Source organism: Gymnoscopelus braueri (genome assembly GCF_963280865.1).
Source record: "Gymnoscopelus braueri genome assembly, chromosome: 19".
NCBI lineage: Eukaryota > Metazoa > Chordata > Actinopteri > Myctophiformes > Myctophidae > Gymnoscopelus > Gymnoscopelus braueri.
Genome location: NC_137621.1, coordinates 13,828,824 through 13,900,912, shown reverse-complemented (window position 1 = coordinate 13,900,912; position 72,089 = coordinate 13,828,824). Strand labels below are relative to the sequence as shown.

Sequence of the window (72,089 nt, the reverse complement as noted above, 5' to 3'; positions counted from 1 at the left end):
AGGACTGCGGACAGTTCAGAAACCCGCCTACCAGTGACATCATCGATGGGGAACACAAGCTAATAGAAACTGCAGGCTTTCTATTCCAGGAAAGTTAACGTGCTATAATGGAAGCCATTGTTCTTGCATTAATAAATATCAAAACAAAAAAATAAAAATCCACTGCCTAATGATGTCACTGGTAGGCCGGTTTCTGAAGTGTCCACAGCCCTCCTATGAGACACAGACCGAGAAGATTTATTGTCTCCGCCAGGCCGAAAGGCATGGCGAGAGTATGTTTTCGCCCCTGTCCGTCCGTCCGTCCGTCCGTCCGTCCGTGTGTCCGTGTGTCCGTCCGTCCGTCCGTCCGTCCGTCATTCTGTCATTTTGTGTACAGCTAATCTCTGGCACCGTTGGCTTGATCGCAGAGAAACTGTGCACACACACTCCCTGGATGCCAGAGCAGAACCTCTGACCCAAATTTTTCACATGGGCCTGTTATAGCGCCACCAGGAGGCCGCTTTTTGCAAAACACATTTTTGGACAGTACTCCTACAGATTTTGGCCAAAAATCCCCCAAATCGGTACACAGTATCTTTATAGTCATTAGAAGAAACGGCTAATTTCAGATTTTTCATATTCCATCCTGATTGGCAAAAATTGGCTTTCAAAGTTTGCAGGAGTACTCCGTTTCGAACAAAATGCCTCAAATCATGAACACAGCATGCAATTTCCGTGAAATTTTTCTCACACATTCCCATTAGGCCGAGAAAGAAATGCCATTTAAAATTTTTCAAATCAGCCTCATGGTGGCGCTGTAACAGGCCGATTTGTGTTTTTACCTATAACTGCACCGATCAGTGTAAAACTTTGTATGCACACTCTCTAGAGGCCAAGGAAAAACCTTTGCCCTGCATTTTTCACATTTGCCTTTTATTATGAATTAAATACATAGGACCACAACGTTTTCCACAACGTTGAGGAACAAATGCCAACCCTTTTAACATTGGCATGTTATAGCGCCACCAGCAGGTCAAAATTAGCAAAACACATTTTTAGAACAAAATGCCTCAAATCATGCATGCAATGTCCGATTGCCGTGCACAGCCTAGGAATAAATGGCACCCTTTTCACATTGGCCTATTATAGCGCCACCAGGAGGCCATAATAACCTACCTGACCTGGCGGAGACTTGTGCTCCGAGGAGCACTTTTTCTAGTTTATTTATTATTTTTTTACCATTTTATCATGTGCATTAGTGAGGACCAATTATATGAAGATAGGTTGAAAATGGGTCCTTCTGCAGCCAGCCTATTCTTCAAGTAATTTAAAGATTTATTTTGGTTTTATTATTTTTATTTAATACTTTATTAGGCGGAAATGTAAACCGTGCGTGGTACAGTAAGACAATAAGGCTAAAAGGATAACACAAAAACTCCTGGGGACTTGTTTCCATTGTGGTCCTATGTATTTAATTCATCAACATAGCATAAAAGATTAACACAATAATACATGTCATCAACAAATACAAACACTATAGCCTATGGGAAATGACATGTACCCTTACCCTTGTGGTCTCTTGATAGATGTTTTTTTTTGTCAGGCCAGTTTTGAAAGAAACCAATGTTTCACAATTCACATCCTTTAATGGATGGTTTTCAGGGCATTACACATTTTGGTGGCATAGTAGTAGAATGAAAATTTTTCCATGTTTGTTCTATATGTGGGTGGTACCAGGTTATGGTTGTTCCCTCTAGTGTTGTGGCTGTGGGTGGCACTCACTTTGGAGAAGTAGTTTGACAGGTTTGAGGGTATTGAGGGCACCGTCCCTTTGAGTATCTTAAATACCAATCCCATCGATATTTGCGTAACCCTGTCTTCTACCCTGAGCCATCCCAAACTAGCAAAGTGTGTTGGAATTAGGTAGGTCATTATTAGGTGGATCGTCCTAAAGAAATGTTTTATAGCACTGTACTTACATGATCTTCATCCTGCAGGTGTATTTATCCCGAAGTTTTGGAGTCATTATGCGCTGCAATGCTTCTAAAGATGTATCTGCACAATTTGCCCTGAATAAATAAAAAAAAAGGTCATTGGCAGATTGCAAAGCACATTTGCAAGTTTAATTTTTCATGACCACTTTATCAAATCTCTTTTATTGATTTTTTAAAGCAGATACAAAGACAATGTGCGAAAAGATCAATAACAAAAGAGGTCTGCAATTTTTGGTACAAACAACATAGATGGTAAATGAAATTAAAAAAATAAAGACAAATACATAACACTGTATAACAGTAACTCAGGAACAATTACAATTGGTAATTGAGAACCAACATTATATTCAAAAATGATATTGTACAGGGAACATGCCAGTGTAATGCACATATCTTACTTTTGCTTATTTTGGTAGACCAGAACAATTTTGAGCATGGTGATCTTTTTGTTTTTGTTAAACTCCGGGACTTCAATTCTGCCAAGAGTACAGTGAAGATGATAACGCCATAACTTTGAGGGTTCTTTATGACAAACAATAAAAATGTTCAATTGTGCTTTAACTGATAATGATATGTGGATTTTCTTCTGATGTTGAGTTGCCACAACACAGCATGCAAAGAGTAATATTGGAATGATGGCTCCTACATGACTTCCATTGCACTGAAAGTGGCTGCAGTGCCCTGTTCTACCAACGTATTCTCACTCCCAAACAACGGTGTCAATGGTGATGTTTTTAATACAAATTCAAGGAATGCCATGAATTATAGAGTTGAAACTAAAAGTTTGGTTTGAACAAGTATCTTTCTCTTCTTTGACGGTCCTGAAGTGTCCTACCCGACCACAGGATCTAATGGCTCAAATAGTCTTTGTGCATAACTGTAGTCCAGGGTTTCCAGAAGGTGGGATAGGTGTTTCCTAAATTTGGTTCAGTTTTCCGTTTGATTGGCTCGGCAGCAGATAGCCTTTACCTGCCTCGGTCAGGTGATCATAAGCAAAACCACTGCTGCACTGCAGTTGAGTTATATTGTATTAACATACTGTACCATGATTGGTCAAAAAACACACAAAGAAAGTTGTATTCACTAAACAAAGTTTGCAGCTTTTATTGAAGTATGTATGAAAGCAGGTAGAGAAATTGGGTCACCTGTTTGTAGTAGACTATTTACTTGGCTGAAAGTAAGGGACTAGTAAATGATTTTGTGAATGTTACAGTATTTTGGGAAATGGGTGTTCAAAGCAGTCAATCTTTCCGTTATGCCTCTTTCTGCTATTATTGTAATTTTCCTGCAGGGGAAAAAAAGCTCAAGTCTGACGCAGTCATCTTGAAATGGTCATTTTGTTTTCGTGCGTGTGGTTTTCACCTACTGTATATGGAGAAGCTTCTTTTTCTTTTTTTTGCACAGATCGCTTTGTCATTGGCTCTTGAAAATGTTGTGACAATTACAGTTTTAGTCAGTTGGTTTGGTCAGCTGATGTTGAAAGTAAAGAAAAGTGTTTTAGTTTTTTTCTGTTTTCTATGCCCACAGTCACTGCTGTCTCCCCCCAGGTCTGACCTCTGCTGCGCTCTCGCTCTCTGTGAGATTTACAAGGAATAAAACATTTTGTTTTCTTGCAAACGTTCCTAGTCTGGTGTCTCTGCTTAATTATTTTGAATTGATTGTTTAGAAGTAACTGTAATTTAATGGGAGATTTATGTGACTTGTCATATCTTGACCTCCACTAGGGCTTCATCTAACCATTATTGTTGTAATCTTCTTACAATAAATGCAGGGAATCTCTGTACGTACGTCTGTAATCCACGTATCTCGAGAACCGTTCGACTGACCGACTTCAAATTCGCCACACACGTCGCAGACGACCTGAGGGAGTGCCCGGTGTCAAGTCGGTCAGATAGGCGGTTGTCACGTACGTATGTAATCCCAAATGAGAACTTGAAAGAGAAATAAGCAAGCACTCAACAGACGAATAGTTCGAAGTACATGTGTACCGAGTGCACGGTGCAGGCGGACATAGTTTCATTGAAAGGAATACCAGCACTCACTTTAGTCCATTTAGGATCTTGTTTATTAAAGTCTTATCCCCCCAGCAGCTGCTCATACAACGGACGTTTCGGCCCACCGGCCTTCCTCAGCGTATATGCCCAAATTAGGTATTTGATTATCTAAGCTTGTTTTGTTAAATTCCCCAGACCTGCCATTTGATTACTAAGTCAGTCTACTTTCCACAGCAGTTTGCTCTCCTCAGACATTCTCCACACATTCTCCACAGACCACTGATCCCCCATATTCCCATTTATATGCCCATATATGGGTATGGCCATATACACTTTTCATTCTTTGTTTTATAGATTTATATCATTATCACCAGGTATACAAGATAGGTGGGCACTAGGGACATCTGGGCACCTCGATGTAAAATTGTCTATTTTGTCCAAAATTAAGTAATGTAAAGTATACATGATGTGAACATGTATGGTACATCATTATCGGACTTAATTTTATCCTTCAACTTCTTGTTTATGCCCCAAAATGAGTGGATAGCCTATACAGGTTTTGTAGCAATTGTAGAAATATTAGACCTTAATTGTCGAATGTTTAAGCATGTTGTAATCATGTATGTACTTTATTTAACTTAACATTTTCCAAATATTTTATTTTTTGACATTTACTGCTGACCTGGTTTTCAAGACTTTTGCCATGGCTACATTAAAAGATATTACACCAATGTAGCCTACCTAATATGACATACAGTACAGTCTGTTGCTTAAATGAAAACACATGAAAGTTGTGATTGTCACACCAATTGTAAAGCTGACACAAGCTTCAAATGGCTGAGTAGATTTAGATTTATAACTATGACTTTTTTACATGGGACCTTTGCTACTTTGTGTGATTGTAAAGTAAAATGGTTATTTCTTATTTTGAGTTTGTTGGTTAATTAATTGAATTGACTCCCCTTTAGTTGTTGTTGTTGGGGAATTGGTCACTGTACATTTGCACATATATGACATTTGTTGTAGTTAGGGATTAAGTATCTTGTTCAGGGACACATAGAAAAGAAAAGACAATTACATTTGCCCACCGTGCCAAATACGGTACATTACATCTCTTGGAATGCATTGTCATCTTATTGCCACCTGGGGTCACTATGAGATTGTGATGATCTATGAGACTATCCAGTGATTAATTCAGTCAAGATTAAGAACTACTTTGTCCTTTTCATTACAATATCCTATTTGGCTCTAAACAAAAGGATTGTCATACATAAATTCCCATGCCGCACAATCTTATCACACCATAACATGGAAACCATCTTTAGAGGCTCTCTCAGAGCCACAGGGGGCGGTAGATAAATGGGGTTGGGAGCCTGATCGCCCCTCACTCTCAAACTCTGAATATTTCAGTATTCAGTTCCATGTGTTTCTTGATGAATCTCTGACTGCAACCACATGTTTGCCTTTCAACCTCAAATAACTGTAGCACAGTTAGCACAGATACTGTGCTGACCTCCGGCTTGAGATCTCACTATGTGATGATAGAACTATGAAAAGAAACAAATGATGAGCCTTTTGATTTGGATCATAATTCATCGAATGCTCTGAGATAAGTGCCAAGGACAGTCAACTTCAATGCATAAAAGACGCCTTCTATACATACGGCTTACTCAGCATTCCATCACAGATCAGGTTTCCCCCCAAAATATAATTAACCTTTTCAGCAAGACGAACACAGAAAACTCCTCACTTTTCTCTCCATGGGTTGTTAGATTTGGCATAAATCTATCATAATATAACACTATTCGTTTTACATTAAATCCATTTAATTTGTGTTTGACAGAGTTTAACACTTCAATTTAGATAGTGGGGTTTTCTTAACTACTTGTCTGGACCACATTGCAGTGCAATCTACATCAAATTCTGCCGTTTGATTTGTTCCATCTGAGATAATGGATCTATAATTGAGAGATTCGAGGCCATTCTCCTCTTTCTCTCAGTAAACAATGATCATGATAGGACCAGCAGCCTTTCCCATTGGAAAACGAGAGTGCAGAGAAACGGCAATTCAAAATGAATTATTTATCACCAATATAAAATAGTTTCAGAGGGAGTTTCATTCACGTGAACCACTGTTCACATTAATGAAATAAAAAAATATAGCCTGATGAAAAATGGCATATTTGAAAGCTGAACTACTGTATATGAACAAATAAAGCATTATTATTTTGTCTCTCATACAGTAAGCCACAGAGTGGAGACTCCTGAATGTGCAGTGTGGGACCCTGTTTGTCCCCTACAGAACTACTTGTTGTTGTTTGTAAAGATAATTACTGTGTTATGCATCAAGATGTCATGTACTGTATGCTTTCAGCTCAGTACTGCAGCTGCCAGCTGGTGGATTTAGGCCTACTATAGCATATCATAAATGTTTCAGAACACTTTTCTTTCCATTCCTCAGAGTATGCAAGTGCTACACAGTAAAATTCTCAAAGCTAATTTATTGGTCAACACCAAAGAGTGTTGGCAACCAGTTGCAGGTCGGTGCAGTTTTTTGGATTCTGTTGCAAGTGGTTGCAGTTGCAACTTGTTGGGTTGCAAATCCTTGATGTGGAATGGGCTTAACTCTGGGAGGTACAAATGTAACCAAATGGACCCCAGAATACTCAGAGTATACAAAGTAACATTCTCTGTTTCATTTATCCAGGACCATTTGTAACTCTGGCAGGTACAAATGTACCTCCCACAATTAAAGGCCATTAGCAGAAATGTCATGATGTGACATTCAAAACATCCTGTAGTGCTGCACGATTAATCGAAAAAAGATCGTGATCTCGATTCAGACACCTATGCGATCTCGATTTTAAATTATGACGATTTTTTTTTTTTTGCTTAATATTTTTATATTTACAAGAGAATTGTGTGAGAATCGTGTGAGAATCGTGATCTCAATTCTTATGGAGGAAAATCGTGATTCACATTTGAGCAAGAATCGTGCAGCACTATGTGTCACACAGGATGTTTTGAATGTCACCTTCTGAGAGAGACACACAAAGTTGCCTGGGTCCTATGTCTCATGCCAGAAAGCTATTCCACAATGTTCTAATACAATGCTACATAGATATGACGACAGAAGCATTTGAAAATTGTGTGAGCCAACGGTCTGGCGTAGTAGTGTGTGCGACACTGTCACCTAGTGTCCAAAATCCTTTACTACAATAATTCACTACTTCACCTATTAATACCTGTGATTAATATACTTTCCCTCTTAACCACTGTTCTCTTAATAAACAATAATAAAAAAATCAACATCGGTTGGTTACCGTTGGTTACGGTGACGTCATCATCACTATATAAGTTTGTTGCATGTCTCCTAACATTCATTCCAAAACTCTGAACGGATAATAGGCCTATCAGCTGCTCTTCCTCTCCTAATTACTAACGATGACAGGGGCGCCCAGAAGAGAGTTGTATCACATCATGGGACTTGCAAGTAAGTTGACTTTTAATATGATCAATTATTACTGTAATTTCTCCAGTTTTATGTTTACTTTCAAACCAGTGGTTGTTTCACGTTCTCTGACTAGTACCCTGTGTAGTAACCTACAAAATGTAAAATAAGCTAGCATAAGCATTAGAACACACAAGTCATATCTTCAGTAATATTACTCTTATTACTCTTAATATTACTTGACACTTTTGAAAGCTATACTGCAGTTGTCTAGACAAGGGGGCTCACATTAAACACAGCTTCTACCTGTTGTTTTCCAGCAATGACAGCATTTGCTGATTAATGTTGTTGGACTAGACAACAACATTAACAACAATGCTAGTGTCACTGTCCCCATATATGGAGTATCCTGATGTCATTAACATGATGTCATAATATTGACATCACAGACTGGCCTGGACTACATATTTGGGCATGGCTCACACAGAACTCCATATATGGGCATAAAAGGGGCACGGAGGGAGAGGGGTGAGAGAGATAGGGACAGATGCCTGAGTGGAAAGTGGGTCCGATTATCGGATCAAAATAAATAAATAGATACATACATAAATCGGCATATATGGAGTACCCTGATGCCATCAACATCATGTCATAGGCTGGCCTGGACTCCATATTTGGGCATGCCTGCAGCCTGACATGGAACTCCATATATGGGCATAAAAGGGACACAGACAGATACAGAAACTTCCATATATGGGCTTAAAAGGGACACAGACAGAACAACGGGTACCACGGGCACTCTGACAACGGGTAATGCATAACCTAACCATGAGTAGGCAAATTAAAACCTTATATCAGAGTAAACAGGACACTCCTGTTTCTTATTATAGGTCAATTAAACACACTAGGTTTGTTAAACATTTAATGCAATTTGGAATTTTATTTGCGATCTAATTAACATTTAATTTAAAAACACTAATAATAAAATAACATTGTGTTTTCCATTTCAGGTTTTTCACCGTTCCAGGCTGGTGACAGAACGGTGTCCAGGTTGATCGACGTTCACGTGTCCAACCTGAGGAACCGTCCCCTATCAGCTGACAACATGGAAGCCATCACTGAGTGCATTCCTGGGCTGTGCAGGCTCATCAATCAGGAGGAGAGTCGGCTTTCCTCATACAGAACGGTTCACATGCAGCGTCTCAACTCGCCCTTTGTTTACCCCACGCAGCATCAGATGGAGAACACCACGCTGCCTCCTCTTCAGACACAGCCACCTGCCGTGATGTCCACTGCAGACTCCAGTCTCCACCAGGTCTTCTCCGGGTCCCTGGTGACTCCATGCCACCCTGACACACTGACATCCCTGACACCCATCAGGCTGAACCCCAACAACCAATATGACCTCGTGGAGCTGAACGGACACCAGTTCAACAGAGTCGTCTCCCGTGTGAGCACCACCTCTGGACGGGTGCTCCAGCGCCGATGGAGGGTGACTGTCTACAGCACAAATGGACAGATGATGCTGTCAGTGTTCTGTAGGTTCTCTGCACAGGGAACCGGTGAGACGCCACAGAGACAGAGGAAGATGAACAGGAAGACTGATGATGAGACCAGCAGCAGCAGCCTTGCTCCAAGCAATAGGTGTCTAAGACTGTAACAGACACTTGGGACATTGAAATTCCCATTCAGAGATGGAGGAAAACTGACTATCCCCTCTGCCGCTCCATCATCATCATCATCATCATCATCCACTCTCACTACCTGCCTGGAGGATATAAAGGCGTGGATGAGTAACAACTTTCTGCAGCTAAACAGTTCCAAAACTGAAGTAATTCTTATAGGCACCCCACACCAGATAAAAACATCCCCCATAACCAGCATCACCTTCTCCGGACAGGACCTCCCCCTCTCATCGGTTGTCACAAACCTGGGAGTAAAAATGGACCCTCACCTTAACTTCGAGGCCCACGTCAAATTCCTATGCAAAACATCCTTCTTTCACCTCAGAAACATTTCAAAACTCCGTCCCACACTCACGCTAGCAGATTCAGAAAAGCTCGTCCACGCCTTTGTCTCCTCCAGGTTGGACTATTGCAATGCACTTCTCATCGGGATCCCTAGCAAGAGCCTTCAAAGGCTCCAGTATATTCAGAACAGCGCTGCTAGGGTCCTGATGAGAGTGCGCAAACATGAGCACATCACACCCATCCTCCGTTCACTCCACTGGCTTCCCGTTGCTTTCCGGACCCAATACAAAATATCCCTGTTGACACATCAGTGCATCCACGGCAACGCTCCCTCATACCTCAAGGACCTAGTCTCCCTGCAACCCTCGACCCGCAACCTCCGCTCTTCAAACACCAACCTCCTCAACACCCGCAAGGCCAATCTACGCACCATGGGCGACCGGGCTTTCTGCTCGGTCGCCCCCGAACTGTGGAACGCCCTCCCTGTCCACCTGAGAGCACCACAGTCGGTCGACTGCTTTAAGAGAGGATTAAAGACCTACCTTTTTAGCAAAGCATTCTTTTAGCTGGTTTTACCTCTAGGCTTTATGCCCCCATATTTTAATTGTTTTGTTCAGTTTCTTAGTTGTTGTTTTCTTTTATTGGTGTGATGTTTCTGTTTTTAAATTTTTGCCTTCTGTAAGCACTTTGAGATTTCTTGCAAATGTAAAGTGCGTTATAAATCAAATCCATTATTATTATTCTCTCTAAAGAAGCAGCTCACACTCTGATTGTATATCATCAGCATCGCAGTCTCGGAAGACCATGGATTGCTTGTGCCTGAGAGTTAGGTTTTAGCATCTGCTGTGGCTGAGAAGACCAATTGTGTGAGAGGCAGCAGATGTTACATGTGTAGGCCAGTCCCGATGATGCCTGCTGCCACTGAAAGTGGTTCTGAGCTGCATCTTCCCAAGGTGACAGGGCTAATGTTGAGGGACTTGAGGTCTTGCTTGCAAAAATCCTTATAGCATACCTGTGTGTGGCCAGTTTGTCTCTTGCCTGCAGGTGACAGTGCAGAACATTCGTCTTATCATCCATCCGCCGGACATGACCCAGCCAGTTGAGACGTTGCTGCCTCAGGAGAGAGTACGTACTGGAAAGATGTAGGCGCTCTATCCAGGACTGCTGTGCGAGTGATCCTGTCCCTCCAGGTGATTCCCAGTATCAGGCAGTGCAGGTGGAAGCTGTTTAGCCGCCGCTCTTGATGTGAGTATAGGGTCCAGGCTTCAATGCCATACAGAGGACTGTGCTGATGACACAGGCTCTGTACACCTTTATGTGAACTGTGTACGTTTGCCTTTGTCTCATACTTTCGCTGTTTTTTTGTTTTGAAGGTGAAGGTGTTTACAGCTTCCAGTGTATAGTTGTTGATGTTGACAGAGGAGGGATTTTCAGTATCCTGTCACGTCGTCTTGATGCCACTGAAGCTGTCACAGTCACTCCTGTCACCCTTGTTGTTGTACATACAGGGTGATATTTGCATCTCTCATGTCCTGTGTGGGACAGCACCTACCTTCCAGCACAGGCAGAGGAGCTTGTGTTGTTTCTCAAGGAGAGCAGTCTTCTCTCACTTCAGCTGTGATCCCGTCGTTGGCTGGTGTTTTACTGCAGGCTATAGGCTGTCGATTACTTTGCGTAGCTCCTCAGTTGTTGGTTCCATGTCAAGCTCTTGCACTACAGGTTGTCGCTCTACATGACTGTGCTGCGTCAGAGAAGGTGTAGAGCTCAGAGTAAAGTTTTACCCAGCGGTCTAGCTGTTTAGAGCGGTTTGCAATGGTTTCTCCCATTTTGGTTTGGCTCTGTGGATATTTTTTATCTGTAGTTTGAATCTACAGCACACAGAGTGGTCTGTGTCACAGTCTGCGCTGTGAAAGCTGCTGGTTTGGGTGACGCCTCTGAGGTCAGCGTGTCGTGATATGATCATCTGGTTGCCACAGGGCCCACTTTTGCACCAAGTTCAATTAATTTTATTAAAAAACCAACAGTAACTCAAAATAAGCATGTCCAATTTACTTTACAATCACTAGAAAAATTGCAAACACCCGCATGTGAAAAAGTAAAGGCAGTTACTCAGCCATTTGACATTAAAAAGTTTGAGAACCACTGCTCTGGGGAACGGACTGGACCTTCTGATTACCAGGCAGCTTATATAGCCACTCAGCTACTGCTGCCCGTGGTTATGAAAGTAGCAAACATTTTAAAATGTGCTCTCTGTGCCAAATACATTTTCTCATACATCTCTTTGAATGCTTTGTCATCTTAGTGCCACTAGGAGGCATTGTCTGGTAGTTTAAATGAGGTTGCAGAGGACTGTGATAATCTATGTCCACAGAGACTCTCCAGTGATTAATTCAGTCAAGAACCACTTTGTCCTTTTCATGATTGCAATATCCTATTTAGCTCTAACAAAAGGAATGTCACACATAAATTCCCATGCCACACAATCTTATCGAAACATAACATCTTTTGAGGCTCTCTCAGAGCCACAGGAGGTTTGTAGGCAAATGGGGTTGGGGCTGTTGAACAATTAAATAATGCTAAGAGCTTGATCACTCCTCATTCTCAAAGTCTGAATATTTTTACTCGGTTAGCAAAGATATTGTGCTGACCACCGGGCTTGATATCTCACATAATGATACATGAAGAACTATAAAAAGAAACAAATTATGAGCTGTCACACGTTTTGATTTGAATGATAATTCATCGAATGTTCTGAGATAAGTGCCAAGGACAGTCAATTTCAATGCTCAGCATTCCCTCACAGAACAGGTCTCCCCCCAAATATCCTTAATTAACGTTTTCAGCAAGACATACTGTACAAAGCGTTTTGCTTTGTACTGTATCCTCACTTTTCTATCCATGTTTTTAGATTAAGCATAATCTGTCATAATGTAAACACTGTTTATTTCACATTCAATCCTGAGTGTTTTATTATATTTCTAGGTCCTGTTTGACATCTGTGTTTGACAGGTCAGTTTAGCACTTGAAATTAGATTATAATGGACATGCAGTCCAATCTATACATCAAATTCAGCTGTTTGATTTGTTCCATCTGAGATAATGGATCTATTATTGAGAGATGCTCTAGGTCATTCTCCACTTTCTCTCAGTAAACATTTTTATGGTAGGAAATACCCTTATCAAACACCCTTCCCTTTGGAAGAAGAGAGCTCAGAGAAACGGCCATTAAAAATGAATTATTTATCACCAATATACAATTTCAGAGGGTGTTTCATTCATGTGAACCACTGTTCACGTGAATGAAATGAAAAATTGCATCTACAACCATTAAAAATCTTGAAAGATTAGAACTATGAATAATTAAAGCATATTTATATTAATTTGTCTTTCAAAATCAACATAATCCTAAATTTGCAGTGGACCTCAGTTCGTCCCTTATAGAAGAACTCAGTTTTGTTTTGCTTTAAGCTACTTGTAAAGATAATTTATCATACTGTTTTATGCATCAAGATGTGTCATGTACTGTATGCTTATAGCTTAATACTGCAGCTGGTGGATTACTGGATTTACTACTGTACATATCATACATTTTTCAGAACATTCTTTTGTTTTTGTAACTCTGGCAGGTACAAATATAACCAAATTGACCTGGACTGGGTCCATTTGGTTACATTTATGCCTCCCAGAGGTAAATTATCAGCACAGCACCCATTAGCGGTTCTGTGAATGTCATGATGTGACACAGGATGTTTTGAATGTCATCTTACTGAGAGAGACATTAACAAAGTGTGCTGATGACAGCTCTGAGAAGTTCAATATGGAAGATGTTAGGCTACTTGTGGAAAAGATGGTGCCTGATATAGGTACAAAACATGGAAATTGATCATGCATGCATGCCATATTTGCATGATATCTCCAACCAGAACTGCAGATTCATTCCCAGATTTGTGCCATACATTACATTACATTACAGTCATTTAGCAGACGCTTTTATCCAAAGCGACTTACAATAAGTGTATTCAACATAGGTAGGGAACGAAAACTACTAATCACCAGAAGTCTTTAGTGCATTTTCTGCAAAAACAAGCAACCAAGAGTATACCTAGCGCTAAGGTAAAAGTGCAATATATCAGCTACCTATTTCCTTAAACAGATGAGACAAAATAGCTAAATCAAATGAGCATGAGCTAAAACAAATAAGTGTATCGACTAAACAAGATCCAATAGACCATCCAATAATCCAATAAACAATACAGCAATAGAAAACAAGCGTTCGTACAACTAGTTAACAACAAGTAGGTCAGGCAGAGAGGAAGGGTAGTGTTTCCTTAGTCTGAAGACTCACCTCTTCAGCCTCCACTTCACCCCCTAGCACTTCTCTCTCCTTGTATCCCTTCTTGTTGCTAGTTTACAATACAGATATATGTTGGTCACATGTTTCGTTTCTTAGATTAGTTTTTTCTTGATTACAAATATTAAGAATGTGATTTCGATAGCATAATATTTAGACAAATGCTATCCTAGTTTCTTTGAGGCACTACATTGTTCTCTCTGCACTCTAATACTGTATGTGTATGTATGTGACTATTTATGTTGTTGTTTATTGACTAGAGCTCATGCTTACTCTGCTCATTCCGATCTCGCACTTGTATGTCGCCCTGGATATCATAAGCGTCTGCAAAATGCCTAAATTGTAATATCTTGTACTCATAAAAAGATGCAACCGTTTGATATGAATTGCCATGGTCCATGTTGGTGCAACATTACGTTTCATATAGGTTTTTCTGATGAGAATTGAAGCATTCTGTGTCTCCAGCCTTTTTGTCCAGATGCTCACCAGCCCATGGCAATGAAGAACAAGTGGTCCACTACTGTACTTACTGCTGACATCGCCTTGCCTGTCCACTGTTATGATGAATTAATAGACTATATGGCTTATTAATGAAAAGTAGAACAATAACACCAGCCTGTATAGGATTGAATTTATCCTGATTCTGAACTCAATAATTCAGACAATGTAAGATGAAATGACTAATCCATTAGGCATGTGTTCATATTAACGTAACAGCCTTCCCGTGTGTTGCTACCTTGTCGCGGTGGGGAGGCTTGTGTGTCTCCATGACTCTGAGGGCTATACCGGCGAGGGTTCATACCCCTGGCAGGTTCAACCAAGCCGGGCAGGTCTCAGGGGAGAGGCCCGACGAAAAGGAGCACCTGGTCCTCCAGGTTGGGGGTTGGGCGTGGGGCTAACAACCCCGCCCCGTAAAAAAGGACCTTGTTATAGAAACCTGTGTGCCACAAGCAATCTTGTTATCGGTGGGAGTTTCTTCCATCACAGAAGTAGTAGTCTGGGAGGCATTGCGTCGGAGCTTGGACAGCAGGGGCGCGGCCACTGCGTTGTGATTCAAATCAACAGCCAATGAAGAAAAGGGGGCGGGATCCACATGCAGTGGGTGCTGCATCTAAATAGGATCGACGGGAAGCAATTTCCCCTTGACAAATTGCGGCCGCCATTGTTGTGTACTGCTGTTTGCCTCTCGTCGGACTTTTTAGACGAGTCAGACCGGTAAGAGGCGTGTCCGCTCAGATTCTGAGCGTAAGCTACATCCCGCCCACAAATACCAGGGCTCTGGCCCAGAAGTTCCTCGCCAGAGCTGGCGAAAACTTCTGGGAACTCAGATTACAGAAGTAGCCTCGGAAACCCATGCCTTTTTTTGTTTCAAAAGAAAAATCACAGACGTAATAAACATAAGGCAACCTGGGTATCACCAGACCTGATGACGGAAAACCAAATTGATCATGTGTGCATTGGGGAAAAGTTCAGAAGATCTCTTCAAGGTGTGCGCGTCAGAAGAGGAGCAGATGTTGCTTCGGACCGCCATCTCCTGGTCGCCTGCATAAAATCAAAGCTGAAGAGAAATTGGACTGGGGATATCAATAAACGGCAAGGCTGCTTATTGTCACCTTTTCTGTTCCTGTTGGCCATTGATTGTGTCATGAAGACAACTACGGCACAGAAAAGAAATGGCATCCAGTGGACACCTTGGACACAGTTAGATGACCTTGATTTCGCGGATGACCTGGCCCTTCTTTCCCACGCTCAACAACAAATGCAAGAGAAGACCAACATAGTCTCAGTGAACTCAACACGCCTTGGCCTCACTATTCACAGAGGAAAGAACAAGGTCCTCAAAATGAACACAGACAGCGTTACTCCCATCACACTAGAAGGTGAAGCACTAGAGGAGGTGGAGAGCTTCACCTATCTAGGCAGTATCGTTGATAAACTGGGCGGGACAGATGCCGATGTAAAAGTTCGGATTGGCAAGGCAAGAGCAGCTTTCCATCAGCTGAAACTTTTCTGGGGATCCTCAGATCTGACCATAAACACCAAGATCAGGATCTTCCATGGTGAAGCCTGTTCTGCTGTATGGAGTGGAAACCTGGACAACAATTGTTAACACCATGAAAAGAATCCAGGCATTCAACAACACCTGTCTTAGAAAAATCCTCCTAATTCGCTGGCCAAATACAATCAGTAACCTGGAACTGTGGCAGCGAACAAGACAACACCCTGTAGAGGAAGAAATCCTCCAAAGACGCTGGCGATGGATTAGCCACACTCTTCGCAAACCTGCATCTAATATCACAAGATACGCCCTGTTCTGGAACCCACAGGGAAGAAGGAAGAGGGGTAGACCAAGAAACCCCTGGCGGCGGGACCTGGATGCAGATGTGATGAGATCTGGCCACACATGGGGAGAAACTGGCCCAGGACCGGGATGGCTGGAGAGCTCTTGTTCGTGGCCTATGCCCAAATTTGGGCTATAGGCAAGTAAGTAAGTCATATTAACTCACAGGTGGACAGGTGGAAACATAATATACACTATAGGGCTGGGCAGTATATCGATAGTGTATCAATATTGTGATATGAGGCTATAAGGCCAATATCATCAGATTTTTTGATATTTTAATGTTGTTATCTTATGGCATAATTGTTGTTTTATCCTGGTTTTAAACCCTACATTACAGTAAAGGGGTGTAATTAGCTGAACTCACCTAACCGTTTTAGCTGTTCTATTATTTGCTTTGTTTTACCAAGTTATTATAGTCATTACTAATATTTATATTATTTAATTATTTAAATCAGTAGACTATAAATATTTTGTGAAAGAACCAAAACCATAGTAATCCTCACAATAAATCCACATGATATTGAGGTATTTGGAAAAAAATAATAAATAATCATATCTCCCAGCCGTCAGAGCTCCTAAAATATCGTGTCGTTTTGAATGGAATGCTCTGGTCAGTATAAGCACCGCCCGCCTGAGACACTAGCTCTGCTGCGGACTCGCGTGATCCCACAAACAACCACACGCGTCAACGTACATTATCCGGTTAATTTGCATAAATAACACCGCCCCAGAGGGACGGACATGATAATCCATCGATCCAGAGCAGTCTGCGGAGCCGAGGGGAGAAACAAGTGGAAAAGTTTGGAGGTAGAGACGGACTAAACAGCCGCCGAGAGACGCAGAAGAAGCAGACGGACGCTTGTTGGGGCTCTTTTGCCCACCGTTGTGGATTTACCGCCATGGACGCTTTAAAATCGGCTGGAAGGGCGATCATCCGGAGCCCCAGTATCGCCAAACAGTCGTGGGGTGTCGGCAGACATAAAAGTAAGTATCGATCGCTTGTATATAGTAACACACACTCCATCGCGCAGGGCTGTCGCTTGCCGAAAATAACTATCTACAAGCTAATGACTCGCGTCGCATCGTGACGGTTGTAATGTTGGCTTGTAGATAGTTCTTTTCGGCAAGCGACGCCGTCGTACTACAGCATATACATGATTATCCTTTACAAATACAACAAGGTGCTGCTGATCGCTTCAACGGATCAGCTCTGGTTACTTTATAGCCATGGTGGATTCAAGACATGTATGACAGTCATGGATCAGCTCTGGTTACTTTGTAACGTGTTGTAGCTGCTGCTGCTGGCTGGCTGGCATGCAGGAGGTCTGTGTGTGTGTGTGCATCTGGAAACACTGTAGCTGTCAGAGGAAGCGTAAAGCGTTTGTTTGTAGTTGATTGTTGTTGTTTGTTTTTTGCAGAACGGCGGCTCCAAAATGTGTTCCGTTTTGCTGTTGAACTTGATCAACACAAAACACATTGGAGCTGCCTGCGCTTACGCGGAGATCTTTCAGATCCACCACTTTGTGTTCAGACAGAAATGGATACCGGTTAGTACTTGATCTTTATTCTGCTATTTTTGGGATCTGGTTTCAAATGGATATTCCTCCACTCGGATAAACTCCCGCTTTGATTTATTTATGTAGGCGGTCCGTCCGATGAAAAGTTTTGATGAAGGTCTTCTCAAATCCCCTCGTATGCCACGTCACTGTGTAGGCTATATACAGAGATGATTTGGGGAACTGCATGGAGAAATCTATCCAGTGCTGGAAACGTAAAGTATAAAAGAATGATGAGCGACGACAGCCTGATTCACGATTCCATATCCCTAGCAACGCTCTGTTGCTAGGCGATACATAATGGGGGAAACAAAAAAAATGAGTGAGGAATACATAAATGATAATGGGGGTCTCCAGATCAACCCGCGGCTCTGCTCAAATCAAACGGGACTTTGTTCCTCAGCTATTTAAACTTCCCTTTAATTTTCGATCTTTGACGTTCAGGGGTTATATATGGAGGATCTGCAGTTTTTTTTCCAGCAGCCTGGTGGGTGCACGTGAGCATACTGTGCTAGCAATGGCTTTCAAAGCTCCGTGGTTGCCTTCATGTTGTGGTTTCACAATAGGAGGACCGTCCCCTTTCCTCTTTGCAGACAATACAACTGTTGGCAGCAACATGCCACACGTGCCAGGCTGAGGAATCAATGCCTCTGTTCTGGGTTTCCGCCAACCCCCCCCCCCCCCTCTTCCCTTGTGGCCATGATGTAGTAGACCCACGGCTTCCAGCATCAGATTGAAGTTTTTCGTACAAAATGCTCATTTATTTGTTGGCAGCTGTGGTCTTATTCTCGTGCTTCTGTATACTGTAGCCTGTAAACCCCTCATTACCAGCTTGTGCACATGATGCCCAGCCCTACCAAACATAAACAGTAGTTTCCTGTCTGGGGTCCTACATGGCACTGTCACTGGTGAACTACTGTGCCAACAGTCGGAAACGGAAGGCATCTTGTTTCATCTTGTCTTATCTTGTCTTAACGGGAAGGAAGCTAGCAAGTGGACAGTCTTCAGGGCTGGAAGATGTTACTGTATCATACAGATGTCATTGTTGTGTTGGTAGACCAATAGAGCAATTGCTCACTTGACTTTGCAACATCACCACGTTTGGCCACACACATATGATAAAGGAGAAAGAAGAACAACGATAAGACAATTTTTTTTTAAAATTCTGTTATGCATAAAGACGTTGCGTAGGCTTGTTGGCTTTACAGCCTATTCTCTGATTTGCCTTCATCACACCACACTGCATTCCTTTTTTCCCCCACTGTTACAATGCTGCAGCGTGGGATATCCATGTGTAGAATTGGCCAACAATGCATAAATGATCAGTTCATGACTTCATGTACTGTTCTGTGAACAAAACCACAGGCTTTGGCGTCTTGTTTCTTAACAGCCGTCCGCGTCTGTGCACAACAGAACACGACACCCCCCCCCCCCCCCTGTGTCATTTCCTGCCGAGTTGAAGCGGCTGGGGTTTCTGTTTGGCAGCAATGCAGTGTGTGCTGACTGCGTGACTCTCTCTGCACTGACCTCCCGTTACATCCAAATCTCTCATGTGCAGAGACTTGTAAAAAATGATACTTATTAACATCAACCCTTGTTTTTTTAGGTCACAAACGCCTTCTTCTTCCATCACACTGAAAGAATGTGGGCGGCAGGAAATCCCTGTCTGCATTAAATGGAGTCATATCAGCCTCTCACAGCACTGCTGGTCAAAAAGACGTCTCAGTTTTCATCAGGGTTTCCAGGCGGCAGAGCCCTATTTCAAAAATGGCAAATATAGCTGATTTACAAGCTCACAATGCAATCGCAAGCTTGTAGATCTTGAATTTCGGCTATAATGAGGACAAAATAGTGAAGCCAGGTTGACAGTGGTTAAAGAGGCGGGTCTGTTTGCCTCACCAGTTGACTCACGCATGGTCAGTGGGGCAGTGACTGACCCTGAGACATTTGGCCTGCAATGGCTCAGAAGGGTGTGTGTGTGTGTGTGTGTGTGTGTGTGTGTGTGTGTGTGTGTGTGTGTGTGTGTGTGTGTGTGTGTGTGTGTGTGTGTGTGTGTGTGTGTGTGTGTGTGTGTGTGTGTGTGTGTGTGTGTGTGTGTGTGTGTGTGTGTGTGTGTGTGTGTGTGTGTGTGTGTGTGTGTGTGTGTGTGTGTCCAGATTTCTTGTGAAATCAAAAGGTTCTAATTTGGTCCAGGTACCAAACTAAAATCACTCTTATTAATGGTTCCACTAAAAACGGAAGAGCAATAAGGACTGCTAAAGTGATCTGTTGTGAGTCATTTTATGTTTTAGTTGACAGATTTATTTCTGGTGGTACTCATGGCTGCTAGTTCCCACCTGATGTTGTGTGGGAGTTCTTCTGACTGCTCCAGACTGTACTGAATAACTGCTAGCTTGCATAACATCTTCAGGCTAGGATTTAAGTTTAAGATGTACAGGTCATCAGTGTCTTCTTTATATCCTCCAAAGAGGACAATACGATCTCCCACGATGACAGTGGTAGAGTGACCTGATGACCATGATGGTGGAGTGCCTCTGGTGTTGATTAAAGACCAGACCATTGTGGTGGTGTCTAACTTGCAGACGCCATTAAACGTGCTGTATCCTCCAAAGATATACATGACCTTCCCCAAGACCCAGGGTGAGTGCTTTATCCACCCTGGGTGGATTTTAGAACGGTGGTTCTCATTCTTTTCAGGCCGTGACCCCCCCAAAGCTGAACTGGGTACCCCCCACCCTGACAAGTACTTGGAATTGTAGAAGTTGAGGCATTACATTTGGTTTGACTCGGTTCCACATAGCAGATCTACAAGCTCACAACAAATATTTGCCTCTTTCCTATATTAATTTACAACTTTAGTCCAATGTTTGACCAGTTTTTATAGTGTAGTTTGTTAATTACTTTTGATGCAGTAAAGGTCTGCTTTTATTGTTTTTGTCTTAAAAATCCATAAATTGTCAATTTACTGTCATCTGGGGACCCCCACAAATGTCCCGATCCACAGGTTGAGAACCACTGTTTTAGAGCCGCATATTAGACGGCTCAATATATGGATCAGTGCCAGATTTCTTGTGTAATCTCAGATCTGCCATCTCGCCATATCTCCATATTTGGGCATGGCTGACATGGCATCAACATGATGTCAGAGATCCACAGCAAGCCACGCCATTATTAGACTCTGGTCAACAGCATCGATACAGTTGCAGCAGGCTAGACTAGCAGCCTTGCATTTTCTTCATTATTCCCGCTGTGTCGTTCATTGGAAGTTCTTTGCTCGGGTGATGATGTTTAATAATACATCTGTAGCTGTTCAGCCCAAATGTCAGGATGGGAAATGTCACACACTGATGGATCGCTCTTGTTAAAGTGACAAACGTGCACCTCTACACCGCTCAGGTAGGTTATATACTGTAGCACCATGTGACTGCCCTGTAGCCATTCTGGTGCTTGCACCGACCACTTCCTTACATGCCACCTCTGGCCCTGGTCTGGTCAGCCTCATGTCCCCTGTACAAAGTCATCCAAAACAGGCCTGCCAGGATGTAATGGAGATTGGTTCCTGCCAGATTCCTTTATGGAGTTGTAAAGTCCCCATTGATTTATAGTCCTGTTAGATGGCCTGTATCTCTAGGCAGCGTGTGCGTGTGGAGAGCTCTGCACACTCATGCATTGTCACTGTTGCACTGAGAGGGCATTTTCTAATCCTGAGGGGACAGAAAAGGCAACATTAGGGTCTGTAGCAGCAGATCTTCATCTAAATATGACAGTGATGGGTCTATCAAGGCCCTAGATAATGAAGTTATACCACGGTGTAATGTTTTTTATGATGCTGATAATGGGATCTGTTTTGCACCATCTGTTCTGGCTGTGTTGCATTCCATCTTCTTCATGCGGGAAAAAGACATCCACACGTTATTGTCGAATCAATTAAAAGTTGGCATAGGCAATCTTTACTTCAAGGCCACTGGCACTTAATCTGGCCAACTTTTAATTATGTAAATTCAACCAATTACAGTAAGCCCTATATATTTGCCCCTGCGACAATGAAGATCGGCTATTATCACAATTGTGGAGAATTTACGCCTATAATGACATGCTCACAATAAGGATGCCTGTCGACCAGGCTAAAAGTGGTGAATGTGGCCATTAATAATGTTAATTTAACTCGCTTGCGTGTATGTTTGTTAGTCTGTGCAGTCAACGGGGAAAGTCTGTGTAAGACATAGCAGTGTGTGCAGAGAGCCGGGAGTGATTGATTTAATCCCCCGTCAGCCATATGGCTTCACATATGGTCATCCTGGTTTCGCAACACCTCTGCAGGGTTGTTGTGGTCGGAAGGAGGTGTTTGCTGACTCATTGACCACCCCCTGAGGCTGTTCACAGCAAACTGAAGGCTTTTACAGACCCCAATAAAGTAGGAGTGTGTTTATACGCCCTGCTGGATCATCATCGATCTAAGCCACGTTACTTACTTGTTCCTATGAGCCTTATATACACACACATAGTCACACACATGCTTGTTATGCTTGTGAGGGTGTCGGAGACACTTTTTCATTTAAACAAATGCAAATTTCTTTTATTCCTAACATGCTGACCCAACCCTAAACCTAACCCCAACCTAACCCAACCCTATAAAAGCCATTCCACCAGACTATGGAGCAGGTTCCACCTGTCAACCATCAGGCTGTCTAAGAAGACCTGAGCCCTGGTGCTATGTCAGACTTGACAAAGGCTGCTACACACACAGTGTTGTCACAGAATCAAGAGGGGTTTCACTCACAGACTCATTCAGGTACAAGCAGCGGAATATTGACCTTGAATACACTCCAAGGCTGCTATACTTATTACTTATCACCATGCACACTGATATCTGCTGCTAAATGTGTTGTCTCGTCTTGCACGAGACTGTGATTTTATATCTCCTGTGATAGTCTGCCTCATTTATTTCTATTATGTATATCTGACATTGTGTCTTGTTATCAGACTTTGTTTCCTTGGTTTCTTTCTCTGTTCTTATGACTATGTTTGAGACCGCAAAGCATTGAGAACTTGCACAAACAATAATTTCACCCACTCTGTTACACCTGTAACCTTGTGCTGTGACAATAAACTTGAATTGACAATGAAGTTGAAAAAGTAAATGTAACCACAACTAACCAGACCCCAATCCTAACCCCATAACCTTATTATCCCTAAACCTAACTCCTCACCTTAACCCCCACATGCCTGATTCTAACCTTTATTACTTGAATCGTTTTTCTTAATTTTTTTTGTTTATTCTTTATTCTTTCAGATAAGTCAGTGTAGAGACTAGAGAGACAATAAACCAGGGCAGGGACCAAGAGATTTGTCAAATTCTGGTTCTCACAAGTATAGTAAGAGCTGTCCTCCTGAACGTACACATGCGCATACAACTCCCCCTTGTCTTTGTTCTGTGGAATGACGGCGTATCTGAAGGATGAGGTTGGGTCTGTGTGCATCGGGCTGTCACAGATTGACCTCGTCGTCATTGGACGGACCTTAACCCATTCAAACCGATATCCATATTTTATACTTTGGGCTATTCAAAAATCTACAAGCTCATAGCGCGGCACAGTGTGCCACGCTATGAGCCAACTTTTAATTGGCTCATAGCTCATGAGCTTGTAGATCTGCTATTTCTTTAAAAAATCTTGACCATTTCTGCAAATATTTGAATATATATATATATATATTTTTTAGAGGGAACATCTTTGCTTCTGGGGGTCCCTGGAACAAAAATATTTTGAGATGGGCGTCAGTGGACAAATAGGCCTACATATCATTTTGGGGGTCCTTGACGTGAAAATGCTTGAGAACCACTGATATTAAAGCAACATGCGTTTGTCAGAAAACTGTTAGGATTTAGAAGACATTTGTAGAATCCCCAGAACATTTGAGTTACAAATGTTTGCTTTAAAAATATTCAAAGATTTGCTCAAATTATCAACAAAATTCAAAACTATCAGATCTACAAGCTCGTAGCGCGGCACTCGGTGCCGTGCTATGAGCTTGTAGATCTGATATTTTTGGATAGCCAAAGAAATATAAAAAAATGACACAGATTCTTTCCCGGTCTAAATGGGTTAACGGTGTCTGTTGTCTTAACCTGTCACCCGGGACCATGAAGGCAGAGAAATCTCTTCTTCTTGGGGCGTTTGGCAGGTTGACAGGTCGGCATGTCAGCCCTGCTGATGTAGCAGATATGCGACAGCGCAGGACGAGCGTGTAATTCAGGTACGACTCGCTCTCTTTCATGGCAGCTCCTCGCCATCGGGAGCCTGGTTTCTTCGAGAGCTTTGACAGGAGCTTGTAATCTTTTCCTCACAGAGCCCAGAGATCCACGTCATGCACTGATTGTTAGCGAAATCTCAAACTCCCAGGAGGACTAGGGCTGAGCAATATTGCATTCTCCAGTGTAATAAACAATATTTTATAATGGACAATATGAAAGAAAAACAAATTTGGCATAGATAGATTGTTTGCACACCCTTTGGTCTGATTTCATTAAAATGTGCATAAAATGTGGGCAAAACATGACAACTTTCAGACAATAAATACATAAATATTGTGAACACTTTGAAGTAAAGTTGTCACTTTGCTGTACACATGTCATCCTTACCAGCCCACATCAACGTATGAGGTACGCAAAGTCTCACATCGTCAGACAGACATAGTTGAACTTGTGCCCCAGACATTACACATCTATAATTTTCTGGTCACTGTGAGACTGCTTATATCATTGCTGCCAAAATGTTCGGTCATTTCCCAAAACTTGTGAAAATAGACAATCTACAAGCTTGGCTAATTTCATAAAAATACGGAGATGCAAGGTTTCCACCCGACCGTGACGATATGCAAAGCCTTTAGAAATGATAGAAAATCCTGTTGCTTAATAGGAGCTTCCTCTATTCTGCTGGCAAATCGCTTGACACAGCCCAATCAAAGCTGTTATGAGACCATCTCGAACAAGATTCAGGTTCGATATTGCCTTTCATCCCAGTTGTGTGTGTGTGTGTGTCATGATGTTTGATGCTTTATTGTCTAAAACACAACTGTGATTTTATATTTCACTATTACGTACTCGTGAAACTTGGCAATTAATCTTATTTGGTCAGCTGTTGCACCTTGCCCTCATCTCCTCACCATTACACAATGGTTAATAACCAGAACATTGTACTAGCCAAGCCCCCATCCATCAGCCACACAGAGACTCAATACAATCACAGAGGTCATTACCTAGCATTTGACCAAAGAAATGGTTCCAGTGAACAACAGACATTAAGAAAATAACAAATTTTTCCTCCAAAAATGATCATTACCAATACTTATATCAAAAGGTATAGAATAGATCTACAAGCGCACAACGTGTCACATTGTGGTGCAATGTCAACTTGTAGATAAAAACGTATTTGGGGGAATTCTTTTAGCCTATAATGACATGCCCAAAGTAGGGACACCAGGTTCTAAGTGCAAAATAATAATCATTTTAGCCATGATCATGCAGCCCCAATTCAAATCAGTCAGGCTTTAAGTGTCCCTGAACAAGACACTTAACCCCCAAATACTCCCTGGGTGTTGTATTAATAACGCCCACTAGTAAATGCAGGGGGCAAATTTCACATTATGTGCAAATATGCAGTGACAAATACCCCCCAACAACCACAACAAACTGAAGCTAGCATGTCCTCCCACGCGTGGGTCTGTGAATGTGATTCTTATTGAGAGAGAGAAGGCTGTGTTCCAGCAGCAGCATGCTGTTGGCTCTCTAATCCCTCACTGTTGTGACATTCTTCTTTCTTTGAGTGGATCTGACCAAACGCCGAACAGCACAATGTCCCAATATCAGGAGTTGGAAACCGCCAATAAGATTCTTATCTCCTACAAATCCTCTCCCTCGCCCGACAGGGGAATTAGTTCTTGTACAGTCACCAAACGAAACGCTGATGCCAACACAGTGAACACACACAGTTATGCAATCAGTGCTTCCTTTATAACCCGTAGGCTGCATGCTGGTATGTGGATACATGACTATTGAATGTAAGCCTTGAAGATGAGCTCACATAGTGTCACCTCCAGCGCCTTTGTGAGTTTATATATTGGCTATGTTCGCCACACGACGCCATCATACGCCAAAGTATAAATCGGGCTTAAAGGCAGGACCACAGATAATGGATAACTTAAGATATTTACTTATTACTGTGCCATATGTAGACACTGTCAGTTTATTTTATTTGTATGAAAAATAAAATGAAAAGGTTCTGAAAAGGAGGCATTACACGTAGCAGATTGGAAGTGAAGAATCATGACATCACAAGTGATGGAAGTTGCTACTTACTAAACTAGCTCTATTTGAAATGCTCTGGAAGCATTTGAATATGAAAGTAAATGTATTTATTCAGTAGGTGTCCCTGTATTTGTTTATACAGAGCTTGGGTGTGAGTTTACCAGGGCGGATCTTCTTCCTCTCCTGACATCACAGCCTGTTCAAACAAACAAAAAAAATCCAAAATATATGTAGATATATTTATATATACATGTTTATTATTTATGAGCAAACCAAATGATGATGTACTAAACATAGTTACAGTTGTTTCACCTTATTTGAATATCCAGTGTTTTTTGTTGCCCTGTCTTTAAGGACAGGGAAGGGCAAACAGGACGTTGACCGCAGGGCACAAAGCGGCAGCATCGACCATTAATCTCACTTTGTATCGACTGCTCCATTAGTGCGCCTGTGCTGTAGTAGGTACACTGGTACAGTATATCTCTGTTTTATGTATGGAAGCTGCTTGCTTTATGTTCTGTTGGAGGCACTGATGGTGGTTTCAGAGGGGCCATAAAGATCCCCTGTATCAGTGCAAACATTTTTCATGTCAAGGACCCCCCAAATTGATATGTACTTTGCTGTGGACCCCCATTTGAAAAGATGTTGTGCCAGGGACCCCCATAAGAGATTTGTCAACGTTTTGGAATAGCCGAATAATAAAATGGTGCTTTAAAATGTTTTGCAAGGACCTCCTGGGGGTCCCTGGACCCAACTTTTAAGAACCAGTGTGCTGTAGCTGCTTGGCCCAACAGCAACAGAACTGGATCGGTTCCAGTGCCGGCGAGGAACCGGTGGGGACAGACACTTGACAGAGTCACACCACTTTTAGTGGCATGCTTTCCTCCTCCGTCTCTCCCACTCACTCTCTCGCTATACCCCCCTCTCCCCCTTCTTAACAATGCTGTCTCTGACTATCTCTCTCAATCCCTATACCTTCCTAACAATGCTCTCCTCTCAGGCTGTCTCCCATGATAACTGCGCTTGTTGTTACCACTGGTTCTGGTACCAGTACGTGCCAAGTTGTGGCAGACAGAGCACTGCATCAACGACCCTACAAGCAGAGTGGGGTTGAAATGCTTCATGTGGTGATGTCAGAGTACAGCATGCACGGATAAATCCTTAGTGTTGTTAATCCCCCAAGGCTCTGTACTGTACTTGGTCAGCTCCTTTCCCCCCCCCCTCTACACCAAATTCTTTGGCGAAAATAGCTGACCTACAAGCTCACGTCACACAACGAGCTTGTAGATTGAGTGTTCGCCCCCAGATTAAGGACGCTAGGGTTCAAGTGGTTCACTGATGATGATGGCTGCCTTTACAATAGCCAGCTTAAGGTTTAGCTAAATAGAAGTTGAAATGGAGTCCTCGTAATCTTGTTCTATAGCTCTAGGGGCCTTCTGAGCTGACTGGGCCTCAGAACGAGCGTGGCGTAATCCCTCCAGACATGCACATTCATCTGAGTTGGCAGGTTCCTAAACGCTTTGATTGGAATCTAATAATGCTGCAATGGGTCTTTTTTTCCCCCTCTTCTCTCTATAACTCCTCGCTGTGAGGTGAGAGAAGAGATGGATAGGTCAGCTGAGTCCTTGAATCAACCCACGTCTTCACCATCCTTCCATCCAGCCAGTTACACTAACAAATGTTGCTTTGGCAAATGCTAGCACATCGTTTTTATATCACTGGAATTGCCTGCTATCGATCCGCTGAATGTTGTGATTTGTCTCGCCAGTCTGCTCCGGTGCACGGCATGGACCCAAACAGTTTAGTTTTGTCCAGAACATGAGGCATTTGTCCCCATATCCTCTCTTGTTTGGGTTCCGAGTCTATGTACACACAATCATACCGTATTTCTAGTGGCACGTAGACAAGAAAAACATACCCCCCTCTCCCACCCCAATGGAAAAGGAGTGTTAAATCTGTCCGTGTTTAAACATCCAATGTTGATTGGACCAAGGGTCACCGAAGACAGACAGGAAACACACAGCTGGTCCTTGTGTCCTGAGCTGACGCACACGTCTCCAGCCAAAGTAGGATGGTGCATTTTTTCCCATCATGTGCTTGAGGGAAACTAAAGCCCAGAGGTGACCTGCTCTTTATCTGAGGAAGGTATGCAGGTGGGCAGAGTGTCCAGCCAACAGGGAACAATGCACCATTCATAGTGTGACATTCTGTCGGGGATCAGAGTGTCCAGAGCAACGTACGAGGGTTGATTTTGTTTCCCCCTGCTGCCTTTCACTCTTTCATTCAGCAACAGCACAACACAGTGCACCGGAGCTGTGCGTTCAAGCCTCTTTCAGTCCCCACAAAGGACAAACTGTTGATACAGCAGGCCTGACTCACTGTGGAGAGGTGTGTGGCTTTACTAATTGAGCTAAAGGTCTCGTTTGTGTTTGTATTCAAACCAAGCCAGCCCCCCAACCCAAACCCCCATCTAAAGTCAAGGCTACAACGAGGCAGTTGACTGACTGACTGACTTAATGACTCAAGTCAGGATTTCATAACAGTGGCTCATTCAGGTATTTTGTGACTTTGCTGGCTTAGGTATGTATGGTATCGTTCACCGGAATGAGAGGGAGTTTCACAGATACTGGATGAACCACGACTCAGCGTGATGTCATGCCAGTGTGTGTGTTAACCCTCATGCGGACAGCAACTTTGACCACACACCCACACCTACACACCCACACCTGAAACCTGAGATGCCTTGTTGCCATTCACCCGCTCTTGGGCTGAGAGGAGAAGTGTCTCATTGACAAAGAGGAGGGTTGCATTTATACGATATTTTATTCATGTTTTGTTTGTCCCAGACAATTGTCCATTCGTACCACGGTTTGTTTTTCAAGGCAGCGAATAATTTGTCAGGAGTACTTTAATGCCCACGTCTGGATCCCAAATTGACAGAAGTGATAAAGAGACTAGTGGGCTGTCGGGGACGGCAGGGCTGTGATTTGTGTTTTCATTGTCTCTGTCGCTGCATGCAGACGGAGGCTACCTCACTCACTCACTGACTCAGAGAATCTTAACTTCCACCTCCATGCCTCAGCGCACATAGCTGAGTGCTCCCGCTGTGGCGATTTGAAGATCGCCGCACGTACCATGTCACGAGTCGCTCGGTAGATGTGTTGCGAGATGTGTGTGTGTGTGTGTGTGTGTGTGAGCGTGCATCTCTGCTGGAAGTTTTGCCTTCAGTTCTGCTCTCTACTTGGAAGTTTTTTTGTTACAATTAATGCTCAAGGGTCAAATTTGAATACATTTTCCCCTCAGGAGTTTTCGTCACTGTTGGTGGCTGTTGATGGGAAGAGAATGACGATGACCGCCCTGTGTCTAAATCCCTAAAGTGTCCTGTTGCATCAGAGGGGGTCAGCTTTTACCCTCATGGGAAGTCTCATGCTTAATGCCAAGGCTTTAATTACCAGATCTTAATGACAGGACCCTTTTCAGTTAGTTTTCCTCCATCAGATTATTGCAGAATTTCCACAGGAGTCAGATTGCCTTGTTGACCAGCCACTGACCTCCACAGCCCCATTGCCCCGTCTGAATGCTGTTTAAATTGTCAGTCGGTGGCATTACAGCGTTGTTTACTCTGGGATCTGTGCTCCAATTTATCATTTCCACATCTGTTGACGGACAACTTACAGCCAATGTGTAAATAAGTATTTTATAACCTGCAAGGTCTCTGATCAACAACGTGGACCCGACCTTTGTTTGTTCTTACAGGTCTTAAGTGATTTGTAGTAGTTCTTATTTGAGCTATTTATCCTTGAAAAAAGAGAATGAAATTGTTCACAACAGGTGAGATGTGTTTAAAATTGTGCATAGTTGAACAAATGTTACTTGCATTCAGAAATACTTCAAGGTGTCATGGCTGTAATGATTTGTGTTTCAACTTCCAATCTGACTATTGGGACAGAGATGAGAACGTTTGAGGCGTGTTCAGACATTGAACTTTAGGCCTGGCTGCACTGATGTTTGAATTTAGTTTATGTCTCTTTGTTCCTCTGCTCTTCTCCGGGATTGTGCTGAGTGGTGTGTTGAGACTTGTTTGACCCTGGAGCAGAGAGGATGGGAGGGTGAGCTCAGGTACTGGCTGCCGGATCAGTGGCAGAGTAGACTTCTTCACTGATTGCATGATTACAAGCCTTGGTACACTACACACTCACGCACGCATGCACACGGGAGTTGGGGGATTTAGCCTAGCACTTCAGCTAACGTGAAACAATCTGGTGATGGTGTGCCACTACGGTTTAGATGTGGACCACTGCTGCTCGCCTCCATTTGATCACAAGCTAAACAGTGTGGATTTAATTAGCTCTATATTGATGTGTCTTGTTAGGACATGTGGAAGGTTTATTCTAGGTTGGTGAAGTTCAACAACCCGTACACAGCCTGAGACTGCTTCTAGTTGTCGGTATCATGGTATACAAACCAAACCTATAGAAGCAGGAGAATATCTTTGTAAACCACCTTGCGTACAAGTTGATTTTCCTAAGAGATGTAATATGTTTGTGGTGCATATACATTTTTGCTGATACGATCAGAATAAAATGTATGATGCTAGTTTTCTAGAATAGAATTAAAACAATTAAATGTCAGTTGGTTCAGGAAGTATCTCTTCTCATAATAAAAGCTTTGAGTGATAATCATGTGTGAAACTTAGGTTTCCAGTTTCCAGTGGAAGGTTTTAGAATGGATTTTCACTTCAGTCCTTTTGTTGGCATTTTATCGTTTTAATGCTCAATTATTACAATGTGAATATCTGATTTAATGCTGCAAAGAAAGTGCCAAATTCTTTATTCATGAGAACCCGGGAGAGATTACCTTGCTTTATTCTTAAGAGCCACCATCTCAAAGATTGAAGGTTGGCAGCTGTGGAGTAGAGTACCTTCTTATTGTACTGATCTGACAGCTGTCAGCTCTTTCCATAGTATGTTTCACGTGTGCAAGTAATGTCATTGTTTGACACACGTGTGTGGGGGTGGGTGTGTGTGTGTGTGTGTGCATGTGTCCTAAACACATTAACTCTGGTGTCCCTGTTTTGGGCATATCATTCTAGTCAAAAATGGTCAGAATAGCAGATCTACAAGCTCGCAAAGCATTGAGATTTGAGTTTGTACATTGGCTATTTTTGCAATGAAGTAGGGCTTCAGTGGTGTACCACTGCACCAGACGTGTAAGAACCAGGGGCTCCCCTAGGAGCCCCCCACTAAGCCGTGACCAGAACAAGGCAGAAAAGAACGCGGCAGCCTCATTTTCCATGCTGGCGTTTGAAGATCACAGACCAGTCCAACCCCATGCCACCTCCCTCCCCCCACACACCTCACTCCCACTGATGTAGGCACAGCTGTGGCTCTCACCCCAGCCGCACGGCCCGCCCTCTCTCCCCAGTGCTCCCCTGTCACCCCGCACCCCATCCCCCCGTCTGATCTATCCCGCTCCACGCATTATACATCAGCCCTCTGGTGCTCCTTGATGGGCAATGGGTCAGGCGAAGGGAGTCGGCGCTCTGCTGACCAACCAGGGGCTCCGGTGGCGTAGCCCGGGGGCCCTTTTGAAGTTTGCGCTAATCACCACCGCTGCTGAGACCAGGGGTGGGGGGATGAATATAAATGTGTCCAATATGGAAATGCATTATTATCCACACACAAAGCAGCCGCACTCTTGGCGAATGGGCTGGTCTGTTCTAAAAATAGTCCTGGTTTATGAGTTTCTCCTTTTTCCACCGCCGATGTGGCAGGGAAATGAAATTGTCTTTCTGCTCGCTGAAACTGCTACACGGGCACCGCACGTGCTGCTTTATGTGTTGTTTAACGTTTGTTCAGTTTATAGTAGGCTGACCTGTAGACCTTCCGGCTTCTGTCTTTTGCTGTCTTTCAGTATAACGTGGGTTGGGAGGTGGAAGGTTTGGTCCAAAGACTGTGTATTCGGGGTGAATTTGTGGTCATCACCCAGAGGCAGTCTCCAGTCATCTAGAGCCGGCATTAATATGGACAGATGAAAGACAGAGGAAGAGAGGGGTTAGCCCCAGAGATGCGTTCAGAGGCGTGGCGCTGCAGCTGTGTCCGGAGGGAGCTTGTTTGTATAAATATGGTGTGTGAATGATGAGAGTGTCTTAAGCTTTGGCTAACACAGATCATGCTTTTCAAAGCATGGTTAACTTTGTTCCGGGAGCCTCAATGGTGCAGACTTTACAGGAAGGCAACACTCCAGGCTCCAGGCTTTGGAACACGCCGCAAGACTTGTGCTGTTGCCAAGATCACGGTCTCTGTGCTCTGATCACTTTCGTGAAGTCACAAACGGCTAATGTAGCCTAGCTTGAAGCGATCAAATTTATGTAACACATTTCTGTTAGTGTTCTTCTTGTACTGTTCATAATGAATTTATTGTTCACTTACTAGCTAATGTTCTTTCTGTTGACTAGATTATAGTAAGAGGGCTACTCATTGGAGCACCATGTATCTACAGGCTCAGCACAGGGGGACAGCCATATTTATTTACCACCCTGAGAAGCTCAACGCCCCGTGACCTCAATCCTGGGCGTTCACTGTCAGACACTACCATTAACCGAGCATGGGTTCAGTCAGGGCCACATTTAGAGCATTAAACAACATTCTCCATCGTTCACTCAGAGTGGCTTGGGCAGGAGAAGAAATTAATTTTCCTCAAGATTATTTGTTGCGGAGCCAAATGACAGAGTTTCCACAAGAAGTAAATGCATCCTTGAAACTCTAGGACTGCATTTACTGGGGGGGATGGTGGCCAAAGTCAAGAAGATACACAGTGAAATTGGGGAAATTGCTGGTTTCTCTTCTAGAGCTACTGTAGTTCAGAGTCAGACTGACATTTATTTATAAATATATTTATTTATAACATTTTACTTGACGATTAGTCATACAAATAATTGCGATTAACGATTTGAATTGTGTTTTTTGACATTGAACATCAGAACATATGAATGAAAATTAAATTTCTGTTTGCCTTTTAGGCTTTGTAAACAAAAATTGGAAAGGGCAGATAGGGCAAATAACATCAATATACAAAATTGTCTATAATTTAATAATTTTATACTTTCAAAATAAAAAGATTGAGGTAAATCTACAAGCTCAAATGTATGAAAATGTTTCAACATGGAAACTATCATGATGACTATTATGCAATTAGGCGATTATGTACGTTACTCATTTTGTCAGCCCTACCCGTACAGGACATAAGAATATGTTTGTTTATTTATTTTTGCTTGGAGATATCTGTGAAGGCACAATATAGCACTCAACCCTACTGTATGTGGTTGTATATCATTGGAAACCATGTATGTCCAAAACTGTCACTTTTTCAAGACATAACCTGTGTTCCAATGTAGATATTATTTAGTTACAAGCTCTTGTTAATACTTTTCATCCGTTAAACGCCACAGACTTGTGTAATTATTTCAATAAAGGAGAGATCAAGTTGATGCAAACAAAATGTTTAATTGAATAAAGGATCAAACATTTTGGTGATTAGACTCCGTTAACATTTAACGTATACGATTAGGTTTTAATATGGTCGCTTGCTGAAAAGAGAATGACGGGATCAGAGACAGGATGATTGGTCGCCTGCAGACTGGCAGATTGGCTAGAAGTGCTCACACTTTGTTCAAAAGCTGTGAATAAGGATGTTTTGTGGAGCATCCCCAGCAATAAAGATGAAAGCTTGAGAGAGATCTTCCTTACTGAACTTACGCTTAGAGCTACATACAAAAATCTTCAAAAATGTTCAAAATGTTCCAACATTTGTCAAAAATAAAATTGCACCTCTATAAGGTATACTTGTAGATCAGCTTCTGTCAATAAAATAGGGCATCAATTCATTTAAAAACATGAAAAGATGAAATATAGAGATGCCTGGTTTCAACCAGACGGTGATGATATCAGAGATGCTATAGCAATGCAGGCAAGTTAGCCTTGACAACCCCGTTTGAATGTCCATAACGACACCAAAAACCTCCTGAAGCCAAATTAATATTTAATTCCTTTGACCGTAGATGGGGAAAATGCCACAGGCCAAAGCCTTGCCCCTAAAATTATGAAATTCCAGGCCTGCTGTACAGAGTTTAATCAATACGTCTGAACTTAAATAACCTTAAACAAAATCTGAAAAATAAACCAGTTCCCATTTGTGTCTCTTGGGTCCAGTGGAGTATTTCCAATTTTCAATATTTTTACTTCTACTCCACTACATCTTCAGAGGCATAAAAATGGGATAAAAATAAAAAAATAATAGCCAAGCTCACGATGCGTTGCGATGCATTGTGAGCTTGTAGATCTGCTATTTTCAAAACTTGTGAAAACTTGTGAAATGGGACATTCTGCACAATGAGTACTTTTACTTTCGGTACTTTAAGAACATTTTGATGCCAATACCTTTTTTACTTTTATTCAAGTATTTTTGAGTATTTCTACATGGCAGTATTGACACTTTTACGTAACTAAAACATTTGAGTACTTTTTCCACCACTGCTTGGGCCCAAACCCAGAAGCTGCTCCTCTAAACATTTAATTTGAGACTGCATTTTTGGACAGAATGTATTATTTCAGTTAGTTATGAGACAGACAATGTCCTTGTGTCCCAAATAAAATCACTTTGGCACTGCCTGCTTATTACATCCTTTATTTATTGACGGCAGCAAAGAGCTTTGGAGAAGACACTGAATGAACATCCAATATAATTATAATAATAACCCTTATTTATAATGCACTTAACAAAACAAAGTGCTTTTCTTAGAACTGAAGAAAAAAAAAGAACCATACAAACCCTTAAAAATAAAAACACTGCATGTATTAAGCGCAGATATGTATGTTTTAAAATTATAATGTCAATAAGGACGTCCTTTACAGTTGCCATCAACACGAAGGCAGACAGGCTGTACTTCAGACTGCTTGTTTTGTAAGAATTATTGTGTTGAAAATGAATGATCACTTAAAAGTATACACAAATGTGTGCACTATTCCACGCAGGTGATATGCATCTGTGAGCATGTTGATTCTCTGGAGAATTTGATAGCCTCACAGTGGAAAGTCTTTGCAGGAGGCACGGCTTTTGTTCATGATTTCCATGTCGGGTCCATCCTCCGCTGTCCTGGTCGCGTATTCATCATCCAATGGTTATTCTTTCAGCTTGTCCCACTGGCCTGATAAGCTTTTCAGCTCTGACTGCAGGTTGTCAGCCGTTGTCCTGCTATCAAATTTAACCACTTAAACCCTTAGTTCACTTAGCAACTTAGCGTTGCGAGCTTGTAGATTGGCTATTTTTGCTGAATGTTCACAGCAGAATAGGGGAGCAAGGGTTCATTTGGTTAAGCAGGCATTTGCTGAGGTCTTCAAAGTGCAGATTTAGGGAGAGCATTGGTTCGGATCGAGGGGGACGTTTTTTTTTTTGGATCCAGAAATGACAAATCTGCATAAAGAATGCCATGTGTCAGAAAATCTTTGATGGGTGGCCTCAATAGCTGTGCCAAGAGGAATTTGGTTATGGATCTTTTAGTAACTTGTGCATGTCTTGGATGTGCATGTCTTCCGCTTTCATCTGTCTCTGACCTTTACCTCATAGACACTCTCTGCATCAATCATGCTCTCATCCTAAAGCCATCTCGCCCAGCATGGCTTTCTTCTTATTCATTATTTTTCTGTGACAGTGCAGCCTCCACTTCCATGTCTATCTCCTCATCCTGCTCCTCATTTTTTTCCCCCCCGTCATTTGCCCATTTCACATAGTCGTCAGCAACATCCTGACAGCCTGTGGAAATCTCTCTGCATCTGTTAGAGGGCATCTTGTGTTGACGTGTGGGTGTCCATTCCTCCCGTCTGCAGCTACTTTGACAGTGGAGATGTATGCTCAAATATCCTAAGGAATAATTGAGCTGTCAGTGTTGTCTCATTCCCGAGCACACCCTCTTCAACTCCAAAAGGCTTTATTAATCCCAGTAGGGGACAATTAGTGCCGAGAGGCTTGTAACAGAAAAACACGGTAACGTGCAACAACAACATACAAAGGAGTGAGTAATTCACTGAGCTAATGTGGAATGAAATGATCTTGAACCACATGAAGCCTATAGTGTCCCCATTCTGGGCATGCCATAATAGGTGAACATTCCGCGAAAATGGCAGATCTACAAGTTTTGCGACGTAGAGCTTGTAGTTTGGCTTTTATTTAATTTTTTTGTAGAGTGGAAAACATTTGGGGGCCACCTCTGGGGGACCCTGGTCAATTAAGTACAGTGTGTGTGTGTATATATAGGATTTAAGTGTAAAACTAAAAAAAAAAAAAAAAAGAACATAAGTAAAATAAAAAAAAATACAGAGCATTTAAAAGTCATAGTGCCCAAGGGCTGAATGATTGTCAGTTTACAAGCAGGTAAAATATAATGACGCCCTGATGTGCAACAGAGACATTTCACCTGCAAAAACATGTCCAGGAGAAGATGAAATGCTCGCAGCTTTCCGGAGGATTTGTTGGCTAACTTGGCCACAGAAAGAATTCTCTTTGTTTTCAGTCTGAACAGTATTGACAAAATCTCTATCTCTAAAGGTCCTTGCACACTGGTGCGTCTTTTCGTTGCGTTTTTTTTACAACAATGAAAAAAATTGAAAAAACAATGAAAAAAAATAAAACGCAACGAAAAGACGCACCAGTGTGCAAGGACCTTTACTGTGAGGCTGTGAAACCAGTAGATAAAAGAAAAGCTCAGAAGGCTTAATAAAAGATTGATCAAAACATCAGAGGATGATGGACCTGATGGAGGATGACAGCAAAAATAATTCTCTGTTGCCCCTCTCTGTTATGTCTTTGAAACCTCTGGCTTTGATGTACAGTATATTTCCTTTCACTGTCTTCTGTGCCAGTCTGTACAGACTAGGGGTGCAACATAGAGTTGTACCGACACCACTTTTTTCCTTCCCGATTCCGATACCTGCAACTTGCATATCGGTCGAGTACCGATCCGATACCAGTGTGTAATTTAAAAAGAATATATGATAGTGGTTCTCAAAGTGGGGTTCAGGGACTCTCATGGTTCCTTGAGGGGGTTCCAAATTTACCCTTACAGGGTTTTTGTACACCACTGTTGTACAACGAAGTGTAATACAGGGTCAAGTGGTTAATCAGACTAATTGATTTATTTGATTTTAAAGAATCAACTAAATTATAATTTTTGTGTTGATTCGGTGACAAGAAATTCAAAATAATTAGATTTATTGCCCAGCCCGCTCTCACTCACTATTTGAGTGGTATCAGACAGCACAAGATTGAGGACATGCATGCACATGACTGGGCGCTGGGGGACTGCCATGTAGGGGTGCAACGGTTAATCAAACTATTATTTCAATCAATTATAAAATATAATAAATAATCATTTCATAAAAATAGTCGATGAATAATTGATCCTATGTTGGGCATGTCATTATGGGTGAAAAGCTTCAAAAATATTTTACATTTCTTGCTGCTCTGTATTATTCGATCGTAATCGATAGAATAATCGATACAGTAGTTGCAGCCCTACTGCGATGCCAGCAGTGCGGAGAAGCCTCTATACTGCCCCTGCATGAAGCCCAATCAGTGGTGTCTAAGCTGAAAAGTTAAGGTATACCTTATTATCCCCCTGGGTAAATGTATGCTCTGCATTTGACCCATCCTTAGGAGCAGTGAGCAGCCACAGAGCAGCACCCAGGGACCAGTTCCAGTTGTAATGCCAGTACCTTGGTCAAGGGCAGTGGCAGGTGTACTGTACCTAATAACATACATGTGTTTTGGTGTAGGTGGAAAGCAGAGTAACTGGAGTAAACATTGGGAGAAACATGCAAAGATCACACAGACTCTCTGCCTCCTATTGTCACTTCATCTCTATCACAGTTATACATTATAGCTCAAAAAGAAATGTCCATGGTTGATGCTATTGCCGTCCAGTGTAAATACAGCCTTATTCTACTCCTGTCTGTAGCTTAGGCCCCTCTTCCCCATTAACTCTTACGACCCCCGGCCTCTACCCGTGACAAAACCTGACTGACGCCTCTCCTTGACCTGATCTCGGTGCGCTGGCAGCTGTCTGACCCCCAGCTGGTTGTTGATGTCAGCTTTTGAGCAGTTAAAAAAATACGCTTCGGCACAATTTCTGTATGCCATGCATTTTTCACGCTCTTCTCTTCTCTGATGCACGTCTCCAGTCTGACATTCATCAGTCATGAAAATGCTGGAGTCTGTTGCCTTGCCACTGTGCCAGGCATGCAAAACTAAACGAAGTGTGATGTTCAAATGTAGAGCAGGTGTGCTTCCTTGCTCTGATTGCCTCCTTGGCTGTGGGTGCTCAGGACGTTGCCATGTCCGCTTATTATAAGCGACTTTAGGCTTGTTTTTCTGTCAAGTTGCTTGTAAATATTGGTGTTTGCGGTTTTTGGGTGTAGTTGTTTATTTGGGCTTGCTTCCTAATTTTAAACCAGTTTAAACCAGTGGTTCTTCAACATTTTCATGGCAAGGCTTATTAATATTAAATTAATATTAATATTTATAGGCTATGTATTTGTCTGCAGACTCCCCATCTGAAAATATTTTGTGCCCCAAGATTTTCTTTTTCTTTTTTTTAAATTGCAGATCTACAAGCTCATGATGCAATGCATTGTGAGCTTGAAATGGCCGTAGCCTAGTCACTTCTTTTGGGCTGGTTTTCATAGACCTGGTTGCTTATTTCTCTTGCAAAATCTGGCAACACTGGTGCTCCGCTACAGTCAATAGTATTGTGAACTTGTAGATGGGCTAGATTTGGCCAGAGCCTTGATTAGAGCAAAACTATGATTTCCCCAATCTATTCATGAGCACGTTCACATCAAAGCCCATATGACCAATCGCAAACATGAACAAATCTGCTGGAAGCAGAGTACATATTTCACAAACGAAGAGCAAACATTAATATTAGACAAAACGCACAATCCAGCTAGAAGCAACACCGTTGCAGCTGCCAATGCAGGAAGGAAAGCTGCCAAAAGAATTGTCGACTGTGTGAATGTGTATATGAATAGGCTTATAATATCACTGCCCTATCTTTCAGGCACAAGGTGATCTGAGTAATTACATTTTTATGTGTACTGTATTGTATTTAATTAAATGTATGTGTTGCTTAGATGTATTCTTGCGTATGACTATGTTAGCCATATTCTTTCAGCTGCAAACCCTGTGGTGTAAAATAGACTTGAGAGTAAATAAAACTTATATAAAAACACAATTCAAAGCAATAAGTAGGCTTACTTTCATATCATGGGACCTATAAAAACAAGTACACGGCTTTAGTGCAGGGAATTGTCCATACTTTACTTTAAAGTCACCCTCTCGCGATCCATGTACCGAGCTCCACGGGATCGTCTACGAATGGTGATGCCAAAGAGAATTGATTGTTTACTAGGTTATGCTTTCATAGGCGTTGATCTGTTATACCGGACATGAATAGCTCCAGAGCAGGTTACGTGTGCAGCATAGGGTAAAGGTATAATGGCAGCGTTCTCCAGTAAGAAGTGAACCCTGAAGTTACCTTACTAACCCCATATCCTGTTTTTTACTACAGGGCCCTGGTGAAAATATTCTCGACCACAGGGTTTTTAGCATCTTGCTTGAGAGATGATTTAAAAACGGCTGCATTATAGCGGATTCAGTCAGCCTGTTCCTCCCTGTCTCTCCTCTACAGGGTTGCATTGCTCATGGGACGGCCTTGCACGCCGTGCAGGAACCTATTTGACCAGGAGCACGCGCAGGCACATGCATAGATTTAAAACAACTTTAAATTCACACCACAACAAAGTTTACAAAGGCTCCCGACTCACACCAGGTGAATTAACATGGGTATGAGCCTAGATGCATATCAATTGTCCATTGTGTGACCTGTAGTGTAGGTGTTAAGCGACGTGCGCGTCACGTCATTAAAATAGAGTGCAACCACGTTCCAATTCAGCAATGAAACACTGCTCCTCTACTGCCAACTCAACAACCAGGCTTGACTAGACATGAGGATAGGGAGAGAGGTTATTACAATGTTGTGATGTTTTGACTCTGAGCCACACCATAGTGATGGGGCGTTCATGACCGATTCGTTCAAAATGACTCGTTCTTTGGCGTGAATGTGAATAACGGAACTAGTTCACTTCCTGAAACTGTTACGTTCATGCTTTCGTTCATGTCAATATTATTCAAAAATGCTCAAAAAACGTATTAGCCTAATGCTCAAAAAGCTCACAACGCGAGACGTTGTGAGCTTGTAGATCCTACAATTCCAAGTGCTTGTCAGGGTGGGGAGTCCCAGTCCTCAGTTCAAATATCATTATTTGGGGGGTCTCCAGTTCAAATATGATTATTTTGTGGGGGTCGCGGCCTGAAAAGGTTGAGAACCACAACCATTGCTCTTCTAAACGGATTGGTTAAAAAGAAAGCAAATCGCTTCAGGGTATAAACAACATTTAGAAGTGTTTTTTTTTAATGGCCATATTTAGTATTCAAGATTCAAGAGGCCTTATTTGTCACTCACTCCTACAGATGCAAGCAGTGAAATGTTGGTGTGGCATGCATGCCGTCCTACGACCAGGTCTAAAATAGGGCTGAAGTGGTTAAACATGGTCAATGTATTCTTACCATAGACAGAGTGACTCAGCAGGGTTGGGTACATTACACTAGTCACTCACCACACAAATACTATTCTACATGTTTGCTGTTAACTGGCACATTTGTCTGCACTACCAGCCACTTTGGCACCTGGATAACTATTATTTAGAAATGCTACTGACTGAGAAACAGCAAAGTGTCTGGTAGACGCACAGCCCAGCTGCCGCTGTGGCCAACAGAAAAATAGAATCTTGGTTACTTAGTTGGCATATTATGCACTTTTTGTCTATTTAGATCATTAGTTCTCAAACTTTTTTGTTTGTAGCCAGGGACCCCCAGAAGAGAAGATTTAAGTGCAAAAAAAAATCTAAATTATTCAAAGTTTTGGTGTAGCGACGGTCAAGTTTACCATGTATTGAGGATGTTTAAAGGTCTGAAAATACACATTAACATGAATCCAACATATTAATAGAAAATATAATGTAACATGAATTTCCACAACACTGATGATAGTGCTATCAAACAAGTCTATGTAGCTATCTATGAAGAAGTTAAATCTGCAACATAGTTTTCTACAATATGTAGTGCGAATCTCTCTCTCAGCCAAGGTGTCCTTGGCTTGAAAAACGTTGAAGACGCCTGCCATAGAGGCTATAGCTGGGACCATATTATACACTATGGTGCACCAAAGACTTTTAGAAATGCCCTTCACTTTGTTTAATATCATTTACATGTTGTTTTCAACAGAGACTGTCATCTGGTATCATCTCTAATGCACTTGGACAAATGTACAGTAGAGGGTGGCTGTTCTGCTTAGATCAATTGCCTTGACACTTGACTCGAGCGTCATCATTGCTGCATTTAGTCGTTTATTATGAAGTGTCTTCATTGGTTTGTAGCTTATTATTGACCAACTTGCTTACAGTATCAAGTTGATCTGTTCATGTTCATTGTAGAAACCTTATGTGCATTACGTTTTTAGGTGGGTCTCATAGCATGACTGTGACTCCAGGGATGTGACTCCAGGGAGAGGGTTGAACCGATCATTCTTCCAATGCAATTCAATCATGCTTTGGAAATGTTCTTGGCATTTACTCCACACTTCAAACTTCAGTATGAGCCATAAACGCATAGCAAACCACTTAACCACATTAACCCTGGTGTCCCTATTTTGGGCAAAATTTCAAAACTCTTAACATTTTGTTAAATTGCTGCTGTTATTATTTTCAAAAATAGCAGATCTGCAAGCTCACAAAGCCTCGTAAGCTTGTAGATTGGCTGTTATAGGGTTAACCGTTTACAGTTGGCTGCACTTCTCCTTTTGAAACAAGAACATAAAACGCATACTGTATACTGCAGGAACGGCATGGCTGCAAAAACTGGATCTCCTGATCTGGGCAAGGTTTCAGCCTGATCTGAGCCTCATTGACTTCCATTATATCGCTTTTGTCGGGCAGAAACCTCATCTCCATATTCTAACTTTTTCAGTTTTTTTGTAAATTAACTCCCTACTTGATCATACTACAGCGTCACACAAAAGCATCAAAAAAGTTGCAAATCTGCAAAGCTTAGCTTGTAGATCTGCTACTTTTACAGAGGGTTAGACTCCTGCAGAGCCAAAACAACATGGTAGCCCTATCCTCAGTTCAGCTCACCCCTAAAGGTCAACAGGAAACACCCTGGTCCGTAAAGTCCATAAACATTTTATGAGCTGCAGGAAGGATTTTATGAATTAGTTCTGAAGTGGAGTAACACTTCAGTGTGTGTGAAGTTCCACGTTTTCTTTTATTATATTATTATTATTGTTTTTTTTGTCAGTATAGTTGAAAGGTTGTTAACCCATTAACACATTCCCTGCCAGAGGGTTTTTTTTATTTTACTTCCCCCAGTGCCAGTGTTTAATTTATTTTTTTTAAGGAGCCGAGATACAGGATTTTAAAGTAATAAGTTAACCAAGGAGTGAATGGAGCTAGAAATCTTTGGATCGTGATATCTCTGGTTCTGTGTGGATAAATTGAAAAAAAAAAAGACAAAATAAAGACAATATAACCGTTTTTTTTTTTGAAAAACGGTTATACTCGTGGATGGATTTTTTTTGGCAGTAAACGGGTGTATTTTTCATCAGCGGTTATACTCGTGATTGGCAGGTAAAGTGTTAAGACCTGGAACGCATCTGTGTCACTTTGGATTTCTTAGGCTATTCAAAAATAGCAGATATACAAGCTCATAGCGCGGCACCGAGTGCCGCACTATTTTGATTTTTTTCCAAAGACTGTTTTTTTGAAGAATCGCCTCAGGTCTTAATGGGTTAAATATCTACGTTGCACAGTTTGCATCAATTTGAATGAATGTTTAATTTGGTCTCAAGTCTGTCTCACATTTGAATTCACCCTAGCATCCCTATTCTGGTCATTTCATAATGGTAGTAGACATTTGGCAACAAATTGCAGATCTACAAGCTCATAGCGCATGTGAGCGCCATTTCGTCATTAATCACATGACGAAATGTGACTTAGTGACTGACCACAGTCACACAAGGCTTCAGATGTTATAATTGTGTAAGTGTGTGTGAAATTAAGTTAGTGTGTGTACATATGATGTGTATGTGTTCTAATTATTGTCTGGCTGGTGGCTCGGTGGTTAGCACTGTTGCCTCACGGCAAGAAGGTCCCTTTTCTCCCCAATTTAGTCGTTATGCCAATTGATTCCTCCCTGCACACATTTCTGTGTTGTCACTGCTGTTGTATCCTACTGACCAGTGAGGAGCCCCCACCGGGAGGACGTAGAGCCTTCGGCCTACTCCTCCCGCCCTACACTCCCTGCAGACTGGTGCCGCCGCCAGCCTGTAGGATTACATGCAAAGACAACTCTCACCCTCCCTGCCCGGCGTCCCTCCCCCGAACACGGGCCTATAGAGCATCGCAGTTCCCGCCCACTTCCTGGTTTTTCCTGGTGCCGGAAGGAAAAACTCAATGCATTTTTCCCATTGACATTTCCATAAATATTTATATCAATTAATTTAAGCCTAGAATCAAGCCATCCAGGGTCCTGGTGAATCATGACCATAAAACGTTTTTTTCTGTGATTTTATTTTATTTTATATTCAATTATATGATATACTATATTTAATAAATACCCTTTGTTTTGCCGTTTAAAAAAATAAATAATCACAGAATCAAACGTTTTATGGTCATGATTCACCAGGACCCTGGATGGCTTGATTCTAGGCTTAAATTAATTGATATAAATGTTTTTGGAAATGTCAATGGGAAAAATGCATTGAGTATTTTGCGGTGGAACCCGGAAGGGGCGGGAACTGCGATGCTCTATTGTGTTCGTGTAGGCGCTTGACAAATCCGGATGCGCCACACGGTGGATTCGAACCCACAACCTCTGTGGTGAAAAGAAGGTCCTGGGTTTGATTCTTACTGAATCTGCACCCAGAATCACAGTTGCTGTATAACAGGTGTAAGGTAACACTACTGGAAACTTATATTGCAATATCAATACCAACATTTCAATATCGTGTATTCTTAAAATATAGAGAGGATACATTTCCCCACGGGATGAATAAAGTATAATTAAAAGGGTTTTCCTACCAACACAGTTCCTCTTGACTTCTGATATACTTCAAAATCTCCTTGTAGGAGCTATTCTACTTCATTTTAGCTCCCTCTTCCTGCTGTGCTGTGGTCCTGTGACCAGACACTAAGAAGGGCCCAGGGCTATATCTCGCTCCGCCCATGTGAAGAGAGACAGACGCTGACCTTCAACATTCTCCAGATAAAAATAAATGGAAAAGGGACGACTCAGTATTCCGCTCGCACCAATACATTAGAATATTAGATTTTGACTGGATACCATTGTCTCACAGAGTACAGAAAGGTCTTTATATAAAAAAAAAGACTTCTAGGTGAAGTGGGTAGAATTTCAAATGAGTTTTGAGCGAAAAAGGCGAGGAGTTGTATCTGTACTCTGCCTGTTAGCGTGCTGTTCATAGTCCAACTTGGTACAAGGACAAGCCATTAAAGATTTGAAAGTGGTTAAGTCTACATATTTAACAAATATTAACAAGAGCTTTTGACTAAATTAGTAAAAAAAATATATATGTTGGAACACAGGTTCTTTCTTCCGTTAAAGATAAGTAAGTAACGGTTTCGTTATACAAGATTTCCAGCTTATTGCGACGATTTGCAATTTCAGCTCTAAGGGGAACATGGTGGATGTTCAAGGCTGTCAAACAGTGTTGCCATGTCTGCTTATTATAAGTGACTTTGGGCTTGTTTTTCTGTAAATTTGCTTGTAAATATTGGTGGTTGCGGGTTTAGTTGCTTATTTTTGGCTCACTTCCTAAATGTTGTTTAAACCAGTGGTTCTCAAACGTTTTCATGTCAAGGGCCCCCAAATGAATATGTAATTGTCTGCGTATCCCCATCTGAAAACATTTTCTGCCAGGGACCCCCGTACAAGATTTGTGTTGTTAAAATGTTTCAAGAAATACTTTTTTTCCCAAGATAAAATAAATAAATAGCAAGTGCTCATGTGGCTGCTACTGTAGGTGCTTTGGGCCTGTTTTCGTAGAGCTGGATGCTTGTTTCTCTCGCAAGATCTGGCAACACCGCTGTCAAAGCTGAGGTGGGTTGTGGATGAATGAAGGAGGACAGACATGGGGAATGACGATGCTCTGTCACCGTTTTACACTTTACATTACGCTTCACTGACCACGAGGGAAGATTTCACCCAGGAGGACGGCGGCAGTGCAGACTGCAAAGTAAATGGAACGCTAACAAAACACAATAAAAGCTTTGTCATGTCACTAAACACAATAAAAGCTTTGTCATGTCACAAACGCTTTTTTTGGGTCATCTTTACCTTTTCATCGCGTTTCTGCTTTGTCAGCAGCTCTTACTCTGACAGGAAAGTTGTGGCAGTGAGTAGGAGAGGAGTATACTTCAGCCCATTGAGCTACAAGAATGACTGCCTTCATATCGGATGTGGCCGTTTCTTTTGCACCTTAATCCCATGTACAACGTGCTGCCTTTTAATTTGTTTTGGCTTTCGCACCTTAACGAACATCCATAGTATATCACGTACAGTATACATCTACTGCTATGCTCACGCACCTTTTATATCTTACCTCAGGTACTATGTGTAAATATGTAGATCATTTGTTTCTTTGATCTTTTTTTGTTCTGTGAACCTGTGATGTGACAATAAAGCTGATTCTGATCATTGGAGTTCTGCTGCTCGTCTGACAGAATGAGCTCATTGTACTTGCAAAGTTCTTTTAGCCCTCTAAGTCAATCTGTCCATCCAACACTTTGGTCCTGAACAAGATGCTGCACAGCATCAAATCTTGAAGAAAGGCTACCGTGTTAAGTGGTCAGTAGGGTGGGCCGGGTGCATTTTCAGCGTTTATTTTAATGATCGATCAATCGCTTGGATCAATTGGACCTAAAGTGTATACTTTAAGGTTTCGAAGACATCCTCACGTCCCGGCCCAGAGGTTGAATCGCTGCTGTATAGTATCTCTAAAACGACTTTAGATAATATTTTGGCTGTGCACCTTCATGCTGCCTGGGGGATTAACCCTACAGAGATTTTTGTGACTTCGGTGGCCTTTCTGCTAGTGGCTGCTAGCGGGCCCTTTTGACTGTTTCGTTTTATTGTTGTTTTGTTTTTATTAACCAGCTTTTACTTCAAGGCAAGTTTATTCAACTCAGGCAATTCATCGTGTTTTACACAAAACACTAAGGCCAAGTGCAAGACAAAGACATTATAACAAGGGCATTTAAATATAACTACAAATAATTATTAAAGAGCTAAGAGAATGGAAAATATGAATACGTTAGAATGAAACGGATGGAAAATGGGAGAATAAAGTTACAGTGCAGCACAAGAAATGAATCAAAACCCTCCAGTAAAAGGCAGCGGCAAACAGAAAAGTATTCAGCCTTGATTTTAAAGAACAGAGTTGTAGCAGACCCTCTGATTTCTGGGAGTTTGTTCCAGATGTGGTGCATATAACGCTGCTTTATAAACAAACGGTAGAATTTTGAAATCAATTATTTGACAGACGGGAAGCCAGTGTAAAGATCTGAGAGCGTCATTATTGTGTCTCTTTTTCTTCTTCACAGAGCTTCCAGAGAACTGGACAGACACGAGGGAGACCCTTCTGGAAGGCATGGTGTTCCAACTCAAGTACCTGGGGGTCACGCTGGTGGAGCAGCCCAAAGGAGAAGAGCTGTCGGCAGCCGCTGTCAAGAGGATAGTGGCCACGGTGAGAGACACACACACACACACACACACACACACACATACTCGCTTTACTCTCCACATCAAACACACGCCATCAAAAACCTGTCTCCAAAACACAGCGACGGAGAAAACCAATTGGAGAAAAACATGACGTTTTCTCAAGACGGAAATAATATATTTTTCCTTCTCAAACACCCTCGCAACTCCAAAAAACCAAACAGTCATGTCATCGTTTTCCTCTGCCGTGACCTGAATGACACTCGGGTGAAAAAGCGACCGGCTGGCTGCCCGCTCTCCTCCGGGCCAAGGCTGGCATTTAGGGACGAGGACACAATTAGTGTGGAGGACGCCGCTGCTCGGTGTGTGGCAAGACTCCACTCTATCATGGTGGAAAAGGCTTATTGTTATTAGATCTGGCAGCTCGGGAGGCTAATGAAGTTAACCCTTTAAGCCCTGGAACGCATCTGTGTTATTTTTTTAATTTGAGCTAAAAAGCATTCTTTTACACTTTGGCTATTCAAAAATAGCAGATATACAAGCTCATAGCGCGGCACCGAGTGCCGCGCTATGAGCTTGTAGATCTGCTATTTTTGAAAAATCGAGAAAATTTGTGCAAATCTTTGAATCTATATTTTTTAAAGCAAACGTTTGAAACTCAAATCTTTGCTTCTGGGGGTCCCTGGAACAACACATTTTGAGATGGGGGTCCGCGGCCAAATACATATCATTTTGGGGGTCCTTGACATGAAAAAGTTTGAGCCCCACTGATATAGAAACATACGTTTTTTTCAGAATACTGTTGGAATTTTTAAGACATTTCTAGAATCGGCTTCAGGTCTTAAAGGGTTAAGAGGCAGCAGGACAGGGGGGGGGGGCGGGCACAGGACAACGGGGGGCACAGGACACCGGCACAGCATGGAGAGAGAAGCTCACGATGGGCCTAATCACTTTTTGGCTGCCCTTGATGGCCTTGTGAGAGGATAATGCTGGGCTGCTAAATGGGATGATATTTTTAACCTCTCATATCGGATGATGCCTGGGTCTGGTGTGGAGTCATGTTTAGCGAGGTCAGAGGATAAAAAAACGCTGTAGATCTCTCTGTCAGGTTAATCCACAATTGTCGTAACTGTCTCTTGCAATTGTTTGACGACCTCTAATCTAGAGCCCGAACGATGCCCGATTTTTTGGTCTGATCTGATTACCGATGTTCTGACCAGTATATTGTCAAAATGTGCAAAATGATTTGATTAAAGTTTCTATTTTTGAAACATTTAACTTAAAAACAAAAAAGGAACACAAATAAATATAATAGCTTTTTGATAGATAAAGTAAACGCATAAACTGAACTTTATTTTATTTACCTATTTAAGCCCTATTCTACTAGCTCACAACGTGCCACATAAAAAAAGAATGTTTGCCTATAATGACATGCCCAAAATAAGCACATCAGGTTCAAAATGTTAAAAAATCAGGACACATGGCCTGCATAATTACCAATACCAATACGTGCTCTACTTTTCTTTCATTTGTAGATGATTGTTTTGACTGTATGTGGGTTGATATAATTTAGTTATGGATTGATAATCTTTTAGAGGCTTCTGCTTGGCTTCTGCTTGGCTTCAACTTCTCTTTTGGTCGAGGGGAAGTTTGTTTTTTATGCGAGTTTGATGAATGTTCAATGACAGGAAGTCAATTTTTGCAACTTCATTCTTTTGTGTGTGTTTCACTTTCATTCGGGGGTTTTGATGGACTGCCTTGATTTATGATGCCAAGTCTTAGCTGGAATTGACATTAAATATGATGATGGCATTGGATATGTTGATAGCATTTGTACATTTGTTGAATTTATTGTTATTATCTGTATTTATTGCTTGTCTAACCCTCCGTCTCTCTCATTTCTCCTCTCATTCTCCTGCACACATCTTTTGCCCTCTCTCACTCCCTCTCTCACTCTCACATTCATATTCTGGCTTTTTTAAATCACTGCTTTTTGGTCTTTCTCAACCTTCTCACACACAAACACAAACAAACAAACACCCTATCTTGCAGGCCAAAGCCAGTGGCAAAAAGCTCCAGAAAGTCACGTTAACTGTTTCCCCACGGGGAATCATCCTGTACGACAGTGCCTCCAACCAGCTGATTGAAAACATCTCCATATACAGGTCAGTCTTCGTGTCCTTGCACGATTATTTATGGTTCCGTCTGGTCCTAATATAATTCTGTGTCCCCGGCTGCACTGGGCGTCCCCCCGTCCCCGCCCCCCTCCCCCCGTGCTCGTGAAATACCATCGCACTCGGCTCATCTTTTTCACCCTGCAATATAACAAAAGTTGTTTTTTCCCCCTTGCTCATCCATCTCCATCGAGGCTCAGGGCGTGGGGAGATGTGCAGCGCTCTGGCTTAAGCACGAGAGTGAGAGTGTGAATGTGCATCCACCGCACTTCTCATCCATCTCCCAAACTCTCCAGAGTCGCGCTATGAACAGCTGTTTGTCCGAGCTTTCACCCCGATTATGATAACAGGCTGACACACAGACGCACAGTAAAACACCTTTTTCCTACGAGTCAGGTGAAACTACGGCGCTGTACTGTGCCTGCCACAGCTTGCTCATGAAGTAGACTCTTCACCAAAAAAAAAAGCCTAAAGCTCATGAGTGACTCGGGACAGCTTGACTCACTCTGCAAAGATAACATGTTCGTGAGTCTTAAGTACAGTATCAGGGAGGAGAAATGGGATTGCTCAGCATTTAATCTGGTGGGAGTAGGCCTAAGTCTAATTATTTCTTCCAGCAGATGCAGAACAGCCAGTTCCGTCATGTTTTCCAAGAGTTGTCTCACTGATCATATTTTATGTCTTTTCATGCAGTAACTTGGAATGTAACCTGGAATGCAAAGAGTATCTGTTTTGGTGTCACTAGTTTTTTACATCCACGTGTTTCGCAGATGTTGTCTCTCTGTCTGTGTGGCGTTTTCATTTAACGTGCATTCCCAAGCTGGCTTGCAAAGATTTGTCAAGATGCTAATTAACCACTTACACCCTGTATACTTAGTTGACCAGAGTCCTGCCGGGCTCTACATTTGGTCCACTACTTTTTACCCTCTACACCAAATCTCTTTGCTGAAAATAGCCAATCTACAAGCACATAAGCTTGAGCTCTTGTAGGTCGCCCTCATAACAGGGACGCTAGCGTTCATGTGGTTAATTCCACAGGCATTTCTGTTTTCCATATCGTTCCCTCACATCACTGGAGTGGCAATTCAGATTTAAATCACCACTAAATTGAGTGCTTCTCACATGGCCCTCAGTGGAATGGGGAACATAAGGGGAAACGTGTCGTATCGCACAGCTTTTTACATAGCAATTAAAGGGCCGAAGACGTGAGGTGCGTCCAGCTGTGACCTCAGGACTGTGCTAAGACATAAAGCAGTCGGCCGTGTCTCACACGCCGCCCGAGCCCTCTTCTCTAAGCATCTGCTCAGAAGATGGACGAGCAGTAAATGAAATGGATTTGCCTAGACACCCAATTTACCGACGCTCTCTCCCTCTCTCTCTCTCGCTCTCCAGCATCTGTTGTAAATCTCAGCCGCGTTGTGCAGAGCGCAGCTGTGGCTTTTTTTTAGAAGTCCCCCAAAACTCTTCCTTTCTTTACACCTTGCATTTTTATATCCCTTAGTCATTAGTTAACTGTTTGTCTCATCGTCCCAGAGAGGAATGAACAGTTTGAGTGCTTTGGAGAAAAGGAATGGCAGATGGCTGACATTCATTATGGCCGTCACCCGTCGTTCTGGGTCTCCCACCCGACTGGCCAATGTACTCGTCAGTTTTAGGTCTCAGGATGATGACATGATTGGTCACAATGCTATCATGGAGAAATGTTTTACGGATTGCATAGCCTGTTTGCACATTTTATCATTTTTTAGTAAATGTATTTGCCTGCACTTTAGACTTTAAAGTGAGCCGGATCCCAGCTATATTGCTTCCGAGTCAGCGTTGAGGTGTTGCTCAAGCCACACTGCGTAAATTAAATGTAAAGGGTTAAATTGCACAGGGAACTGGTTAACGGCAAGAATACTTTTTTTTTCTTTCAGCAATTGTGGGGAGAGCTAAGAGGAGTGGCAACGGTGAAACAAAAACATATAATTGATTGATGGTTCACTGCGTCATTGCAGCGCTGAAAAAAGTTGAGGCCAGCTCAACTTTGAGTTGTGGCACGTCACGCCTGTCATGCGGCCAAGAATCGGCATCACTTGGTAACTTAATGTCGCTGCCGCTGGGTTACCGTTACACTGAAAATGACTTGCAGCCTGTTGCTTTGTCACCGCTGGTGTGAACGCAGCATGAGTTTTATTGGAAAAGTTTTTATTGGAAGAAAAAAAGAATAACGTGTTGCATGCGTCTCCCTTTCAGAATATCATACTGCACAGCAGACAAGATGCACGATAAAGTGTTTGCCTACATTGTCCAGAGCCAACAGAATGAGACTCTCGAGTGTCACGCCTTCCTTTGCACAAAGAGGAAAGTGGTAAGTCAACAGCTACACACTTTATACTGTATAATGGGTTTCTACCCCTATGCCTACTGAATGTGCACGCACGCTGGCACCCAGGTGTTCATGTTTCAAAGCTCAGTTGAAGCTCTTTCTCATCGTCGACACCTGAGATAATTCACAGCCAAACGTAGTCTGTAGGCAACAGGCAGGCCAGCCTCGGTGCAACACTTCCTTTAACCCATTAAGACCGGGAACGCATCTGTGTGTCATTTTTAGATGTCTTTGGGCTATTCAAAAAATTGCAGATCTACAAGCTCATAGCGTGGCACCGAGTGCCACTCTTTGAGCTTGTAGATCTGCTTATTTTTTTTTTATCATTAAAATGTGTGCAAATCTTTGAATATTCATATTTTTAAAGCAAACATTTGTTTCAACTCAAATCTTTGCTTCTGGAGATTCTACAAATGTCTTCTAAATCCCCCAAAAATGTGAAAAACGTATGTTTCTGTATCAGTGGTTCTCAAACTTTTTCATGTCAAGGACCCACAAAATTATACGCATTTGGCCACGGACCCCCCATCTCAAAATATTTTATATTTTTAGCCAAATGAATCTTAAAATGACATACAAATGCGTTCCCGGTCTTAATAGGTTAAGCTGACCTTTAAGAATACCTGTGTTGAGTACGCCTTCACTTGTACAATATGACCCACTGTACTGTATCACATGCTATGTGATGGGAGCGAGCGGGGGAGGGGGAGCCTGTGGTTTTCTCTCCTCGTGCCCCTCCCTCCCTCCATCGCTCCCTGGGGGGTTTACTGAATGACGCCTCCCTTCCTTCCCCTGGCTAATTTGGTTCTGGACGAAAGGCCACATATCCTCTGAGCTACATAAACAACATGTCTTAGAGACGAGAAGTTGTACCCACCCCCGCACCATCGAAGACACCGCTGAGGAACTCCTTTTTGTGTTTGTCATTGGTTCCTGTTTTTTTTGGAGTTATACTGTATAATGTGCACTGGCTTCTATATTTCATTATTATCTCCGTCTCTGTCTCTCTCCCTCTCCCTCTCCCTGTCTCTGTCTCTGTCTCTCTCTCTCTCTCTGTCTCTGTCTCTGTCTCTGTCTCTGTCTCTCGCTCTGTCTCTCGCTCTGTCTCTGTCTCGCTCCCTCTGTCTCGCTCCCTCTGTCTCTGTCTCTCTCCGTCTCTCTCCCTGTCTCCATGCCAATCTCTATCCCTGTCTCTCTCTGTCTCCCTGTCTCTCTTCTCTCTCTCTCTCTGTCTCTCGCCATCAGGCTCAGGCGGTGACGTTAACGGTGGCTCAGGCCTTCAGAGTGGCGTTTGAGTTTTGGCAGGCTGCCAAGGAAGGTACGCATGGTCGCTCCCCGCCACCCCCCCCCCCCCCCCCCCCGATGGCTGGAGGATTGTGACGGATGTCTCGTGTTCCACGAGCGGAACCGTTCCTCTCCTCCTACTCAGACCCCCCCTCCTCTTGTCCTCTTTTGTGCTGTCTCTCTTTCACTGACACCCCCCCCCCCCGCCTCTCTCTCTCCATTTCATTCATTCACCCTCTGGTCCCCCAGTTCCACACATTCTTCCTCCTCCCTTATATGGACAGTATAAGCCTGGCGTAGCCACACGACCAAGAGATCTCCGCAGACTGATATGTCTGGGGACATCTACATTCAATGTAGGGCAGTGGTTCTCAAACTGTTTTGTGTTAAGGACCCCCAAATTGATATATATTTCCCAAGGACCCCCCATCTGAAAAGGTTTTGTGCCAGGGACCCCCAGAAGAAATATGGCAGATGTACATGGTTGCAGCGTGACACGAAGTGACGCGCTGTGAGCTCGAAGATCTGCTGTTTTTGAATAGCCAACATTTAAATGGATAAAGTGATTGTGATGCTATATTAACTACTTTTCCTGGGGACCCCCTGGCTGGAACCCCCCCTAAGACGACCCCTGGGGGTCCCCGGACCCCACTTTGAGAACCGCTGATGTTGGGGCAACAGCGGCCGCTGGCAAACCTAAGCCCAATGCATTGAAAACAAGTCATGTCACTGTTCCAATATGAAGCATCGCCCTAAAGTCTGCATTACATTTCTGAATAGTTTCCACACAGACATAAGTACCGTCTTGCGTAGCCAGATGATCAGAGAGGTGGAGAACTCTGATCATCTGGCTACGCAAGACTACTTACATCTACACTGAGGTTTCCTGGACAAAGTGGCAACAATAAATTCTCTGGTCTTAACCTGGACTTTAGCCTTGACCCCTGTGTGTCCATCCACACACACACACACACACTGTCCTGATTGATTGAGTGGTCCCTGTGTGGCTCAGCTCTTGCCCAGGGACCAGTGAAACCTGGTTTACTTTAATGCACCCTCTTTATTAGGTCATGGTTAAAGACTCCTTCCTACAGTATACAGAGCGGGTCGGGAGGGGTGGGCGGAGGAATGCCTGCCTGGGGGCACGACCCAGGTGGTTCCACCCAGAGGGAGTAAATCCTCACCGTTGGGGCCCGTCTCTCTGTTGAGAAGAGGGCTATTTTTTGTTGGGAGCTTTGAATTACCAGCGATATACTGTATTTCTCCTCTACTCTTGTTCGTATGCCTCCTTATACCGCATGAAAACACTTCTGTTTTTCACCTCGCCTCATCAAGTATTTATAGTTTCATTTTTTCGTTTGATATAGAACTTCTAAAAACACTCGTCTCCTTTCGAGACAGAAATTATGAGTGTCCCCACTAGCGAAGCCCCAGTGGATGGGGTGAAGTGAAGAGGCGCATAGGTGACACGCGGCAAAGTGCTGCGTAAGGAAGGAAGGAAGGAAGGTGTCACACGCAACTAGCCCTGGGCCTGCAGCTCAGCAGAACATGCGCGTAATTTACTGCATGTGAGACTCCTATGTAAATGTGATGGCCTGAGGAGTGTGTGTGTGTGTGTGTGTGTGTGTGTGTGGGTTCAGTGTCTGTATCGTATCGCCTTGCCTGTCCTGCCTTAAGGATGAATTATACTGGAGAATAATTATACTGCCGAAAATAGGCAATCTATACTGTAAGCTCACAACGCACCGCTTATTTCAGCTTATACTGTAGATCAGTGGTTCTCAACCTTTTCAGGCCCTTTTCAGACCCACCCAAAATAATCATATTTGAACCGGGGCCCCCCCAAAATAATCATATTTATGAACCGGGGCCCCCCCAAAACAATCACATTGGAACCGGGGGGCCCCCAAAATAATCATATTTATGAACCGGGGGCCCCCCAAAATAATCACATTGGAACCGGGTGGTCCTCAATTCAAATATGATGATTATTTTGGGCCCCCCCCCCCCCCGGTTCATAAATATGATTATTTTGGGGGGTCCCCAAAATAATCATATTTGAATTGAGGACCCCCCACCCTGACAAGCACTTGAAGTTGTAGGAGTTGAGGTGTTAAATTTAGTTTGACTCGGCAAGTTTCGATCAGCTATTTTCACAATTTAATTTGGCCAATGTTTTACCAGTTTTTTAAAGCATAGTTTGTTGATTACTTTTAATGCAGTAATGGTCTTTTTTCTTTCTTTTTGTTTTTATGTATTAAAAAGGTCTTAAAAGTCCTTAAAATGTAAGCTTTTTGATCGTCTGTATTCGCCGCGCCGTCGTATTGCGGAGCATACATCGGGCATTACAACGGCCACTGCTAAGTGCGCCGCCTCACGTTGCACCCTGCTGTGCATCGTGGAAGTGCACGGTTTCGCTGTCTGTCAAATTCCGCACCTGGCGGCTCCGAATCCCCCTGTCAGACTGCTGTTTTCTTTTCCCTGTCTAAACTGCTCTCATACCCCCCCCCCCCCCATCACCATTACTCGTCTCTGTTTATCACCATCAGGGAGACGGGTGAAGAGACAGAGAGAGGGGAAGGGGAGGAGGAGAGAGGGCAAGGAAGCATGAAAGGGGGGAGAGGAAAGTGTGTGTGTGTGTGTGTGTGTGTGTGTGAGCGCTCAGCTCTACTAGCAGCTCGGGTGACATTGATCCTGTCTTGGTGAGAAAACGAGAGTGAGGTTATTTATACAGTACACACACACACACTCTTCCACATTTATATCCCCCTCTTTTAGGTACCATTTATGGCCATTTTGATAGTATTTTAATTTGAGAAAATGGCCTCTTTATTTGCTTTGAATTTCCTACGCCTGGAGATCCAGTGAGTGATCCCGTTTAGGTTCTCCACAGTTTCTGAGTACAAATATCAAGAATTACAAATTAGCGCACATGCTTCTCTACAGCCTCCCTCTTTCACCTTCCTCTGTATATCTCTCTCCTGCTCTCTCTTCACTTGCCTTCCCTTCCCCCTCCATGTCTCACTATTCCATCTCCCTTCATCTCTCTCTCTCTCCATCTCCCCCCCCCCCCCCCCCCCCCAACACATTATTCAGGGGGGGGCATGCGCGTAACCCATCTAATTTGCAGGGCTGTGTTTAGGCTCTCGCTTCGACAACAATGTAGCTGATGAAGGGAGTACGAAGGCGTAGTGGGGGGTGGGGGAGGAATGGAGGAAGAAGAAGGAATATCAAAAAGAACTAGTGGCGTTCTCTTGTGGCAACAGCGAAGGAGGGAGCGAGATGGGAGGCGATGAAGTCTCTAGCGAGAGTTCCAGGCCCCCAGAGGATTGGGGTGAAGGAACACAGAGTCATGTCTCTGTACGTCTAGTAGCTGCATGTGTCGTACAGGGTCTCCTGCGACCTCCCACACTGGCTGCCTATAGCTCCACCGCACATCCCCTGAACTCCATCTTCCTATATACACAGCATAAGAAATGTGTTTATGGTTTACTCACTATAAACAACACAGCTGGCTTTGGACTGGAACGTCCTTTCGGGAGTTGTGCTTTGGCAGTAGACTCCGTGGTCGCTCAGAGTGAAAGTGTTTGTAAGACCTACTGGGAGAGGCGAGTGCCCAGGGAGGGGTTTGGATTGGAGCCATTTCTAAGATACCTCGGGTCTCTTGCGGGAATAGGCCAAATCCAGGGTGGAGTCTGTTTTCTTGTATCTGTATAGAAAGGCCTACTACGTACAGAGTAAAATGAGCCCACCGCCAGCTCTCTATCCTAACAGCCTAACCTACTGCTCATTAGATGGATGGGTGGATGTTGTAGATAGGTGTTTAGATAAATACATGCATGCAGATAGACAGACAGACAGACCGACGGACAGACACGACGTGTCTAACAACGTTCTGAGTTTTGAGCATTCATACTGTCTGCGACTCACCGACACAACAGCGGTGCCACAACGTAAACAAGGAAGTTCATGCAGTCTCGTGCCGAGTCGTGCATCTTCCCAACCAATCGGTGCATGCAACATTTTTAAGTCGTCTGCAACCGTAAATTATTCATATATTAATATATATAACACTTTCAAAAATAGCAGATGTACAAGCTCGCAGCTCGGCACAAAGTGACGCGCTGTGAGCTTGTATGTCTGCTATTTTTGAATAGCCAACGCTAAAAATAAAAAATTACACAGATGCTTTCCCGGTTTTAATGGGTTAAAAGTCTGGCCCTAGCCAGCTGCACTTAGTCTGACTGGGTTACTTTTAATAACATAATGTATATTATATGAATAGATATAATCATAAATACAATGTACAATCTATGCATAAATACAATGTACAATCTATCAGCAGTATATGAACATACATCTATGGCCAATGAATGGATATGTACAGAATATCGACATACTGTAGGAGTTCTTCAGCTTCCTGCTTTATAAAGGACTTCTACTGAAGTAAGAAAGTGCATCTGAACAGTAGAATATTGTAGAATATGGAGGCTGCAGGCCTGTGGCCCAGGCAGATATACTGCCCAGACAGTTTCACGACTCGGCTGTCCCTGACGTCTGTGTTATCAGAAAATTGTTTCTGATTACATTTTAGGCGAGAAATAGGCCATGAAGTTGCTCCGTATAATATTTCATTTAACATTTACGACTTGTTTAAAAGTTTAACAACATTCAGAAGCTGAAACACATTTCATGTCACATTTCTAAATGCAACATTGTCTACTCAACCATAGTCTCATTTACTTTCAGTGTCAAGTACTGCATGTAATTTTGAAATAGATTATACATGATTCCCACCTTTATTGGCATGCCATGCACCGTGTCTCATTTACTTCCATTGTCAAATGTTATGTGCAATTTCTAAATGGATAGATAGATCGGTATGCATCTCAGTTACTCAGACAAATTGGCCATTGCACCGCTCGGCGTGGGCACTTGCTCGACTGACACCACACTTGTTTGTGTGTCATGGGGCTCGAGCCCCCCTCTGTCGGCGTGCCTGCCTTGTTATGTAAGTGAAGTGATGTAAAAAAGTAATTACAATCAAAACTATTATCAAAACCTTTTGTGGTACTTTATGTTATCAGAAACTATTTCTGTGGTGGTCCTTCGTTATCGTCTTCCGGTTTTTCATTCGTACTAAGTTAGGGGTTTGGTGGTTTGCACAAGGACACTTCGACATGATGTCAGGAAGAGCTGGTGATCGAACCGTGAACTTCGTTTGGGGTGTAGGCATATGCATGTAGATGATGATGACTTTAGTTTGATGCAGAGATGGCTTTAGTCAGCAAGCTCACAATGCGTTACGTTGCAACGTCTTGTGAACTTGTAGATTTGGCTATTTTCTGTGAAGATACTTAGTGTAGAGGAGAAAAAAGGAGGGGGCCTAGTATAGACGCCCTGGGGGACTCCGGTCAACTAAAGTATATAGGGTTTAAGTGTTTAATCAGTTAAGGCCTTAATCTGGTAAAATATATTTTGATCTAGTTTGGAGTGGAATTTCCCTTTTTTAAGACATCATAAAAGTTAAGCAGTGCCCTTGAGTGACAGTCTGTGATGAGCTTTTAATCTCCAGCTGCATTAATGGAAGCATTTGTTACACTGGCTCTGTGGCCGGGTCCTTTGAACAGATATCAGATCTCATGCCTTCCCGAGTGCCCTGTCACAATACGCCTGGGAGAAGGAGAAAGTGCAATTAAGTAGTGGCATTGTTGTGTGTGTGTGCTGGGGCTTGGCGATAATGACTTAAAATCACTATCCCGATTTATTTCAAACTTCTGCCTCGATTCCGATTAATAAATGATTTTTTAAATAGTGAAAAAAAATGTCTGCATTTCCTGTCTCTCTCGTCACAGTCTCCGTCTGAATAAAGCGTGAAAATGGCACACAAAAAAAGGTCGGGCATATTATATGTTAGGGTTAATGTAAGAGTTAGGGATATGGAATGAAAGTAAGTTAATACAATGTCCCAAAAAGTTTTCAAAATCAGTGCGTGTCTGTGTACATGCAATTGTGTGCACATATACAAGAGATAATAAGAATCTTTGTGAGCATACATCTGCATGAAATTTTGCATGTATGCGTGTTAGTTTAATGGTTGGAGACACGACTGGGTGCATCCACACATCATTATAAAGTTTTATTCCTTCCAGCTGAACATAACAATGGAAACCACAAATGGGAGTGGTATTGTGCAGGAAATTCTCTAGTGTCTGTTGGTCTCAGTTGGCCAGTCTGTGTGGGTAGCTCTATTCTCAGCAGGTGAGAGGAGATGACTCTTGACACAGCTTGTTAGCCGAGGGACAAGAACTGTCTAGCTGTCCCCTGGGACAGACCTTGAATACTTTCGTACACAAAGTTCCTCTCCCTCCTGCCTCCCAAACTGTGGAATGACCAACCTCCCCAGTCACGAGTCACGACTGCATACTTGAGCCCAAATGATATGCTCCGTTGTTCGGCGGTCTCATATGTAAAAAGTAACAGACCTACAAGCAAACAACGTGTTGCGGATGCAACACATTGTGAGCTTGTAGGTCTGCTATTTTCGCAGACCTACGTCGCACAACAAAGTATAAATTAAGCTTTTCACCCCATTTCCAGCGCAGTCTGAAAACTCACATCTTCACCTATGAGTACTCCTCATTCCTTATATCACTTTTTGTTGCCTGTTTTATGATAGATGCTAGTTATGCTATGCTTATTGTATGTTGGTTACTCACTCACATATGTTTTGTTATATAGATAGACTGACACACTGTTTGCTTGACCAGAAATGCTAAAAATGCTAGATCCTATCTTTGATGTTTATCTGTTATCCTAGTTACTGTCGTTTGTTGACTAGAGTTCATGCCATTTACTCTAATCTTGCACTTTGTAAGTCGCTCTGGTTAAGAGGTTATTAAGTTAGAATAAATGCCTAAATTGGAATTTGAGTACCGCTTGACTTCATCACATCTAAATTCTGTGGTTACTGACTGTAAGAAAACATTTTTGGTGCCAAGTTTTATTTCTAGGGCTTGGAAGAGTATAGACAAAGCATTTTGTTTATGATCTACATTTTGTGTGGTAATCGCCTCTGTTTATGTGGCAATTCATGTTTCATTCATGCCCCACGATGTGGTGTCATGCGGCCTGGGGCACAGTGAGCACATGGCACACAAATAAAATGTAAATCAATCGGCGGTGTATATAGCTCGTTACGGAGTTGTTGTTTTTCTTCTCTGGCCACATCCAGCCCCAAGTGCTCAACACAGAATAGTTCGCTAGAGTAATGGCTGTCAAACGAACTGCCAAAGTACCGCCCATTTGTGTAACTGCATTATAAGCAGGGCCCAGCGACACATAAATACTCACCTTTTTCCAGCTGTTAGAGAAGTATAAACACATCCTCCAGCCAAATGCTCCACTGGGGCTTCAACCTCTAACCCTGCGGTTGTGAACGCATGATTAGCGTTGTGCTGTATTTCGCTGACTGCTTATTTCTTCTCTCTTTGTCATCCACCCCCCCCCCCCCCCCAATCTTCAACACACAGAGAAGGAAAAGCGAGTGAAATCTGGTTCCTCAGACGGGGAGGGAGCCAGCAGCTCCCAGTCGGACAGCTCGGCCAGTCTGGGCAGTCTGAAGGGAGGAGGTGAGTGTCTGTCTGTCTGTCAACCTGTCATCACATCTTCTGACTCCCCCCCCCCCCCTGACATTATTGCCTCGCGGGTAACAAATGCTATTCAACTATGGCTTGGAGTGAGTCCGGCCTATTTTTGGTTGCCTCGGGTCATCTCACGATAATCCACGATAATTTCCTCGGGTGCCCTTTATTTTCCAGGATCTGTTGTCACTGGACATTAGCCACTGGACTTTCATGCCTATTTTCTGGGGGGGGGGGGCGAATATAATGATGAGAACGGTGATATATATTTGAAGAGAGAGTGCTCCTTTTTCGTGCAGCGCCAGTTTCATTAACCACTTGAGCCCTATTTTAATCTTCGTCGTATGATGGTGTTGCGCAGCAGAAATGGCAGAACTTCAAGCTCCCATCATGTGTTGCATAGCGACACGTGAGCTTGTTGACTCTTTTTGCAACTTTGGAAAAGGTATACCGAAGATTTTTGAGTCTTTGAAAACGTTTGCCCAAAATGGGGACACAAGGGTTAATGTGGCAATAAAAATAAATATTGGTTCACCCCTCGACTGCATCATTAACATTTCCCTTCAAGCTTTTTGTGGAATGCTGTGGAGGAGAACAGTTGAATTCACTGACAGTCTGATGACAGCAGCTCTAACAACAGGAAGTGCCGTTTGTTTGGGAGGACCCACATTTTCCAAGTTACTGTTCCATGGCATCCTATTAGCAGACAGATTCCAGAGGCATGACATTTTGTTGACGGTAACTGAAGTAGATAGCCTTAAGGCCTCATTAACTCCATCTGTAACCCATGGTCTCAGATAAGATGAGAGGAGATGAGAATCATCCTTTTAACCCAGCGGTACAAGGGATCTGCACTACCTCTAGACAGTCCCTTCCCCCTCTCTCGTCAATTGTTTTTCTCCACGCTTGTCCCATGTGTGTGCCTGTGTCTGGGGACCACACGATTTAAAAATAAACATTACATACAAGGTTCAAGGTTTCTTTATTGTTACATCTCGTGTACAGGTACATAAGAAGTAAAAGTCTTTGTTCTGGTTCCTCAGACATTGTAGCAGCAATAATAGTAGTAATAATAATAGTAAAAAATATATACAGTAACACCGCGGGATAATAAAGGAAATCTATCTATCATTCACAAGCCTTTCACTTAAATGCCATTTTCACTAATATGGCTAGGCAATATAAATATCTAAATACAATATCTAATATAAATATTAAATAAATATTGCAATAATATCAATAAATATCACTATCTGTGTATATATGTAAATCTCATTGTCTAATTTATGTTCATCCCATTGGACAGCATGGTGAAGTCGAACTAGAACTGTCATTTTCAGATGCCATTCTCAAGCATTCTCACACATCTGACTTGGTGGTTGCTTTGTAGTGTTTATTCAACAACACTTTGTAACACAGTTCACATTCTTTCCAGGACACATTTGCAATGATGGATGATAAGCGATAGATGTATACTTGAAGCGGCCATCTGGCAATCGGAAGTTGATCCTCGACTCCTCCAGGCTTTGTGTCACCTGGTTAAGTGTCCCTGAGCCAGACACTTAAGCCCAACTGCTCCCCTGTGCGCTCAGTCTGAGCAAGCTACTGCTGGGTCAATGCAGAGAAGTAATGTCCCTTCTGGGATCACTACAAATAACACTTATATTGCACAGCCCAAGGCTGCAGCCTGTAATTTCAGGCAGATCAACCTTAACCACATTGAAGTCTAGCGCACCTATTCTGGGGTGAGCATTCGGCCAAAATAGCCCATCTACAAGCTCACAACGTGTTGAGTTGTGACGCGTTGTGTGCTTGTAGATCTGCAATTTTCGGCAAAGAGACTCTGTGTAGAGGGGAATACTAACGGGCCGAGTTTATGTAGAGCCTTGGGGGACCCTGGTCAACTAAGTATATAGGGTTCAAGTGGTTAAAAACATCACTTTTTAGTACTTGTGGCCTAACACGGTGGCCCCCTGCCACAGCAGGATCCTGGCTATGGAACCATTCTGGACTGACAAAGCGGTTTGAGGATGATCTGCTATGTTTTTCAGAGCACTGGCCCTTGGAAACAGAGCAGGCCAGCAGAGAAGCTTGGCATCATATGTTTGGAGTTTTATCCCGTCAAGCATTCAGCATGACTTTTGGCCAATCCTGCATAGCTCTTCTGTCAAATAGCCTAATTGTATGGCAGTGTTTTTGAGAAACTCGTTCCTTCTTGTCAAATAGTTTCACTGTCGACCCTGAAGAGGTGCTTCGGGACTAGCAGGGCTTAAGCGCTAACCCAAGGCTATATTTATGTACCTTTCTGTCTGGCTGATAGAATTCACCCTCCTTCATCAGAGAGGCTGTCAAACTGTCAGACAAGTGAGTGCTGTTGTCGGAGGTGATTCAGCTTTATTTACCAAACACGATACCTCCTCCCAACTGTCCCCCAATCTTCCTGCCAGTCACATTATCTGCTGCATGTGTAGGTGTTGGCCATGCCTTCCTCTGAGTCAGCTTGTGGCTACGGAATACAGTCGCTCTTGTATGCTGTTCCGGTTAGCGTGGTGGATCCATCCTCCTTGAAACCAGGAATCTGATATCACTCGCCCAAGAGTGGGGTCAGTGCTTTCCAGGGGTCAGCTTACCAAACAGGGGTCCCCCGTATCAGAAGACTAATCTCTTTCAGATAATTGCCTCCTTAGTGAAAGGGAAAATGCTGTAAATGCCAACGGGCAGTTGTTGATGGAGAGAACGGCGTCGGCGAGCTGCTGCTGCTGCTGCTACAGCCTGACTCTGCCATTTATGAGCCTTTCTCTTTGGGGAGGAGGGGGTTGCGTAACGGGGGAAAGGTCATCTTAGGATAATGGAGGGCGGAGATATAAGAGGGTACTTTATAGACTCGATTTGTGCTAATAAGGTAGATTTGGAAAACTCTGAGTTTTGACCTCACTTCTCAAGAGACTTCAACAGCCTAACTACGGAAGAGCTAGACATTAGGGTTTGCACACTACTGACCTACATTAAACACGCACGCTCACATGCACGCACGTGCACACTATTAAACTATTGTGGCCAGCTAAGCCATTAGAAAGCGATCCCATTACAGACCACTGGTGTCTCCACGGGTAGGTGTGCAAGTCACAGGGTTATTTCTTGCTCACTTATCACTAAGTGACAATCCACAGATGGTCTCGTTGATGAGACACATTAGAGGCCTAATAAGGATGGATTTTATATGATTGCCTTTATGAGTCTGTTTACCATGGCGCAGGTGTATGATAATCATAATCGCCTGGGAAATGGGTTTTGGGAGCACATTCATCTTCATAATGAAGTTATCTTATAGCTACCGCTTAAGATTGTAATCCCATGGGACTTGAACCCTGAGGCGAATGTCTAGATTGTATTTAAATCGCTATATAAAGGCAGGGTCTTGTGTCAAATCTTATTGTAATATTTCACATGCATGCTTTTGCTGTTTGTCTTGTCTTGCAGAGGTGGCTACAGGGAACCTTCTGGACTTAGCAGAAGGTGCCAACGCGGCATTGGTCCACTCGGAAACAATGGAGAGTGAACCAGAACCCTTTATGGTACACAACCACACCGCTGGAAACAACAATATTGTATGGGTAAGGTGCCCTATTAACCAGCTGCTAAGGCTAGATAAGATGGGAAAGAATTGGTGTTACTGTAAGTCAAACATGCCTGGTGATATACCTGTTGCATTCAGAGGGATGGAGTTTATATTTATAGTGCTGTTGGCCTGAGTTAGCACAATGGTGCATTGAACAGAACCTGCCTTATCAGATGTTAACACATAGCAGGAGAAGGCGAGGTTCTGCCTTTAACCTACATTAACCACTTAAATCTATGTACTTATTTGACTGGGTCTATACTTGGCCCTCTCCTTTTTTTCCCCTCTACACCAAATCTCTGAAAATAGGCGATCTACAAGCTCGCAACTGTGTTGCATGAGCTTGCAGATCGCCTACTTTCGCCAATGTTTGCCTGGTGCGACGCCCAGAACAGGGACGCTAGGGGTTCATGTGGTTAATGTATGCAAACTGGATGGAAAGGCTAGAACTCGAACTTCTCATAACCCAGACCCTGCATTTTATAGCTCTACTTAACCACAGATGTGCAATTCACGAGGGTACAACTGCAAAAGCCTCACACACACTCAAGCATTAAACTAAATAAACCCTGTTGGCCTATTATGTTCAGTCCGGACGTGACCGGACGGACGTAAAGTATCTAAGCACATTCACTGAAGTACTGTACTTAAGTAAAAGTTTGAAAAACCTTTTTTTTTATTAAAATGTGAGTACTTTTTCCGCCACTGGACGTGACCCCTAGCATCTGTGGGCTAATATCTATTTGTTTTCTCCGGCAGGAGCTGGAGGACGGCCTGGACGAGGCTTTCTCAAGGTGAGCGGTGCATTTGGATTTCTTCCACCCCTCCTCTATTCCAGCAGTCACACAAGCTGCGTCCTGGAAATAGCCGTCTGCCACGGTTTTAGGGCCTTCTCATAATAAACACGGCCACTCCCTCTTTGCTCGGCTCACGCGGCTGGGAGAGACGGGCTCGGTTTACACGCCCCGAGTTTAGCGGCAGGCAGACAGACAGCCAGCCGTCCTGAGTCATGCTGCTTCTGCAAGGCCATATCCACACAGTGATCCCACTGGAAGCTCCCCGGGAGGGGAGAATGTCATGAAATACCCTGTTATTATTTTTGTTCAGAGAGACGAGCAAAGGCAAAAAGGAAGAAGGGGAAAAAAAACCTTTCAAGGTGGTCTACCCGTGTGTGTGTGTGAGAGACAGAATCACATGAAAGCATACTTGCTCTCATTGCCAAGTACCCAAAACCATAAATGTTGAGAAGTCCAAACACTTCCATGCCAAGGACCCCCAAATAGCCATAGCCTCTGGTTTTCAACCCTTTGCGAATTGGAAGAAAAAAGAAGGAAACAAATAGCGGATATAGATTATAGATAGTCTATTAAATTTTTTTTTTTAAATCCTCTACTTTCCTGTTGGCCACCCTGGCAGACCCCTGGGGGCCGTGGCAGTGGCACCCACCAGGACAACCTGTGTGTGTGAACTAGGTTCAAGGTTTACAAAAAGTATTTTCTTGGTGCTAATCAACATTCCTCAAACATATTCCGTGCAAGCCACAAACTAATCCAAATCCACAGAGTCAAAGACGCCACTGCTATTAAATGCATTCCACTGGTCCTGTATCAGTAGCAGAACTAGATAAGCACTGGTGGCCGCCTGTTAGGTTCTGATACCACTGTGTTTATTTTGGAGTCAGCCAAGAAGTATTATTCACCGCTTTATTGGTGTTTACTCCCCCCCCCCCCCCCCCCCCCCCCCCTCCCTGGCTCTTCTTCTCGATCCCGCTCTGCTAATTTGACAGTGGCCTCCTTCCTCTCTTCCTGTGTGTCTCTCTTTCATTTAGAAGAGGGAGAACGCGCTCGACAGCCCCTCTGTAATCACGCCCTAAAGAGTCCATTTTAGCCCCGTTATCGGATGATTATTTGTCTGCGCACACCCGGTAATTACGCCCTAACGTTCGGTAATCTTCCCACTCCGTGATTAACGAGGAGGCTCCCGCCGAGAGCTGTGACGCAGACCCAGAAATGCAGATTTGGCGGATCTGAAGGAAAGTCAGGAGCCAAGATGAAATGGATGAAAATTCTTTGTACATCAGGAGAAACTGATTGCACACTAAACCCGTTTAATCCGGGAACGCATCTGTGTCATTTTAGTGCCGCACTATGAGCTTGCAGATCTGCTATTTTTGAAAAATCTAGATTTTTTTTGCAATCATTTATATATATATATATATATATATATATATATATATATATATATATTTTTAAAGCGAACATATGTAACTCAAATCTTTGCTGCTGTACAATTTGTCTTTGAGTGAGGATAATACTTCATGTCAGTATTATGCCTCGGTGGATAATCCTTTGCAGATAAGGCTGAGGTATTCTCTTTATTATGGTGGTTTATTTTCATACAACATGCTACCGGTTTATATATTCCCAGGCTCTTATTTTGATGATGTAGCTCTGCAGGATCCTTCTATATAAGAGGGTCAGTCCGGATGTCTGTGTTATGTTGTGTCTGTAACACTTGTGCAGGCTATAGTGTATATACACGCATACACTTTCCATGGAACAAACTTATGATACCTGTGCCTATTTCATATACTGTAATACCATTAGTGTGCTATTCAAATCAACGGATCATCATCTGATATACCACACATGACGCATTATAAGTGCTGGTCATAATGCATTATATTTATAAGCTCAGTGGCACAGCACATTTTAAGTACCTTAGCTAGTTATAAAGTGTCTTTGTTGTTGTAAGTTGTTATGCATAATAATAAACATTTATTACGAGTGTAATGAAGCATTATAATGCATTATAAATGTGATTGTAATGCATTATAGTCCCGACCTTTAACTAAAGTGTTACCTGATAGTTATAATGTGCTGTTCCACACAGTTTACAATGCATTATGACCAGCACTTTTAAACTATATTATTATAAGTTATAATACTTCATAAACCTTGTTAGAAATCGTTATGCATAATTATACACATTCATAACGAGTGTATTATAATACATTATGAATGTGGTTATAACGCATTATAGACCCGACCTTAATGTAAAGTCTTATCATGTACAGTAGGTACATAAACATGAGAACAATATCTACTTGACCTTGTCTGTCTTTCCATCTTACATAAAGAGATCCTTTCTTAACTGGAAAAAAAAGCACAACAAAACAAATAACTGGACTCTACTAACTTACAGACCAGAGCATCTTGAAGGAATGGCAGTGCTCGGGGAATGGAGTGGAAATTCTCCTCCAAGCACCGCTAAATATAAACTCTTGATATTGACGGGGATGTTTTATTGTTTATATTTTTGCATTCCTCTGATTTCCTCTGGGAACAAGAGGAACTGAGGTCAGACGTTTCCTCTACATGTTGAGCAAAGAACTACGTATACAGGCACCAGTGTTTGTTTTTCATCCCTCCTAACATGCTGTGGTTTATGCAGCGAGCAGTGCAGAGTAGCGGAATGTATGGCTGTAGCAAGTCCATGAATCAAAATTCTGCATTTCACAGACAGGCCATGACCAATAATTTCATTCTGGAAAGAGAATTTTAAATCGGTTTGACAAGTGTTCCTATTTCTCTGAGTTCCTTTTTGTGTTTTGTTGACAATTAATCTAATTCTTTGAACGATTTGTGACTTAAATGGATCGTACGGGTATTGCTGTCACCCCCGGGCCTAAACCCTTTTCCCATCCATCCAGCATTCCTCGACCTAGAGACCAATATAGGTCCATTTTAAAGTCTCAGGATAATTCTTTACTGCTGTGAGACGCCATTGCCATCTGCTGGCAGCAGATTGTTGTTGCATGATGAAATGTCTAATGAACAAACTACTGTAATACAATCTAGTGATAAACTGATCAGCGCCTTCGGAGAAAGATAAGACGAATGTTAACTCATTAAAACCGGGAAAGCATTTTAGATTTTTGCATTAGATATTCAAAAATAGCAGATATATAGAAGCTCACAGCGTGTCACTTCGTGCCGCACTGCAAACTTGTACATCTTTTATTTTTGAAAATCTTTTAAAAATCTTGAAAGTGCGAGAACTACTGATTTAGAAGGCGTTTGTAGAATCGACCTCAGGTCTTAAAGGGTTAATGTTATTTGAGATTTGGACAGTTATAGAAATATCAACCACTGTCTGATTGGTAATATTTCCTTTGTACCCCCACCACCCCAGCCGCAGTCTGGATAGTTTTGAATCCTACTCAGGTAAACGATGTCATCCTCTCCGCTCCATCCCACCACCCATTCACTTCCACTTTAGTCTTTGTTCCCATGTGCAGCCTGCTCATCTGTCTTTTTGAGTATTGGTTTTGGGCCAATATTAGGATGCATGGTAGTGTCTTGTGTCCCTGTGAAGCCATATATAATGTTCACATGGCTCAGAACCCTGTTCAACAAACTTGGCAGATCAAAAGAGGGGGGAAAAAAACCCCAGTGACGATATTGCATATTGTGATCCGTTCAGCTTTCATATGGCAAGGTTCTCCGCCACGGAACGTAGCGTAGCTCTGTCCATTCTGTACACGTTCTCATCACAGAATGTCTTGTGTTTTGGTCTTTCCGTCTCCATCAGCATTGTGCTCACCGTTGATTTGAGTGATGTCATGGTGAGCAAAAAACGGTGTGTGTTCATGTGTAGCTTTGATGTGTTAAATCTACAATCCCGACATGTTATGCCTCTCCGGGGGGAGAGAGGTAATTGCAACAATGTACAAACTATAAACATGGTGCCTAGTGTCCAATTAGGTGTGCCGTCTGCTTCAAATTACTTTATTGACCTTGTCAACCAGTAGGTGTTGGTGTGCTAGTTATATTGTATTAATGTACTCTACCATACAGATTGGTAAACATGCAATTTTATTCGTTAAAATAAGCCTTGGATTGTAGCTTTAAAAGGGAAGTCGTGTGTTTGTAAAGGTTGTAATTGTGGTGGGGGTAAGTCTCATGTCGCCGTGTGGTGTGATTGTCACCTATAGGTAACCATTTCTTGCCACTGTCGAGCTACCGTGACTCTGTTTTCCTCATAATGACTGTTTTTGTTCTGGAATAGTGCTGTGTGTGTGGATGTGTGTTAGAATCATGCTTAAGTGTGGTCTCAAGATATGTGGCTCATAACTTCTCACATGCATTTTCACATTTCATCTTTGTAGATGTTAACCCGATTCTCCGCTGGCAAAGGTGCAAAACTGAAACTTGTCCCTCTCTTTTCTTCTGTGTTCCGCCAGACTCGCTGAGTCTCGCACTAACCCCCAGGTCTTGGACATTGGGGTGACCCCTCAGGACTTCAACACAGACGAGTGCCTGTCCCCAGGCAAATGGGACAAAACGGAAGACCTTGCTGAGCAAAAGGACACGTTGGGCTTCTAAGGCGAAGTAGCTGCCAAGAAGAGGAAAAAAGAGGGAAAGACGAGGAGGAATAAGTGCACGAGACATGACTGGAAAATGTGGAGAAATGTTGAAAGGGACACTGCTGACGTCGTCGGTGTGGTTTTTCCACCTTTCCTCGCTGCCAAGTCCTCTCGATGGTGCCATCTGGTGGCTATTGGATGCTACTGCATCCATGTGGCTAGAAGGTGGGGGCCTCATGAGCTGCATGCTCACAGAACAGACCAAAGCAATACAGTACTACATACCAATGTATCCCTTTTCTATCAAAGGAACACGCAGTCATTTAATGTTTGTTACAGTCAGCATTGTAATAGTTCCTTTTTTTTGTTTTTGTTTTCAGTTTACCCACTCACTGTATCATTTGTATGTTTGCTTATTGTAGCCTATGTATTTCTATTCATTATATTCAAGTATGTTTGTGTATATATGTACAAAGTGAGAGCAAAGGAACTATAAAGATGACTTGCTTGGCACAGATTATTATGTCATTAAGGACATGCAAGGGTGCTGTTTCCTACACTTGGCTATCGAGGTGTAATGCCTCATTTATACTTGCTTGCACAACATGTCATGCTCCAAAAGTAGCCGATCTACAAGCTGACAACGCATTGCACTGCTACATGTTTTGAGCTTGCAGATTTGTTATTTTCGATGTTTGACACTGGCGTGCAATTAAGGGTGTGTTCAGAATTATGCCGAGAATCTGCTCTGCATTCAGAAAATGTTGGTTTTGACATCAGAGTGCTCTGATATCAGTTCATATATGAAATGTCAGAGTAGATGCTAATAAAATGATTTGGCCAATTTTAATATTTTAAATGAACATGAACTGTTTTGTTAAACATACAGTAGATGCATTTTGAAAGTATACCAAACGAGCTGAAAGTATCGTGAGCACACTGACCACTCCGACTGAAAACCTGCGTTGTCTCAAGTGTCTGAACAATGGAGGAGGGAGTGCAACCATTGCAAAAATGCAATGGTTGCAGCTTGTTTGGTAGGAGCCTAGACAGTATTCAACATGTATGTAGCAATTAGCAAAACCGGTCATAATCATGTTTATACATGAAATGTTTTGAGTTCATTTTAAAAGATAAAAATGGCAACGTTAGTTTATGAGCGTCTCCTCTGACCGCTCTGAGCCTATTCTCAGAGCGTACTTCCAAACTCACCCTAAATATAAATCCGGTTTAACCCGTTAAGGCCCGAGGCCGATTCTACAAATGCCTTCAGAATCGGTAGTTCTCACACTGTCGAGATTTTTCAAAAATGTTAAAAAGTGGCAGCTGTACAAGCTCGCAGCGTGGCACGAAGTGATGCGCTGTGAGCTTGTACATCTGCTATTTTTGAATGGCCAACGCAAAAATCTAAAATGACGAGGAGGCTTTCCTGGTTTTAATGGGTTAACTGGTTTTGATGGGCAGAATTCCTTGGCGAAAAGGTGGAGAGGAATAAAGTTACTACCTGTTCTTTTGGATGGTCAAATAAGGCTTTAACAAAGTGTGTGTGTGCACGTGTGTGTGTGTGTGTGTGTGTGTGTGTATTATGTCTAAACGTGTGAGAGAGAAAAGAAATGAAGATGACAATCTTATTTTTTTTGTATTGCAAAATCTATTTTTGCACTCCACTCACATCCCTCTCTAAAGCACATATTTCAATTAGAGGAAATGACCCTCAATACCATCAAGCTTATTAAGGCATAGGTTATATACCACTGTTACAGTATGTTAAACTATACTGCTGCAATTATGTTTTTGCTAGTGTATTTTTTGGAGGATGGGTCGCAGTGTTATCTTTGACATTTTCTTAATCTTTTGAAATTAATTTAAGTAACTGATTCATTTACACAAACTTCAATAAAATTGGCAGTGCGTGGCCTACCTTATCGTGCTTTTATTTTTTGCTAAATCTAATTCTGTACATGGTTGAATTGTATGCATTTGTGTTTTTTTTAATTGACCCCATGACATGAGGTCACCTGACATGGACCTCAGTTGCTGTGGTCACATGGACAACCCTACGAATGTGAAGGTGTCAGTGGTGGAAAGTAACTAATTACATTTACTCAAGTACTGTACTTAAAGGGATACTCCACTTTCAAATAAAATAAACATTAAAAATAAATATTAAAAATAAATGAAAAAAATAATGGAAAAATCACGGCCTCCTCACGCATTAGAGTGTCCTACTAATGTGTGAGGGGGCCGTGATTTTGCCATAACTTCTTTCATTTTTTTTTAATATTTATTTTTAATGTTTATTTTATTTGAAAGTGAAATATCCCTTTAAGTACAGTTTTGTGGTACTTTTGCTTTACTTGAGTATTTCTTTCTTTTACTTCTACTCAACTACATATCAGAGTCAAATATTGTACTTTTTACTCCACTACAATTATTTGAAGCCTTTATTTACTTTGTAGATTTGAATTATTACAAAACCTACATTAACCACGTCAGGCCTATTTCAAATTTTGAAAATAGCCGATCTACAAGCGCACAACCCATCGCGTCGTACACTCTCAGAGTTAGACTTGGTATGGTCATTCAAGGCTATCTCTTTGTGTTTCTGGTAATATTATTGTCTGCTCATTTTGTATGTCCGTGGCAAAAATACAATTTTGACAACTTTCCACCACAAGCCAACATGGCGATGACCCCTGTGTTTGGTCTGCAGGTGAAGAACGGATACATACATACCACAAAACACCCCAAAAGTTTGGAATTGACAAACCATTGGTTGGCTACC

At 42.6% G+C, this 72,089-nt stretch overlaps 1 protein-coding gene across 1 annotated transcript; it reads left to right on the top strand.

The window, feature by feature from the left end:
• Nucleotides 1-16,790: 16,790 nt before the first annotated feature.
• ldlrap1b (low density lipoprotein receptor adaptor protein 1b) lies at nucleotides 16,791-71,224 on the top strand. The gene is made up of 9 exons (XM_080413992.1): nucleotides 16,791-17,067; nucleotides 46,731-46,873; nucleotides 48,901-49,013; nucleotides 51,258-51,372; nucleotides 52,636-52,708; nucleotides 60,207-60,305; nucleotides 63,798-63,931; nucleotides 64,696-64,730; nucleotides 69,182-71,224. The coding sequence occupies exons 1-9, from the start codon at nucleotides 16,983-16,985 to the stop codon at nucleotides 69,321-69,323; spliced, it is 939 nt and encodes a 312-aa protein (XP_080270118.1). The 5' UTR covers nucleotides 16,791-16,982; the 3' UTR covers nucleotides 69,324-71,224.
• Nucleotides 71,225-72,089: the final 865 nt, after the last annotated feature.

Bases quoted from the DNA above. Each gene is read 5' to 3' on its own strand.
- ldlrap1b (XM_080413992.1), top strand. From the start codon at position 16,983: ATGGACGCTTTAAAATCGGCTGGAAGGGCGATCATCCGGAGCCCCAGT. The intron at 60,306-63,797 runs GTGAGTGTCTGT...CTTGTCTTGCAG, and splicing joins GGGCAGTCTGAAGGGAGGAG to AGGTGGCTACAGGGAACCTT. The intron at 63,932-64,695 runs GTAAGGTGCCCT...TTTCTCCGGCAG, and splicing joins GAAACAACAATATTGTATGG to GAGCTGGAGGACGGCCTGGA.